The following is a 71438-nucleotide window of genomic DNA, read 5'->3' as shown; positions in this document are numbered from 1 at the left end:
TTCAACTTTTTATGAATAGAATTACATTTTCCCTTGTATCATTGCTTTATGAGCAAGTGACTGCTTCTCTAAGAATCTCTAAGGTGCAGGGTGGCTCTGAGACCTCTGGTCTGTAGCTCGCTAAATGCTCACTGAATGAATACAAGGTGGGAAAGGGGGCAGCCCTCGTCACAGGCGGGAGCCCTGGAGGACTTGTTATTTATAGAAGCCTGAAATTCTTGGATTGCCAAAGAAATTGGAAATTCAAACTTAGTCCTGTGTACCAGATTTTTCTCTTCTCGTGAATGGGAATGGCATTAAGTGACTCAGAGTAGTTGGCACAAAGACACAATCTCTGTTCTTCAAAGTTGGCACTAAGAGCTCCTCCTGCGGTTCCCCTGCCACCCCTCGAGCAGCAAAGGTGTGGCCCACAATGCCCGCCCTGTGGAGTCTAGGGATGCCCAGCTTGCTGACATCCAGGCCCCCTCTGTGGTGAGGTTTGGACTGCATACATGGTCCCCTCATCAACGGAGCTGCCGGGACAGCACTGGAGACCCTAAACCAATACCTATTTTTGGCAATAATCATCAAGCATTTGTAAAAGCCCAGGAATGCTGGCAAATCTTTTAAAATTAGGCCCTTATTGTCTCCTCAGATTCCTGGCGGTGACTCAGCACGGTTCAGTAGCTGTGATTCAGAGTGCGGGCACCCAAGGCCTACGGATGAGCCTTGGCAACTGCTTAGTTCTCACTCCTTGAACCCAGAGGGTCACAGCCACCGAGAGGAGGCGTCCACACCCCATTCCCTCAGTCTTCCAGAACGCCACCGCAACCACACAGCTGCGGGCTGCTCTGCCTTGTAGGTACGGTCAACCATCAAGGCCAAGGCATTTGGTGGGACAGTTCCAGAGCTGGGGTCGGGGCAGGGAGGGGGCCACGATGGGGCTCTGCTGGCCCAGTGTGGGGCAGATGCTGTCTTAAGGGCTGGCAGAACGGGGAGAAGGGGTCCAGAGGGGAGAGGAGACGAGGAATGCCCCAGCTGACAGTGGCCCAGCTGGGCTGCTGACTCACTGTGGCTCTTAATCTCCTGTGGAGGGCAGGCCCAGCTCCTGGGAGCCTGGAGGGCTTAGCGATGTTTGTGCAGCTACAGAAGTAGGGCCTGTGGGCTGGCATGAAGCCCTGCTGAGCCACAGACCAGAGGGTAGGACAGCGGGGCAGGACAGGAGAGAGGAGTGAGATGCAGGATGAGTTCCCTGGAGAGGGAGAAGTGAGCCGCACCAACCTGCAAAGGGAGTGTTTGCAGAGAGACTGACAGAGAGACAGAGCCTGGGTGGGGGTGGGGTGGGGGCAGGGGGAGAGTCAGGTAAATCAATATGCATAAGGCCAGTCCAGACTGTGCACCCAGGTCTAGAAAGAGATGGGTTATGCATTTTTCAGCTTTTCATAACTGGGCCAAAGACTTCAATTTTCTCAATAAAATACATGAGACCTGCTCGAGAGCCTAGTAAGTTGAATACATAAACGGAAACTCCAGATCCACTTCCGAACCATCACCTCTCACTTTCTATCTCCTTCACTCCACCGCCTGCCCTCTGAGGCCCCTGGTCATCACGTCGTTCTCTCCTCTGACTCGTTATACAAATATGAGATGGGAATAAAAACGTCTCCCTTCTACCTTCCCCTCTAAATGCTGACAGAGTGATGGGTAGAGACCCAGAACGGAGCCCGTGTGTTCCAAGGCTCTGTGTCAAATGCTGAGCTTTGGCACAAAATGTGTAGAGTGGAGATGATGTTCGAAAGTTTCAGGAGGGTTTCTCTCTCCTATAAATCTTGTTGCTCCGGCGCTTCCCATTCAGGGGGTTTCAATGCTTTAGGGGAGGAGCTCAAATCTGCCATGGCTGAGGTTTCACTGTCAAATTACATTTTCTTGAGTCCCAAACCTGACAATAGGCTCAAAAGCCAAGTGCTAAGGAGAGGGGATTTTCTAGAAGCCTGGAGGATTAGATCACAGAGTTGTGTGTATGGGAGATCCCTGCAAAGCAGGAAGAGGGGAGGGGGAGCCAGCTCTTTTATTTCCAAGGAAGGTGGGAAAGGGGGAGGTGGGCAGTCAGATAAGCACAGGTCTTCCTGGGTTCCAGTCTGGGAGGAGATGTGTTCAATATGCTGAGGGGAGCACTTTGACCTCGGGTATTTGGGGTATTATTTGCAAAGGGTATTTGGTCTATTTGCCAAGGTATTTGGGGGTATCTGCGGCCACGTCAAAGAAAATGCAGCATATACCATGGTGGGGGGGTCTCTACATGCTCTAGAGGCTGGTAAGGAACTTAGCTGAAAGCCCGGCTGGTATCTTGGGAGTTGGGAGAGAGGTTTGTGCCTAGTACTGTAGCCAAGAGCAGACGGCCTGAGTAAATCTCTACGGAAGTTCAATCAGACTTCAGGACTTGTGGGACCCAGAGAAAAGCCTGACGGAGACAAGTCAGAGACAACTGAGTCCAGGCCAGAGGGCAGCAGAACATCTATTACCTGTGGCCCAGAGCAAGCCCTCGGGCCAGCAGCTGGTAACCCCGGCTGCACAGCTGACTCCCCTGAGGATGAGTCCCAGATGCCCAGGCTCCATGCCCAAAGGTTTGGATGGAATTGGCCTGGCACTGGTATCTTTTTAAAAAGCTGCTCAGGGCTTACCCACCAGTGAAATGAACGACTTCCTTCAGGAATAGAAATAGCCTCCCCAGGGCCGGGCGCGGCGGCTCAAGCCTGGAATCCCAGCACTGTGGGAGGCCGAGGCGGGCGGAGCACGAGGTCAGGAGATCAAGACTGTCCTAGCTGGCCGGGCGCGGTGGCTCAAGCCTGGAATCCCAGCACTTTGGGAGGCCGAGACGGGCGGATCACGAGGTCAGGAGATGGAGACCATCCTGGCCAACACGGTGAAACTCCGTCTCTAGCAAAAATACAAAAAATTAGCTGGGCGAGGTGGCGGCGCCTGTAGTCCCAGCTACTTGGGAGGCTGAGGCAGGAGAATGGCGTGAATCCGGGAGGCGGAGCTTGCAGTGAGCCGAGATCGCGCCACTGCACTCCAGCCTGGGCGACAGAGCGAGACTCCATCTCAAAAAAAAAAAAAAGAAAGAAAGAAAAAGAAATATCCTCCACACCAGGGCGAAGATGAAGGTGAGGGAAGTGAGGCACCTAGGATGCAAAATTTACAGATGCACTTACTGTCAAGGTCATGTAAGCGTTGTGGTCATGGGACCTTGAGCTCACCTCCTTTCCTTTGAGTTTCAGGTGCCTCACTGCCCCATCCAGCCCTGGCCTGCTCCACTCTCCACTCCAGGTAGGTCCCTTCCCTGGGCCCACTTTTTCTTTTTTTTCTTTTTCTTTCTTTTCCTTCCCTTCCCTTCCCTTTCCTTCCTTTCCCCTTCCCTTCCCCATCTCCCTTCCCTCCCCCTTCCCTTCCTCTCTCCCTTCCCCATCCATCCTTCCCTTCCTTTTTCTTTCTTTCTGACAGGGTCTCACTCTGTCGCCCATGCTGAAGTGCAGTGGCACGATCCCAGCTCACTGCAGCCTTGATCTCCTGGGCTCAAGTGATCTTCCCACCCAGCCTCTAGGGATTTGGCATCACAGGAACGCACCAACGCGCCCAGCTAATTTTGTATTTTTAGAGATGTATTTGTAGAGACGGGGTTTCGCCATGTTGCTCAGGCTGGTCTCAAACTCCTGGGCTCAATGCATCTGCCCGCCTTGGCCTCCCAAAGTGCTAATGTTAAAGGTATGACCCACCGTGCCTGGCCCCTGGGCCCAATTTTTAGAGGTAATCCCAGCTACGAGTCCCTCTACTTTGGAAGGCACCTGAAGAGTATAGATGAAAGTGTCGTGGGCCCAAGGGACCAACTGGGGAATTGGTTTGGGAAAAGAGTAGGCAGAAAACCAAAAAATGAACAGATTAAATGACTACCTCAGATGCTTTGCTGGTTTCTGGGATAAGAGTGACATGACATGACTATTAGCCGCCAGATGCAGCTTTGTCATTTCTACCAGCTCTCCAAAGCCACGACATTTTGGTTTACTGACTGTAGGGGAGGGTGGACTAGGTCCAGGGTTCTTTAGAAAGGAATTCAAGTTACACAAACCAATGTGTGTTCATGATCTGTTATAGCCTCAAAGAAAGGGCATGTGTGCCTGCCTCCAGTGTGTGGGTGAGACTCAGGGGGGCCTTGCGTGGCTCCTGGTTACTCATCATCTGTCCGTCCAGAAATCCGTCCCAGCCATGGTGAATCAGAATTGTCACCATGGAAGGCAGATCTTTGAGAAGCATTTGGAACCGCTCAGTTTGTTAATGTGAGCTCAGGGCTCCAGTGAATGGTCCAGTACTGTGCAAAAGCTCAGGGCTTGACACGCTAGAACAAATGTGTCCTTTGTAAATAAGAAGTGACCTTTGTTTCCCTCTGCCCCAGCGTCCCCCTCCCCCTGCTTCATCCCAGCCTCAGCACTGACCCTGGATCCCCCAGACGGAAACCTGACCTGGCCTTGCCAATGGAATTGGACACCCCAAGCCACGAGAGAGCTGGGATGGGGGCATCACTCTGTGTTCAAATACAAAGTCCTTCTTATTGGGATCAGAGCAAGGGGCCTGGCCTTTAGGAGCAGAACTGTGTTCTAAACTGCCGGAGCACCTTTTAAAGCCTCGTCCTGGGCCGGGCTCAGTGGCTCAAGCCTGTAATCCCAGCACTTTGGGAGGCCGAGATGGGCGGATCACAAGGTCAAGAGATCAAGATCATCCTGGCTAATCCGGTGAAACCCTGTCTCTACTAAAAAACACAAAAAACTGGCCGGGCGAGGTGGCGGGCGCCTGTAGTCCCAGCTACTCGGGAGGCTGAGGCAGGAGAATGGCATGAACCCGGGAGGCGGAGCTTGCAGTGAGCTGAGATCCGGCCACTGCACTCCAGCCTGGGCGACAGAGCAAGACTCCATCTCAAAAAAAAAGAAAAAAAAAAAAAAGCCTCGTTCTGGCTGGGCACAGTGGCTCATGCCTGGAATCCCAGCACTCTGGGAGGCTGAGGTGGGCAGATCACTTGAGGTCGGGAGTTCGAGACCAGCCTGGCCAACATGGTGCAACCCCTTCTCTACTAAAAATACAAAAAATTAGCCGGGTGTGGTTGTGCATGCCTGTAATCCCAGCTACTCAGGAGGCTGATGTAGGAGAATTGCTTGAATCTGGGAGGTAGAGGTTGCGGTGAGCTGAGATGGCGGCGTTGCACTCCAGCCTGGGCGACAAGAGCAAAACTCTGTCTCAAAAAAAGCCTGGTTCTGTTTCTATCACCCTTTTCTCAGCTTTGGCAGTGGTAGGAAAGTTGTCGGAGCCAGCAGGGGAAGGGTAGGCAGACAGGGGACTAGCATCTGCTCACGCCACCGACTACCAGTTGCTGCTTAGGATCCTGTCGGCAGCCTCTGGCCCAGGTCACAAACCTTCCAATCCTGAACCAATTTCCTTTAGAATAATCAATCATTTGAGGGTCTGACTTCCTGTAGATCTGATGGCTTAGTCAGGTCTACTGCAGAGGGGATCCGCCTGCTCTCTGGGCTCTGGAGGTGATTAACATGAGCAGCTGTGGAAGCTCGCTAATGAACTAGGCCACTTAAGCTCGAGTTCTTTCTCTCTCTGCGGTAATTTCTGCTGAGAGAAGCAGCATCAATGGCCCATAAAACTCAAGAGCTTTTTCCCTTACTCATTTGCTGGGATCTATTAATCTCATACCATAGCCAGCAGCTAACCCATCGCAAGACACCTGGTCTTGATTTAATTAATGTGCAAAGCCAAAGAACATCAGGCAGGTAAAAATCGGCAATTAACAATTGTCTCTCAAGATGTTCTTTGTTGGGTCCCCGCTCCTCCCCCTTTCAGGCAGAGGGAGGGGTGAGAAGGAACCAAAGGCAAATACGATTTAATTCCATCTTGAGCAATTGCTCCGGAAAGGCCTCTGAAAGAATTGCTGGCTGTTTAACTCAGCAATTTGAACTTGCATTTAGGAACATCATCAAACTGGAAGTGCTTTGATCTTTTTTATGCTTCTGTACATAAGGAAAACCAAGTACACTCAATTCCTATGATGTGTTGTCATAAGAATTAGAAACTCTTGGCACACAGCCATCAGTAAGAGGTTTGAGAGGGGCTGGCTTTCTTGAAGGAGGAAACAGCCAAATGCCTCAGAGTGAGCATCAAAAGAGGGGCCAGGAGGCTGGAGCTCCGGACTCTGTTCCCAGTGGCTCCCAAGATGACACTGGGCTCAGGACATGCCCCCTCCTGGCCTTCATTTTCTAGTCTGTAAAAGAAGGGAGTGGAGCCAGATGGTTTCCATATTTTGAAGTCCTCCTCCCCAAACCCCTAAGCTCTGCCATTCTTTGCTTCTAGGAAACACATTCCTTTCTCACACCGCAAACCCGGAGGTGAGGGAGGTTAGGCAGGGGCAGAGGTAACTAGGCACAGAAACTTGCTCTGCAGGCTCGATTACCAACACATTTAAGGAAAAGGTAAACAACTGTGGATTCTGAGATTTCTTTGAAGAGTGGTACACCTTGGATCGAGTGTAGAACCTGTGGCCACAGAGGAGAGCAAAATTAACTGGCCTGGGTCAGGGATGTTTGGGGCACCCGTGAGCTCAGCCTTAACCAGCATCACATGCTCCTCAGTAGCAATGGAAAACCACCAGGGTTTAGGCAATCAGAAGCAATGCCATTGCTTTCCATGCTATTGCACACTCTTCTTCTTCGGGGTAGGAGAGCAGAACTGGGGCAACGGGGGCAGTAACCTGTTCATTCATTTCTCTGTTCATGCATTCACTCAGCAGGTGCTAACCACCTACCATGCACAGGCCCTAGGGATGCATAGGAACTGGATGAAGCATGCGCAGAGGCTGCCAATGGTTCTCTGAGCTTTGCTTCTTTGACACTTTCAGGTTATGTATTAGATCTGTAACAAGAGGCTGGGCACAGTGGTTCACGCCTGTAATCCCAGCACTTGAAGAGGCTGAGGCAGGAGGATCGCTTTAGCCCAGGAGTTTGAGACCAGCCTGGGCAACATGACGAAATCCCATCTGTAAAATTAAAAAAAAGAAAAAAAAAACTTTAAAAAATTAGCTAAGTGTGGTAACATGTGCCTGTAGCCCCAGATACTCAGGAGGCCGAGGTGGGAGGATCACCTGAGTGTGGGGTTGGGTGGGTGTCGAGGCTGTAGTGAGCTGTGATTGCACCATTGTACTCCAGCCTGGGTGACAGAGTGAAACCCTGGCTCAAAAAAAAAAAAAAAAAAAAAAGGTCTAACAAGAGAAACCACTCACAAGAAAATGTATCTTTTCTCTAGCTCTTAATGAATAATGAGCCCGGATGGCCACAGGTCCTTAACTGAGTACGCTTATCTCTGTCGGTAGAGTTCCTGTTTGTCCTTCAGAGTCCATCTACTTCCCCTGGAAAGCCTGTCCTCGTATTTCTAGGCAGACGTGATCTCTCTGTCTTCTGGTCATCAGTAGCATTTGGTGGTCCCACTCAACTGGCTGACGCCCAACTAGCACGATTTTTTCTTGTGCCTGTGTTTTTTCTCCTTTAGACTGGTAGCTCCTCAAGGGCAGGGACTATTGAGTCACAAGAAGAATGAGACCACGCTGAAGGGGTCCGTATCCTGGCTGCGAGTCTGTGTTAGTCTCTCAGTTTTACCATGAAGGGAAACTGGGTAAAGAATACAAAGGATCCCTGTGGGTTATTTCTTACAACGGCAGATGCATCTACAATTATCTCAAAAAGTTTCATTAGAAAAAGATGCATGGAATTATAAAACCTCAAAGTTGAAAGAAACTCAAGAGGTTACTTAGCCTTGTCATTATCCAACATGTGCATTTCTGTGACTGCATCTCACCTACAGATTCACCCAGGCTCTTTTTCAAATTCTGGAAGGGAGAATTCGCCGTCTCGCGAGAAAGAGCGTTACAAACGAAGACAATTCCATTTTGAGACAAAATTGGCCAGGCCGTGACTTCCTCCTCGGGCCCACAGGAATGCATTGCTCTCTTACCCCCGTGACAACCCTTTGGGTATGTGAAGGTGGTCGTTACGGCCTTCCGGGTCTCCTCCAGGCTGTAGGGTTTCAGTCCTCTGAATTTACCTCTACAATTTTGAGTTCTTGTATCATCCTGGAGTCTTTTTATCTGCATGCACTTTTTTTTTTTCCAGACAGAGTCTCGCTCAGTCGCCCAGGCTGGAATGCAGTGGCATGATCTCGTCTCACTGCAACTTCCGCCTCCTGGGTTCAAGCAATTCTCCTGCCTCATTCTCCCGAGTAGCTGGGATTACAGGCACCCACCATGATGCCTGTATTTTTGTATTTTTAGTAGAGATGGGGTTTCACTATGTTGGCCAGGCTGATCTTGAACTCTTGACCTCAAGGGATCCACCTGCCTTGGCCTCCCAAAGTGCTGGGATTACAGGCGTGAGCCACCACACCCAGCCTATCTGCGTGTTCTTCATATGTTACAGAATCCTGTTTCAGACCATAGCGACGTATGAACTTGCTAATGTAGTCCTTAACTATACTCAAGCCAGGAGCACTGGTAGCGTTCGGGCCAGTAAAACGCTACTGGTTTGAATACAGTTAAGAACTCCATTAGCAAGTTCATACTTACTCTACACCATTGACTCATAGTAAATGTGAAGTCCACAAAAACCTTTCCATCTTTTTTTCACACCAGCCGCACTCGAGCTCTGCTTCCCTTATGTTGGTGATTGTTTCGTTTTATTTTGTTGACTCAAATGTGGGACTTTATATTTCTCTATACCTGGTTGCAGTGCTACAGATTCATCAGTTGAAAACATGAGGGAGGTGAGTCTGTGTACGTGCTGCGTGGGCTGGACTGCACCCATAGCAGTGTGCCCAGAGACGCATGAGTACTTCCAGCGCTGGCAACCCTACGGTATTGCTCACTGTTGTTGAATAGCAGAATCAGTTTATTTTTATAACAACTATTGACTGTGGAACGGCTTAGCAGAACCTCCTGGGTTTCACAACTCTTCCCGCTGTATTACATATGCGTAACGATGCCAGCCCGGCTCCCATCCTCTCTCCCCGTCCCCATAGAGATGCCTACGGGGAACGAGAGCATCGGGTTAAGGCTCCGTGTTAAGCATCTGGGCTCAGGGAGAGAGGGAGGATGTGTCTGTGGGACCTTAGAGGGCACAGCTATCTCACCCACAAATACATGAGAGGAGAAGGCAATGATTTCGGCCTTTTCAGAGTACCGTGGGAAACATCACCTGCTTATGTAAAACCTGTGAGATTCAACTCTTTCTGGGGAGGCATAAACTCAGTCTAGAGCCCCAAGCTTCATCTTACCCTGTGTTCTTTTCCGTTGCTTATCTCGGCATCAAAGCATTGTTGTACTGGCCCATGAGAGAGCCGGGGAAGGATATCCCCCTCTCTCCCCCCATTTAAATACCTGCAAACGCATTTGAACCAGGGCCTGAAGTAGCGGCGGGATTCTGACAATAGATAAGAGGAAGGGCACACCAAGAAGACAGGTCAGTTGTGTGAAGATTGTGGCAGGAATGGAATCCGGGATAATAGGAGCCTGGGAGGCCAAGGCTGCAGTGAGCCAAGATTGCACCACCGCACTCCAAGCAGGGCAACAGAGCAAGACCCTGTCTCAAAACAAGAAACCCCCAAATGCACACCTACATGCCTTCCTGAGTTCTTCCAATGACTGTCATCTCTGTGTTTCTCTCTTCTGTCTGGGCAGAGCCATCATTTGCAAGCTCCACCATCCTGACTGCGTTCACAGAGGAGTGTCACACTTGGTATTGGAACCTGCCTCATGTGGGCCCTATTTTGTCCCCCTTCCAGCTAGTCTATGTCTGTGGCCTACCCAACATCCATTCTTCCCTTTTTCCACAGCAGTAGACATTTTAGCAGACCACAAGGTCACTCAAAGAAAATAGGATTCCCAGCCTTCCCAGCTAGGTGTGGCCATGTGACCAAGTTCTGGCCGGCGGGATGTGAGGAGAAACGTGCCCGCAAGGGGAAGGGGCCTGTCCAGCCAGGTTCCCGTCTGCCTGTCCACGGGTGGAATGTGGATGTGGTGGTGAGCTAGACATGTCGGAACAAGAAGAGAAAAGACGTTTGAGCCTCCAATGACTTCACTGAGCAGGGTCATTTTATCAGACTTCACTTAAGAAACACGTCTTTTTTTTTTTTTTTTTTTTTTTTTTTGAGATAGAGTCTTGCTCTGTCGCCCAGGCTGGAATGCAGTGGCGTGATCTCGGCTCACTGCAACCTCCACCTCCCGGGTTTAAGCAATTCTCCTGCCTTAGCCTCCCAAGTAGCTGGGACTACAGGCGTGTGCCATCACGCCCAGCTAATTTTTGTATTTTTAGTAGAGATGGGGCTTCACCACGTTGGTCAGGCTGGTCTCAAACTCTTGAACTTGTGATCTGCCTGCCTTGGCTTCCCAAACAAAGTACTGGGATTACAGGTGTGAGCCACCGCAACCGGCCTACGTCTATCTTTTTAAAACCACAGTTACTCTGGGTCTCTGTGCCACGTAGCTGAGCCTGTATCCTAACTCATACAGTGTCCCACCCCACTTTATGCTTGGCCCCCATGGGCTTCCCCCTCTCCGTGCCTCTCTACCCTCCGGCCCACCGCCTTAGCTCCTAGCTTCTTGGCTTGTCCCTCCTGCCTTGGCCTGACCCAACCTTCTGAGAGGCTTCTCTGGCACTGCCCCGACAGGAAGGCATGGCAGGGGGAGAGTACTGGGGGTCAGGCTGGCATTTCCAGATTCTGTTTGCTTTCGGCTCTATGCTTGCTCCTTGGGTATTAGACACCAAGCACTTCGCGTCTCCTGAGCCCTCATCCCGTCAGCTTGGTCTCCCAGTAGCTTACTCATAGCAGGCCCTTAATCAAGGTGTATAGATCCCCATCCCGGGATTCCTAGAGCTCCACAATGAGTCCTGAATGGTGCCAAATGCTGTGGGCTCATTACTAGCTTTTCCCAGTTATTGAAGCCTATCCAGCTGGAAAACGCAATTGGATCAATAAATCAACTTGCCAAATGCTTCCCAACTGGGGCTCTTCCAAGAAGTTTTTCTCTCCAGTGAAATGGGGAGCGTTATGGCTTCCAGTCCTACTCAGTCCCAGGCACCTCAGCTTCCCTGAGATGCGCTATATCCGCCTACGACCTCGAAGTCTTAAGTAACGCACCCAGAGCAGGTTAAGTCTTAATCACTGATCCGAGAAGAAAGACTTGGTTAGTACTGTAATTCCAGGAACACTTAAAAATAACTTCTCCTGGGGAGCTGAGTGGGAAAATTGACTGGGAAATACAATGGAACCCCTTAATTAAGCAGCTGATGAGAGGACAGGTACAGCCGCTGCGCTAGACTTTCTAGGGCGAGGAGAGCTGGAAGCCTTGCTCCTGTGTACCAGAGGGCATGGTTTCACCTGTGGCATCAGATCTGGGGGAAAGGAGACATGTTTGGGTGGGACCTTACCACCCCTCTTCCAGTGACTAGTGTGGAGAAGATGCAATAGAGAATCAGAAGTCACTGGATGTAGGCCGGGCGCGGTGGCTAATGCCTGTAATCCCAGCACTTTGGGAGGCCAAGGCAGGTGGATCACCTGAGGTCAGGAGTTTGAGACCAGCCTGGCCAACATGGGGAAATCCTGTCTGTACTAAAAACACAAAAATTGGCTAGGCGTGGTGGCACATGCCTGTAATCCCAGCTATTCAGGAGGCTGAGGCAGGAGAATTGCTTCAACCTGGGAGGTGGAGGTTGCAGTGGGCTGAGATCACACCACTGCACTCCAGCCTGGGCGACAGAGTGAGACTCCATCTCAAAAAAAAAAAAAAAAAAAAGGAAGTCATTGGAGGTAGAGGACAGAGCATCAACTCAGAAGTGAGAAAACTATGTCCCAAGTAGCAGCTCTGCACTTCCTGCTTCCTGGGTGGCCATAAGCGAGTCCCTGAAGCTTCCTGGCTCGTTCTCCTCATCGTCCTAGTGGGAGGAGGGGATGACGTGTTCTCTGAGCCCTTTGCAGCTGCAACATTCTGGGAGGCTGGTGCTTTTCCATGGTCATCTGCTTCATGGTTTCCTTCAGTAGCTCTCTGCCTTTACCCCAGCCTTGCTATCCACACTTTCCGATGACTCCTCACTCCTCCCAGCCGTCTGCTCCTCCTGTCGTTGAATTAGACATTCAACCACACTCAGAGTTTGCCATAAACACAGAATCCCATGAACAGCAAACAGAGAGGGCCCGGAGGCAGAGGCAGCACGGAGCCAGGTCACTGTGAGCCAGGCTCTGTCGCTGCCTCTCAGGCCTGTTTTTTATTGGCATCTGCTCTGAGCCCAGCCCTGTGCCGGGGTGTAGGGAAGTCAGGGAAAGGTGGCTCGGGTTCCTCTGTTTATTTCAGTAATTTCTTTAGGACTCTGAGTTGTTTTCGTTCTATTTTTCCAGCCAGTTCCAAAGTCTTACCACACATCCTCACCACCTCATTCATTCATCCACATGGTCCTTCTCTTTTTTTTTTCTTGAGATGGAGTTCTGCTCTGTCGCCCAGGCTGGAGTGCAGTGGCATGATCTCAGCTCACAGCAACCTCTGCCTCCAGGGTTCAAGCAATTCTCCTGCCTCAGCCTCCCGAGTAGCTGGGATTATAGGCACACGCTACCACCCCTGGCTAATTTTTGTATTTTTAGTAGAGACGAGGTTTCCCCATGTTGGCCAGGCTGGTCTGGAACTCCTGACCTCGTGATCCGCCCTCCTCAGCCTCCCAAAGGGCTGGGATTACAGGCGTGAGCCACCACACCCGGTCCATGGTCCTTCTTTAATTCCTCTTTTTCCCACCTGACTGAAGCATCGTAAGCTCCCCAGTAATGGCTTATGAGCCAGTAATAATGAGTGGCTCCCAAAGGAAAAAGTATCAAAATTGTCACTATCTGGATGCCACCTGCCGGCTCCGAGCACACTTACTCAGCTTCTGTGTGCCACGGCAACAGCTTGGCTTTATTTCATTAAATTCCTGTTTGCCTCTGTGGCAGATGGCAAAAATAGCCACAATAGTTTTAGCTCATCTCATCAATAGGGGAGCCTATTTCCCCACTCCCTTTTTAAAAATTGTGATAAGATATACGTACCATAACATTTACCATCTTAACCATTTTAGCATGTACCGTTTCGTGGTATTTAGTACGTTCACATTGTTGTGCTATCGTCACCACCATCCGTCTCCAGAACTTTCTCATCTTGTGAAACTGAAAGTCTGCACACATTAAACAGCCTCTCCACTTCCCCCTCCCCTCTGCCCCTGGCAACCACTATTCTAATTCCTGTCTCCAGGAATTTAACTACTCTTTATATGAGATACCTTATATAAATGGAAAAATACAGTATTTGTCCTTTGGTGTCTGGCCTATTTCACTTAGCGTAGTATCTTCAAGGTCCATCTATGTTGTAACATGTATTAGAATTTCTTTCCTTTTAAGATTGAATAATATTCGCTGTTTGTATACACCTACACCATCTTTTGTTTACTTATCTGTCGATGGACACGTCGATTGCATCCACCTTTTGGCGATAGTGAATAATGCTGCTGGGAATGTGTATGTCAAATACCTGGGTCCCTGCCTTCAGTCCCTGGGGTACACATCCAGAACTCGAACTACTGGATCGTATGGTAATTCTACGTGGAATCTTTCGAGGATTCACCATACCATTTTCCACAGCGGCTGCACCACATCACATTTCCTGCCAATAAGCATTCCAAGTTTTCCACATCCCTGCCAACGCTTATTTTCTGTTTGTTGTTGTTTATTTTTTATTTTAGTTTTATTTTTTTCTGAGACAGAGTTCTCGCTCTGCCACCCAGGCTGGAGTGCAGTGGCATGATCTCACTGCAACTGCACTGGGTTCAAGCATTCTCCTGCTTCAGCCTCCTGAGTAGCTGGGATTACAGATGCCTGCCACCACGCCTGGCTAATTTTTGTATTTTTAGTAGAGACGGGATTTCACCATGTTGGCCAGGCTGGTCTCGAGCTCCTGACCTCATGATCCACCTGCCTCGGCCTCCCCAAGTGCTGGGATGACAGGCGTGAGCCACGGCGCCCGGCCTGTTGTTTATAACAGCTGTCCTAGTGAGTGAGATTTTGATTTGCATTTCCCTAACAATAAGTGATGTCGAGACTTTCATGCGCTAGTGGCCATTTATATACCTTCTTGGGAGGTTTCTAAGTTCCCCACTCCTTGGGGAATCTGAGGCACTAGAGTGACCAACCATCCTGGTTTGTCCAGAGCTGTATCGGTTTTTGTATTGAAACTCTTGCATCTTGGGAAACCCCTCAGTTCTGGGAAAATCGGGATAGCTGATCACCCACTTGGCCCGTGCCTTCCTTGATCAACAGGGTGCATCAGAAGTGACAGTGCACAGGTTCCCAGCCTAGGCCTCAAGGGGCTTTGAAGCTGCCTCCCTTGCTGCTCTTGGGAATCTGCTGCTGCATGAACAAACCGGTGCTAGCCTCTGCTGGCCGATGAGACATGTGACCGGTCAGCCCATAACTCTTGCTAACAGCCTGCTAGCGGCCAGACGTGAATGGGGCCATCCTCAATCATTCAGCTGCCAACCGACCTGCCAGCTGACCGCAGGTGCATGAGAGCCCAGCAGAACTCAGCCAAGCTGGCCCAGACCAGAAGACCTGCCCAGCCAGCCCACAGAACTGAGATCTAAATAAATGACTGTTGTTGTAAGTCACTATGTTTTGGAATGATGTGTTACTCATACAGGTCCACATGAAAGATGCTGTGGTCATTGTCCCCATAAGATCTTTGCTATAGACAGGATACCCCTGCCCCACCATAGTCCTATTCAATCATTCTTCATGAGAAAATCTTTACCTACTTTTTTATAATAGCCTGGCCACTGAAGCAGCCAAGAGACCATTCACTGTCTCTGCCAAAAGCAGACAAAATCATTCCTCTCTTCCAAGCTCTTTGTCCTTCCCTCATCATCCACTTTTTACTGAACAAAGAGAGATGAGCTCATTAAATTGAAGGGCTGAAATGTCAGTAAGAACCCGTTCTGCGTACCATCGCCAGCCATTCTTTCTGACAGGTTCTATTTTTCTCTTGCCTCTCTTTTTCTTCTTGATTACAAGACACCTGGGAGAATTTCTGACTTGCTTGAAATGTTCTTTTTACAGTTGGCCGAAGCTTCTGTGACGATTCTTCTGTTCAGCCTGCACAGTTCCCTGCACAGTGGTGACCGAGATGAACTGTTTTGACACACGAGCCTGATCCCTGTAGCCTCTGTGTCTGATTCAGAGCTCTTCGGAGTGTCTCGCTCGGGAAACTTGAAGTCAAGCAAGAGTCTCAGCAGTCTTCTTCCAAAGGAGATCTGCTTTCTACCAGAAAGTTCCGGCTCTTAACCCTTTCAAGAAACACTGAACTGTTATTTTATTTTTTGATAATGAGGGCACAAAATATGCAGAATGTTTCTTTTTCCTTTTTTTTTTTTGAGACCGAGTTTCACTCTTGTCGCCCAGGCTGGAGAGCAATGGCGCGATCTCAGCTCACTGCAACCTCTGCCTCCCAGGTTCAAGCAATTCTCTTGCCTCAGCCTCCTGAGTAGCTGGGATTACAGGCTTGCGCCACCACACCTGGCTAATTTTGTATGTTTAGTAGAGATGGGGTTCCTTCATGTTGGTCAGGCTGGTCTCGAATTCCCGACCTCTGGTGATCCTCCCACCTCAGCCTCCCAAAGTGCTGGGATTACAGGTGTCAGCCACCACGCCCGGCCAGAATGTTTCTTTTTCTTCCTCTATTCAGCCCTTGAGGGTCCCTTTCACCTGCAAAGTGGCTGCAGCACCGCCCGCAGCACCGCCCTCAGCACCTCCCCTCAGCACCGTCCTCAGCACAGCCCCAGCCTCACAGACTTCAGCACTACCCTTTGGCCCTGCGTACTGCAGCACTGCCCTGGCCTCACGGACTGCAGCACTGCCCTCTGACCTTGCGGACTGCAGCACTGCCCTGGCCCCGCGGACTGCAGCACTGCCCTGGCCCCGCGGACTGCAGCACTGCCCTGGCCCCACGGACTGCAGCACTGGCCTCTGGCCCCCCAGACTGCAGCACTGGCCTCTGGCCCCCCAGACTGCAGCACTGGCCTCTGGCCCCACGGACTTCAGCACTGCCCTGGCCCTGCGCACTGCAGCACTGGCCTCTGGTCCCGCGGACTTCAGCACTGCCCTGGCCCGGGGGACTTCAGCACTGCCCTGGCCCGGCGGACTGCAGCACTGCCCTGGCCCCACGGACTGCAGCACTGCCCTGGCCCCACGGACTGTAGCACTGCACTGGTCTTGCAGACTGTAGCACTGCCCTCTGACCTCGCAGACTGCAGCACTGCCCTGGCCCCATGGACTGCAGCACTGGCCTCTGGCCCCGCGGACTGCAGCACTGCCCTGGCCCCGCGGACTGCAGCACTGCCCTGGCCCCGCGGACTGCAGCACTGCCCTGGCCCCGCGGACTGCAGCACTGGCCTCTGGCCCCACGGACTGCAGCACTGGCCTCTGGCCCCGCGGACTGCAGCACTGCCCTGGCCCCGTGGACTGCAGCACTGCCCTGGCCCGGCGGACTTCAGCACTGCCCTGGCCCGGCGGACTTCAGCACTGCCCTGGCCCCATGGACTGCAGCACTGGCCTCTGGCCTCGCAGACTGCAGCACTGCCCTGGCTCCGCGGACTGCAGCACTGCCCTGGCCCCACGGACTGCAGCACTGGCCTCTGGCCCCGCGGACTGCAGCACTGCCCTGGCCCCGCGGACTGCATCACTGCCCTGGCTCCGCGGACTGCAGCACTGCCCTGGCCCCATGGACTGCAGCACTGCCCTGGCCCCATGGACTGCAGCACTGGCCTCTGGCCTCACGGACTGCAGCACTGGCCTCTGGCCCCACGGACTGCAGCACTGGCCTCTGGCCCCGTGGACTGCAGCACTGCCCTGGCCCCATGGACTGCAGCACTGGCCTCTGGCCTCGCAGACTGCAGCACTGCCCTGGTCTCACAGACTTTGGATGGTGGAACTGATTCTTAGCCTCAGAGTGATAAGAATTCCATTCCAGGGCTCTTTCCCTAGTCCTGGATCAAGAAAGATAGGGCCATACAAAGTCAGAATTTCAAGAACTTTAGAAATCAACTGGCCCTATATTGCCACATTACAGATGGAGAAACTGAGGGCCAGACATGCTTGAAGTCTGGAAGTGACCTGCCCAAGGCTGCCAGCAAGGTGGTGATAGAGCCAGGCCTAGAACCATGGTCCTCTGACCCCTGGTTTGTGCCGTCTCAACTACCAATTGCTGCCTGCATTCTCCAGGTTTCCGATAGTGCTTTGGTTGATTTTTGAAAAATGAATTAGGAGAAGTAAAAGGAAGCCAAGGGTTTTCTGCAGACCAGCCTGTTGGGCAGCAGAGCAGAGGGCACTGCCACCAAGGTGAGAGACCTTAGAAAGTCTCCTCCCGTCTTCTCCTTGATGTGAGAATATCCACAGGACAGAAACTCAGAAAGGAAAAGGAATCAAGTCCTTCACCCACACCAGCATGTGAACAACTAGGAGGAGGCGAACACCTTCGCCTCCTTACCTTTTGATTTTATTTAGTAAACACATTTCTTATGAGTGGACACAACTTTTCCAGAGGAAAACCCCTTACAGAGTAAATGTCTCTGTTTCTGTTCCTTTTTTATTATTATTATTTGATGGAGTCTCACGCTGTCACCCAGGCTGGAGTGCAGTGGCGCGATCATGGCTCACTGCAAACTCCGCATGCCAGGTTTAAGCGATTCTCCTGTCTCAGCTTCCCAAGTAGCTGGGATTACAGGTCCCTGCCACCACGTCTGGCTAATTTTTGTATTTTTAGTAGAAACAGGGTTTCACTATGTTAGCCAGGCTGGTCTCGAACTCCTGACCTCATGAGCTGCTCACCTCAGCCTCCCAAAGTGCTGGGATTACAGGCGTGAGCCACCACACCCAGCCTTCTGTTCCTTTTTGGTGCTTCTCAGGTTTTCATGTTGTATAACCAGTGTGAATACTTTCCAGCTACGTTTTTTTCTTTAATATCATTTCATATTCAGAAATTGCTATGTGAATATAGTCGTCATGTTTGTGAGGTTGTTTGTTTGTTTCTGAGACGCAGTCTTGCTCTGTCACCCAGGCTGGAGTGCAGTGGTGCGATCTTGGTTCACCGCAACCTCCACCTCCCCGGTTCAAGCAATTCTCCTGCCTCAGCCTCCCAAGCAGCTGGGATTACAGGTGCCTGCCACCATGTCTGGCTAATTTTTGTATTTTTAGTAGAGATGGGGTTTCACCATGTTGGCCAGGCTGGTCTTGAACTCCTGATCTCAAGTGATCCTCCCACCTCAGCCTCCCAAAGTGCTGGGATTACAGGCATGAGCCACTGCGCCTGGCCTGTGAGTTTTAATTATAATACTGTATTCATTATGTGAGTGCATCATAATTTGCTTTCCAATTTGCCTCAGGTTGAATATCTGAAGTATTTCTAATTCATTAGCATTAATAACACCAGTATGATTATTTTTGTATCCATAGCTCCTTTATCCCTTTGGGTTTATTTATTCAGGGTGTGCTTCCGTATCTGTAGGTAGAATGATTCAATCGTGGTGAGGTCTCAGCTCTTGCTATTGCCTTGCCAGGCTATTCTCCAGAAAGATGCAACCAATTTGTAGGATCTCCAGTACCATTTATTTATTTATTTATTTATTTTTGGAGACAGGATCTCACTCTGTCACCTAGGCTGGAGTGCAGTGGCATGATCATGGCTCACTGCAGCCTCAAGCTTCTGGGCTCAAGCCATCCTCCTGCCTCAGCCTCCCGAGTAGCTGGAACTACAGGTTCATGCCACCATGGCTGGCTAATGTTTTTATTTTTTGTAGAGATGGGGCCTCACTTTGTTGACGAGGCTTGTCTCAAACCCCTGGGCTCAAGCAATCCTTCCGCCTCGGCCTCGCAAAGGGCTGGAATTACAGGTGTGAGCCACCATGCCCAGCTAGCTCCATTTAAATGTATCATGTCCCACTGCATAGAACTGTGTTACCACTGAGTTTTGTCATTTATATTGATCTTTGCCATGGCAAACTGGAAGGTTGAAACAGGAGTGAAGGACGTGTATCAAGGGAGAGAATCTGTGAGATGAAGCCAAGAAGCAGAAGTGAGCAGAAGCTGAGACACACGCTCCAAGTGGAGCTAAGGGAATGGGGTTCATTTTTAACGACTGTCTGTCCAGGGTGTGTGGTTGACTGGCCCGGGCTGGAATTTCAGGGTCAGGGTGGACACCAGCTTAACAAATATGTGGCGAAGTTCATGACCTGTTTCTAGCTTGGTGTTTCTTTCCTTCTTGCCTCTGTATTTAGGATAGTTTACTACCTGCAGCACACTGGGGATAGTTTACTATCTGTAGTGCATTTGGGATAGTTTACCATCTTCAGCGCATTTGGGATAGTTTACTATGTGTAGCGTATTTGGGATAGTTTACTTTCTGTAGTGCATTTGGGATAGTTTACTATCTTCTGCGCATTTGGGATAGTTTACTATCTTCTGCGCATTTGGGATAGTTTACTATCTGCAGCACATTTGGGATAGTTTACTATCCTCAGTGCATTTGGGATAGTTTACTATGTGTAGTTCTTTTGCGCATTAGCTTGGATTCCTTGTCATAAGGTCTCTTCTCTGCTTTGCAAGCAAAAATCAGAGCCCCTGAATCACAAAAGGGTGTCGGTACCTTTCCACACTAGTTTCGCCTCATTCAGGGACCCCATGGCTTATAAGAAGGGAAAGCTGGGCGGCTCCCAAGTGTCCCAGGAAAATAGCCCTTTCTGGGAGTTTGATCTGCCAAGTTGCCAATAGCTGAACTGGGCTCCTCAGGAGCTCCTGGGAGAAAAAGGTGGCTCAGGGAGCAGAAATGATGGGCCAGAGAGAGAACCCTAACACCTAGCTTCACAGGCCCCTTTCTGTCTTTGCCCACCTTTCCTCACCCACATACAACAGCTTTTGTAGTAGCTTAGTGTAACCTAATTTTCAGGGATCCCCTCAGGACTGGTAGGCTAAATTTAGAGCCCACACGAGGAAGTCTATTGGTCATGTGGTGTGCCTTGAAGCCTGCAGCACGTAAAAAGTTATACTTAATACCCCTGGGAGAGACCAAACACAGGAAAGCCAATTTGTGGGAAACAATTATATTTTCATAAGAAGCCTCTCTGCCTATGTGTTTGGTAAACTGTTAGCCCTCTAAGAGTTGGACTATGGATTCTCTAGTCTTATAATTAGACATGTGAACAAGCAGAGGATTTAAGAGTCAGAGGAACATTCCAGAATCTTCAACAGCCCTAAACAAGGTCATTGGCATCCTGCTAGATCTGGTCGGCATCTGACTGGCACCAGAACACACTCTGTGACTGACCCTGTCAATCAGCCCAGCATCCTGTCCGGTGGCCTGACCGAGGGCTGCACTGTAATCCTTGTTTCCTTTGAAAGTCTGGAATTCATAAGGAAATAGGGTGGGGGTCAACAATGGATGATCTAATTTTCCAAGGGAGTATTGGATTAGTCAGCAACTTGATCCCCACCACTGAGATAGCTCCTTTTGTGAATATTTTACCGACCCACCTGCTAGGTCTCAAGGCTTCTGAAGGGACTCTTCCCAGACAACCACCCTGCACATCTTAGCACAGCACAGCCTGCTTCCTTTCCTCACTGATTCTAAAAAAAAGGAGCCGCTCCCCGTCCCTTTCGTATCCACCCCGACTCCAGGCAGGATAACACTGGATAAAACCCCCCTATATCCTTCAGCACAAAAATCCCAAAAGTCCACTCCAAGGCCTTCTGCCAAGCCTGCTCTTGTTTAAGACACAGTGACTGGACTCTGAAGCAGCCTCTGGAGGCTCTGACTGCCGGCCAGTACATTTAAAGATGAGCTAAAGGAAACAGAAGGATAGTTGATGCACTTCCTTGATCTCTGACATTTGCCTGGAGCAAAAGAAAGAGGAGAATGATGCTGAGATTAAGGCTTCTCCCCTGGAGTGATTCTATGTGGCCTGTTGCGACGTGCAGAGAGGCAAGGCAATAAGGCCTTCTGGGGGTCAGCAGAGAGACAGGTCAAACAAGGGTACTGCCCAGGCCACTGGGGCTCCAATCAAGACGTGACTCTTCTCCAAAGGGAGCAGATGACATGGGCCTCCTTGTACCAGTGTGGGAGCCAGTATGGGTGCAGGATGGTGACAGACACTCAGGATAGGCAGGGAGAGCCACATCACCAAGCAATCAGACTTGTTTACCCCTCTTGAGGTAAATGTGGGAAGGCAACAACTGGCATTTTGTAGAGCCAATTGGCAGAAGAAACATCATCCACACAAATCAATCAAAAATGTCTATTCTTGGCCAGGCGCGGTGGCTCACACCTGTAATCCCAGCACTTTGGGAGGCCGAGATGGGCAGATCACCTGAGGTCATGAGTTCAAGGCCAACCTGGCCAACATGGTGAAACCCATTTCTAGTGAAAACATAAAAATTAGCCGGGTATGGTGGCCGGCGCCTGTAATCCCAGCTAGTCAGGAGGCTGAGGCAAGAGAATCATTTGAACCTGGGCGGCGGAGCTTGCAGTGAGCTGAGGTTGTGCCACCGCACTCCACCCTGGGCCACAAGAGTGAAACTCTGTCTCAAAAAAAAAAGAAAAAGAAGTCTATTTTTAGAGACTACTAACTGAGAAAGAAGTAAGAGCCCTGAAGAAACAGAAAGAAGGGACCTGAGCATGCCACGGCAGGAGAGGATGAGAACAGCACGGAGAAGGGGGAGGCGCTAGCAGTCAGAAGCCCGCAGCAGAACTGGCCGGTGCTCACAGAGCTGTTTGGACTGCACGGGAGCTGATTGTCTTGGCCTTAAGGTCCTCGGTGAGGACAGAACAGAAGTTAATGGCACACACCGTGCCTGGGTGAAGCCTTGGCACCATCAAGGAAAGCAGACTCTGCATTTGGAAAGCCTGGGCTCTCTCCTTGAACCTGGTTCTGAAGGTTTCGGTGATGAGTCACCTCGTTCCCCCTCACCAGCTTCTGTCTTTAGCCATAGCACTGACGTGTCTGAACCTGCAAGCACCTCCCGAGCAGGAGCACCCGTCACCTTCACACCACGGATGACTAACCATGGCCTGCTCACAGTCTCCTAATTATCACAGAATGAAAATGCAGCATGCCTGAAAGCTGAGGTTTTGGAAACAGGATGAGAAGAGCTGTGGAAGGAATATGGAGATGCAGGGTGCAGGCAATGAGCTAAGCTTTCGACAGGCCCTCGCAGTCCTCGGGAGCAGGGGCCCAGCGACCACGGATCCAGACAGAGTGCTGTCCTTGGCAGGGCCGCACGTAATCTCATTCATTACAGCCTCCGATTAGGTTCCCAGGCTCATTAAAATCTGTGTGCCATTCACTGTTTCTCTTGGATCAGATTGAATTCTACTGTGCAGAGAATTGCCAGGGCTTCGAAGTGTCCAGTGCAGGCCAGATAGCATCTCTTGGCTTCACTTCTTCCTGAAGTTTCTCCCTGTGCTTCTGTGTGCTTGCTGCCAAGAACACAAGTCACCATTCAGGCCCACGGCTGCCAGCTCAAACAAGGGCTTCTGATCCAAACAAAGCCCGCATAAAAAGACCAAAGCACTTGAGCTAAACTTACTCTAAAAACTACGGCAGTACAGGACAAAGACAGACACTCGGGTTAGACAGAAAGAACCACAGCTAAGGCAATCTTTAAAAAAGGAGAGTAGGCCGGGCGCAGTGGCTCACGCCTGTAATCCCAGCATTTTGGGGGGCCAAGGTGGGCAGATCACTTGAGCTCAGGAGTTCGAGACCAACTTGGGCAACATGGCAAAACTCCATCTCTACCTATATATATATACATATTAGCCAGGCATGGTGGCATGCACCTGTGGTTGCAGCTACTTGGGAGGCTGAGGCAGGAGAATCGCTTGAGCCAGGGGTACAGAGGTTGCAGTGAGCTTCTCGTGCCATTGCACTCCACCTTGGGGGACAGGAGTGAAACCCTGTCTCAAAAAATAAAATAAAATAAAATAAAACAAAATAAAATAGGAGAGTGAAGAGGGGCTTTTACTCTATCTGATATAAAGACATATTATAGCCACAGGTGCAGTGGCTCACGCCTGTAATCCCAACACTTGGGGAGGCTGAGGCAGGAGGACCACTTGAGGCGAGGAGTTCAAGACCAGCCTGGGCAACATAGTGAGACCCTATCTCTACAAAAAATAGAAAAAAAATTAGCTGCTCATGGTGGCGCGTGCCTGTAGTCCAAGTAACTCAGAAGACTTAGATGGGAGGATTTCTTGAGCCCAGAAGGTTGGGGCTGCAGTGAACTGTGACTGCACCACTGCACTCCCCAGCCTGGGTGACAGAGGAGGCCCCTGTCTCAACAACAACAAAAAAAGACATATTATAAAGCCATCATAATAAAAACAGTTAAAACCATACGAATAGATCACCAGAACAGAACAGAGAGCTCAGAGTTAGACCCTTGTTTAGGTCAGAACTTAATATAGGATGAAGGTGGTCCTACGCATCACTCAGGGAAGGACAGATTATTTAGTAAATGGCATTTGGGAAACAGGCTCATTGTATAGAGAAAAATAAAACTGGACCCTACTTAACACTAAATACAAAAGAGGACTCTGCGTGTTTTAAAGACCTAAGTATAAAAGGTTAAAGAAAAATAGCGGAAATAAAACGGGTAGAAGAGAGTACAGGAACATATCTTTGTGATCGATCCTCCTCAAAACAAAATTTCAGAAGCATAAGGCAAATTTTTACAAATATGATTAAATTAAAATTAGGGGTTTCTAATCAACAAAAGTCCCTATGGACAAAGTTAATAAGACTGTTAACAGAACAGAGATAGATATTTATAACATCTAAATCAATGAGAGATTGATATGAAGAATATGGAAGGATCTTGAACATTTATGACTGTAATTAAAAATGAGGAAAGGAGCTGCGTGCGGCTCACGCCTGTAATTCCAGCACTTTGGGAAGCCAAGGCAGGCAGTTCATGAGGTCAGGAGTTCAGGACCAGCCTGACCAATATGGTGAAACATGACTCTACTAAAAATACAAAAATTAGCCTGGTGTGGTGGCGTTTGCTTGTAGTCCCAGCTACTCAGGAGGCTGAGGCAGGAGAATCACTTGAACCCGGGAGGCGGAGGTTGCAGTGAGCCAAGATCGTGCCACGACACTGCAGCCTGGGTGACAGAGCACGTCTCCATCTCAAAAAAAAAAAAAAAAAAAAAAATATATATATATATATATATATGGAAAGGATATAAACAGACATTATACAGAAGATGAAATTCCAAAAAGCTAACAAGGTGGCATAGGTCAGTTGTGCTAAAGCAGACTCTGAGCTAGGGAGTTGTGAGCAGGAGGTCTACATGGGAGCGGTCTCAGCAGCAACACAGTGAGGGAGTGAGGAAATCAGCATAGGGCTGGGCAGAGCGAGGATCTGAACTGTGATGTGGGTACAGCACACGCCTTGGCCGATCCCATGGGGGAATGCTGATGCTGGCATGTCTTTTCAGAGATGTCCTGAATGTAGGCAAGGGACTGGGACTTTGTACCTCTGCAGTGACTAGCCTCTGGATGGAGGCTGCCCCCACGGAGAGCTCATAAGCGTGGGTGAAGCTGCTTCCTGGGGCTGAGGGCAATTCCCGGGGAGGGTCTCACCTGTGAGCCATTTACAGCCAGCACTTTGGCAGGAAGGGGCGGGGAGGGGTGAGGGGAAGCACAGGTTTCAGTCCTGGGGCAGGAACCAGAGTCTGGGGCAGATACCATGCATCTACCATGAAGAAAGATTCAAAAGTTTTAGTAACATAAAAAATGAAAATTAAAACAACAGCAGGATGTCACTGTATGCCTTTTATATTGGCAAAATATAGAAATACAGGTAATGCCAAGTATTGGCAGGGATGTGGGACATAGCCACCCCTGTACCTTGCTGGCGAGAGGACAGATTGAGAGGAGTCGGCACTGGCAGTGTTCTGGGGCACACGCAGGCATCGTTAGTCGCATTCAGTAGAACATGTTAGCAGTGCCGCCACGAGGTATACATCCCAGGCTGCTCTTACACAATTCTGTAAGGAGAGGTGTATGCAAACGTTGCCTGTACAGGAATTAGTGGTGGGAGCTGGAGACTACCTGAGTTTCCATCACTGAGATGGAGAAATAAAATACAGTGAATGCACGCCAGGGAGTACAATGCAACAGGACTGAGGCAAAATCATAAATGTATACATAGCAGCATAGAAGGATCTTAAGAACAGTGAAAAATGGGGGAAAAGCATGAAAAAGGTTAGAAAGAATGAGATAGAATGTGTACATAAATTTAAAATACTGCAAATGCTATTTGTATGAAAATATGTGAACAAAAAGATACACACGATACACCTAGGAATCATCTGCAGTGAGAGAAGGAAATGGAATTGCAGGATGGGGAGTAAAAGGAATAAGGAAGGAAATAATTCAGGAGGGGTTTCCCAGGGACCAACGATGCTGATCCACGAGCCAAGAAGTGGGAGGAACTCGATTCTCTTCATCTAACTTCTAAAACTAGCAGCAGCAACCACCACACCACTGCCATTTGAGCCCCAAGAAAGCAAGCTCAGGTTCTGCACCTTCTCTTTCTCTGAGATCTCCCCTCAAAGGAAAATGGCAGAATCCTGCCACACATCACTCCTCGCTCTTACGTATAAATGAAATGACGCCCACCTCTGATCTCCAGTGGGCTAAAGAAGTTGGCATCTGCACAGAGGTTCATGCCCCTTGAGGCAGAATGACTTTGCTGCAGGGAAGGATGCTTTCCATTCTCTTTCCCACGAACTCTCCCACCTTTCATTCCAATCAAGTCACCAACCAGACTGAAATGCAATAGGCATGAGCTCAATGCTTCCCTTTGATCAGGACCCTCACGGCAGACAGAGGAAACCACCAACTCAGGGTGAGGTTTAGATCTTGTCCACCAGGGCCGGGCGCGGGGGCTCAGGCCTGTAATCCCAGCACTTTGGGAGGCCGAGACGGGTGGCTCACCTGAGGTCGGGAGTTCGAGACCAGTCTGACCGACATGGAGAACCCCCATCTCTACTAAAAATACAAAAAAATTAGTTTGGTGTCGTGCACATGCCTGTACTCCCAGCTACCTGGGAGGCTGAGGCAGGAGAATCACTCGAACCTGGGAGTCGGAGGTTGCGGTGAGAGGAGATCACGCCATTGCACTCCAGCCTGGGCCACAAGAGCAAAACTCCGTCTCAAAAAAAAAAAAAAAATTGCCCACCTAGGAGAGGGCCCAAAACAGTGAAGTGACACTGGCTTGACAAGTTCTTTGCGCTGATGGAGAATGAGCTTGAACGAACCCTCTGATGAAATCTATCCTGCCTGACCAATCAGTCCCGGAACCCTGGAGGCCCTGAGAGAGCCGGAGAATCATGAGGGTTACCAGCTGTTCTTGGGTTCCACTGTGGCTGTTCCAACCCCCAACTGCTACCCCTGACACCCCCAACCCTATCCAACAAGCATTTGAGAACCAAGACCAGGTTACCAGTCCAAAGTGAGGAACACAGAGATTGAGATCCAGGGGTGTAGAGGAGAGCTGGGCTGGGAGGAGGGCTGCCACTCAGGCTCATAAATGTGTAAAAGGAAAATAAATCTCGGGACCTAAAAATCACTAAGCCAAGAGAAAAGTCAAGCCGTGAACTGTTAGACCTGCCTCCCATTCTATTCCTAGATAAGATAGCTACAAAGACAGGAAGCTACAGACCTCCCTCACAATTTGCCTATGGGGAAATTCCTTGTGGACGAAGCCCAGGTAGAACTAGAAGTCTCCCTCTGAGGCTCACCAGAGACAAATACACATCTGATAGCTTCCTCTGCCCTATCGTTTATGTAAAAAGACAGATTCACTGAGCTGGACTAAATTGTGTATTCAGTGGAAGGCTAATCAAGGACTCAAAAGAATGCAACCTTTTGTCTCTTATCTACTTGGAAGCCCTCACTTCCAGTTGTCCTGCCTTACAAAATTGAACCACTGTACATCTTACACATATTGATTGATGTCGCGTGTCTCCCTAAAATGTATAGAAGCAAACTGTAAGGCCGGGCACAGTGGCTCACGCCTGTCATCCCAGCATTTTGGGAGGCTGAGGCGGGCGGATCACCATTTGTCGGGAGTTTGAGACTAGCCTGTCCAACGTGGAGAAACCCTGTCTACTAAAAATACAAAATTAGCTGGGCGTGGTGGTGCATGCCTGTAATGGAGAATCGCTTGAACCCGGGAGGCAGAGGTTGCGGTGAGCTGAAATCGCACCACTGCACTCCAGCCTAGGCAATAAGAGCGAAACTCCGTCTCAAAAGAAAAAAAAAAAAAAAGCAAACTGTGTCCCCGATATCCCCAATAACCCCGGCCATCTTGGGCACACGTTGCCAGGACTTCCGGAGGCTGTGTCACAGGCACGTCCTTAACCTTGGCAAAATAAACTTTCTAAACTGACTGAGACCTGTCTCAGACATTTGGGGTTCACAGATGGAAACAGAAAGTCAAGTGGTCATAACAGTGCTCCGAACGCCCTGGCCAGCACCAGGCCCTGACTCCCAGGCCACCTCTCACTTTTCCTCACTATCATAGTGAAAACCACACATTATTACTATTTAAAGGGCCTCTTCTAGAACACCAGCGCTGCATTCCACAGACAAGTCTGTAATAAATAGGATCCTGAGGAAAAAGGAGAGTCCCAGGATCCATGGTACTGGAGTTGGTATAGGTAGAATTTTGAAATTGTTTTCCTTCTGGGTCCAGAAAGTCAACTTCTGTGCCTGCCTTAATACTTTTTCCTGGAAAGCTCAGGGTACAACAGGTCTTGCTGCTGAAAGGCGTTCTAAGGACAGCAGTCGGTCGGTGATGGTATAAAATGCCTGTGCGCAGTAGGCCTTCTCCAAATGTTAGCTCCCTTCCCTACCCCCATTTTCCTTCTCCTGCGTTGTTTTCACTGAGGAGTCACGCTGGAACCCAGAAGATCTGGTCACGCTGGAACCCAGGAGATCTGGCCTCTGGTCTTGGCTCAGGTGTCTTTTTACAACCTGGTCTTAAGTAAGAGGCTCTCCCTCCCTACAGCCTTCTGTCTCGCTGACTCTGGTTTCTCATGTTTAGAAATGGAGATAGTATCATCTATCTTGGTGGTACCCAGCTTGGTCCCCACTGCCTTTTTTCTAGCCTCTGGAAAATGAAAACTATTACATTTTAATTTTTTACATAGAAAACTATAAAATAAGAAGCTATTATTAACCATGATCCAGGTAAGATGTGTTGGCATTAAAAGATGGAGAGCAGGAACATGATTAGAACATAGAATCAAGGGTGAGGCGCGGTGGCTCACGCCTGTAATCCCAGCACTTTGGGAGGCCGAGATGGGCAGATCACCTGAGGCCAGAGGTTCGAGACCAGCCTGGCCAACATGGTGAAACCTGTCTCTACTAAAAATATAAAAATTAGCCGGGCCTGGTGGCATGTGCCTGTGATCCCAGGTACTCGGGAGGCTGAGACAGGAGAATCGCTTGAACCCGGGAGGCGGAGGTTGTAGTGAGCCAATATCACACCACTGCACTCCAGCCTGGGTGACACAGTGAATCTCTGTCTCAAAAAAAAAAAAAAAAGAAAAAGAAAAACAGAAAGAAAGAAAATAGCATCAATATGGGAACATACTAAATGAGGAGTTGCCTTCTCCCATTCCCATCTCCCAAAAGTAACCTATTAACAGTTTCTTATCATTCCATCCAGAAAAATTATGCATATATATTGACATGTCCTGTTTTTAAAAAGTACACAAAATTGGTCATATCCCAAATAGTATTCTCTAATTTGTTATTTTAAACTTAATAATATATTTTCATACATATATATAAATCTATTTTATTCTAACAGCTAAATCGTATTTTGTGAAATGGATGTACAATTCAGTCCAGGAAGATGGTGAAGTTTCTCTTTTTTTTCTTTTGCGAACACTTGCTCATCCTCTTGCCCCTCGATTTTCTCCTGAGCGTCTGACTTGGCCAGGAGCTGTGATTCAGGTGACAAGTAAGATAGAGAAGGTCCCGTGTACCCAAACGTCCAGGGCGAATTGCTGTGACACTGTTGTAGGTGACAGTGTTTGCTTGTTTCTCTTACTGGAGAAAAGTTCCAAAGTCAATAGCCAGTTTGCCATGTATGTTGATGGCTGACCATTTTGGACAAACTTCAATGTTTTCAATAATAAAATTCCACATTTGGAAAGGACCTGAAGGTCATTTGGCTTAACCTCCTTGAACTCACTGTAGAAATTTCTTCTATAAGCCTCTGTGTTATCATTTTTTTTTTTTCCCAAGACCAAGTTTCGCTCTTGTTACCCAGGCTGGAGTGCAGTGGCGCAATCTCAGCTCACCACAAACTCCGTGCCCCGGGTTCAAGCGATTCTCCTGCCTCAGCCTCCCAAGTAGCTGGGATTACAGGCGTGTGCCACCACACCCTGCTAATTTGTATTTTAGTAGAGATGTCTCCATGTTGGTCAGGCTGGTCTCGAACTCCTGACCTCAAGTGATCCACCCGCCTTGGCCTCCCAAAGTCTGGGATTACAGGCGTGAGCCACCGCGCCCGGCCTGTGTTATCATTTACTGTCACTGTATCATAACATCCAACAGCTTTTACTAACAGAAATTCTTCCTCATTTCCTCAGACCAGTCACCATGCAACGTCCCCGCACTGGCCCAGCTCTGCCCTTTGAAACATCCTCGAACATGTGTGTTCCTCTTCCCACACGGCTCTCCAGATGATTGAGGACCTCGCTCACATCCCTGAGTCCACTGTTTGTTCATTTAACAAATGTCTCTCTAGAGCCCGTCATGTTTCCGGCACTGAGACAGGCACCTCGTAAACTCCATGAGGGCGGACATGTCAGTCTAACTTGCTATGTGTGGTAACCACAGCACCTAAAACGGCTTTCTGTGCAGTAGGCATTTAATACGTATTTGTTGAATACACAAATGAATACAAAGGTGAATAACATAGTCTCTGTCCTCAAGGAACTCTTAGTGTAGTGGGAGTGGGCGAACAGAACTACAGGCAACTCTAATCTAGGAGCCGGGAGAGAATGTGAGTAGCAAAATCTCAAAGGACAGGCCCCTAACCCAGCATTTGTTACCTTCCCTTCTCCGCTGTGAGGGATCATCCATTACCTTCCCTTCTCCACCACCTCCCTCATGCACTGTGATGCCAGTCACATCATTCTGTCATGGTATGTCTGCGTGTCTGTTTCCTAACGAACTGTCAGCTCTTTGAGGACAGGGACTGAGTTTTATTTAGCTTTATAACCCTAATGCTTAGCACAGGGTCTGGCCTAGAAGATGCAGTTCTTATTTATTTACTTAGATATTTATTTATTTGTTTGTTTATTTATTTGTTTATTTATTTGCTCTTGTCACCCAGGCTGGAGTGCAGTGGCGCAAACTTGGCTCACTGCAACCTCCACCTCCTGGGTTCAAGCGATTCTCCTGCCTCAGCCTTCCAAGTAGCTGGGATTACAGGTGCCCGCCACTATGCTCGGCTAATTTTTGTATTTTTTTAGTAGAGATTGGGTTTCACCAATCATGTTGGCCAGGCTGGTCTTCAACTCCTGACCTCAAGTGATCTGCCCACCTCAGCCTCCCAGAGTGTTGGGATTACAGGTGTGAGCCACCATGCCCGGCCCATATTCGTTAAATGAAGTGACTGACTGATTGATGGATGGCTAAATGAATTAATACATTAACACTCCCATGGAAAAAAAAATTGAAGTAACTGCTTTCACGGGATTAAATTAGTCTTGCCTGACGTTTTACCAATACAAAAACTTAGTGAAGTAGAAGTGACAGAAATCTTGGGAGGAGATGACCGTGATACCTAGGGGTCCACAGAGCCTCACTGTTTCGACCAACATTTAATGAGCACCTACTCTGTGCCAGGTGTGCTGCCAGACTCTAGGTCAAGGCAAATGAGACACAGCTCCTGCCTCTAAGGTGCTCCCCGACTAGAAGAGGAGATACACACGGAAATCATGAGGCTGCAGGTGACTCTGACAGGGTCACAAGGGTGCTGTGCAGGGTAGGGTGGTCAGGAAAGCTGCCTGGAAGAGAAGGCGCCTGAACAGAGTCCTGAGGAAACTGTCCAGGTGAGGAGATGAAGGAAGGCCATTCTAGATGGAGGGAGCAACCTGGGCAGAGCCCGAAGGGGTGAGGACAGGCCTTTTGCAGGTACTGCATAGCACCTGGGAGGGCAGGGAGTGGAGGGAGGGGGAGAGGTGGAGGGGGGCCAGATCAGGAAGGGCCTTATAGGACTGCTAAGGAATTTGGACTTGACCGTGATGAGGCCATGAGGGAGCCATTGAAAGAATTCCAAAATCTCAGGATAATCAGATTTGCATTTTAGAAGATTGTTCTTTTTTTTTTTTTTTTTTTTTTGAGACGGAGTCTTGCTCTGTCGCCCAAGCTGGAGTGCAGTGGCCGGATCTCAGCTCACTGCAATCTCCGCCTCCCGGGTTCACGCCATTCTCCTGCCTCAGCCTCCCGAGTAGCTGGGACTACAGGCGCCCGCCACCTCGCCCGGCTAGTTTTTTGTACTTTTTTTTAGTAGAGACGGGGTTTCACCGTGTTAGCCAGGATGGTCTCGATCTCCTGACCTTGTGATCCGCCCGCCTCGGCCTCCCAAAGTGCTGGGATTACAGGCTTGAGCCACCGCGCCCTGCCTAGAAGATTGTTCTTACAGCAGTTTAGAAAATGGATTAGGCTTGCACGGTGGCTCATACCTGTAATTCCAGCACTTTGGGAGGCTGAGGTGGGAGGATCACCTGAGGCTAGTCGGCCTTCCCAAGTGCTTGGATTACAGGTGTGAGCAGCCTTGTCTCCCTGGCTGCTTCAGTCTTCTGTAGACAGAAGGCTCTGTTAAATTTGCAAGCTACAAGCACCTGAGCCACACGATGGCCTAATCAACCAAGTCACGTGTAAAGCTATCGCTTGGCCGTGAGGAATAAAATCAATATTTTAAGACCTTAATTATTCAAATGCTATACCCCAGAGGTGATTCATAACTTGAGGAGCGCCTCAGTAGGAGAACACGGGCTAAGGATTTGTGTGAACATGGCTTAGCCTGCAATTTCCCATATGCAGTCAGTCAAAGGGCTGACAAAAGATAAAATAACAGAACTGTTCTTACACAGCTTCCCAAGGAGATCCCAGAGGAGCCAGGCTGCTCCTGCTAAGAAGCCTAGACTCATAATCAGGAGAGAAGAAACTTGCACTAATGAAGGAGCTGTGGCCCCCTGGGCTCTCTGAGTGCTGGTGTCTTCAAGAATTCCTGCATCCTTTGCACAACGTGGGGCTGGTAAATCGGCAGGGGTGGGGCGGGAATGGGGGAGAATGGGACTCTTCCAGACACTACCTTTAGAATAAAATGTATGATATTGGCCGGGAGCAGTGGCTCACGCCTGCAATCCTAGCATTTTGGGAGGCTGAGGCAGGTGGATCACCTGAGGTCAGGAGTTCAACACCAGCCTGGCCAACATGGTGAAACCCCCGTCTCTAGTAAAAATACAATAATTAGCTGGGTGTGGTGGCAGGTGCCTGTAATCCCAGCTACTCGGGAGGCTGAGGCAGGAGAATCGTTTGAACCTGGGAGGCGGAGGCTGCAGTGAGTAGAGATCTTGCCATCATGCCATTGCGCTCCAGCCTGGGGGACAAGAGCGATACTTCTCTCAAAAAAAAAAAAAGTAACATATTTTCTGAGAAAGTGTCAGTAGTCGTGTATCCCTGCCCCTAAATCATCACTTCATGCAGGAACTTCAGCCTCCTGTCCTTGGTGCATGCGCCGTTAGGACCATGTGTCAACGAGTGGACCGCACTCATTGACGGGGTGGGGGTGGGGGTGGGGACAAGGGTGGGGTGGAGGTGGTTTGGGGTGGGGGTGGGGTGGGCGTGAGGGGGTGGGGGTGGGGATGGGAGGGTGTGGGGGTGGGGGCTAGGGTGGGGGTGGGGGTGGGGATGGGGCGGGGTGGGGGAGTGGGGTCGGGGGGGTTGGCCGATCAAGTTAGGAGTGTGGATGGGGGCCGGGCGCGGTGGCTCACACCTGTAATCCCAGCACTTTGGGAGGCCGAGGCTGGTGAATCACCTGAGGTTGGGAGTTTGAGACCAGCCTGATCAACATGGAGAATCCCCATCTCTACTAAAAGTACCAAATTAGCCGGGCGTGGTGGCGGCGCCTGTGATCCCGGCTACTTGGGAGGCTGAGGCAGGAGAATGGCTTGAACCCGGAGGCGGAGCCTGCGGCGAGCCAAGGTGGCGCTACTCACTCCGGCCTGGGCGACAGAGCGAAACTCCGTCTCAAAATAACAGAGTGGATGGTTGGGTAAAAACTCACCTCACTAATGGAGGAAGCAACTAAACCCAGCCTAGAGAAATGGAGGCGGGCTGGCATCGTGGATGCTCCTGGATAGGCAGCCTTGAGTTCTGAGTCCCAGGCTCTGCCACTGTGTGACCTTGGACGAGACAACGTCCCTCTCAGCATCAGTTTCTGTGACACTAAAATAATGATAATAATCTCCTACTTACTGGGTTCTTGGGAAGAAGAAATGCAGTTAAGAAGATTTGCAGGAGCACTTTGCTGTTCCCTCAGACTGCGTATTAGTCAGGACATTGCTTTGGTTTCTGTAACAGAGACCGAAATAATAAAGGCTTAAACAAAACAGAATTTATTTTTCTCTCACATAAAGCCCCACGCTGGTGTGGCTGCTCTGGACTGTGAGGTCTTCAGAGCCCCGCTCCTTCTGTCTTACTGGCTTCCTTAGCCTGCTCCAAGACGGCTCCCTGCCACAACCACATGCCAGCCGGCAGAAGGGTCAGGGGCCAAGGGAGGGCAAGCCCTGTCGCCATAACCCAGCACTGTCTACACACTCCCTCCCTCTTCCTGTTAGAGTCCATCGTCACATCTCGCTCTAAGAGAGGCTGGGAAGTACAGTCGCTTTCTGGGAAGCCTACACTCAACTAAAAATTCCGTGATGATGAAAGAACAGGGGGTGGCCTTTTTTTTTTTTTTTAGATGGAGTCATGCTCTGTCACCAGGCTGGAGTGCAATGGCGCGATCTCAGCTCACTGCAATCTCTGCCTCCCAGGTTCAAGCCATTCTTCTGCCTCAGCCTCCCGAGTAGCTGGGATTGCAGGCGACTGCCACCGCACCTGGCTAATTTTTGTATTTTTAATAGAAATGGGATTTCACCATGTTGGCCAGGCTGATCTCCAACTCCTGACTTCAGGTGATCCGCCTGCCTCAGCCTCCCAAAGTGCTGGAATTATAGGCTTGAGTCACCACGCCTGGCCCTAGGAGATGGACTTTGAGGGACAATTCAAAGTTCCCACTATCTCCCCATTTGTTTATCTAATTCCCTTCCATCCTCAGGTCTCGAGTTGATGTCACTTCTTTGGGGAGGCCTTTCCAGACCCTGAAGTCTCCATTAGCTGCCCCCATTGCTCCCTCACGCCTCCTTGACAACACTCGCTGCACCTGTAATTTTTGACTGACTCCATTTTCCCATGAGAAGGTCATTCTGTACCCGTGGACTGTGCTTCCTGCCGAGGCCTGCCTGTGGATGCTAAATACATCCACACTGACGGGTAGCAAGGTGCTGTCCCCTGAGGGCTCTGGGAGCTCCTCGGGCAGAGCTTCACAGCTTCGGGCCACCACCAAGTCCTCTCCGACCCAGGATTTGTTTGGAAAGAAACTGGTACCTTTTGCGGCTTCCTCAGCGGTGGGCGTGCCGGCACCGTCTCCTCTTATCTGCTGGTCCTCTCTCTGTGTGGGCCTCTAGAACTGCTCCAGTCCAGCCTCAGATAGTCCACGAGTGAGTGACTGTGGCTTTTCGTAATCTTGCTTCGAAGCTCTGTTGTTCGGGACCTGGGAAGGAACAGAGGGTGTTGTGGGAAGAGCTTTGCCCAGCACAGAGGTCAGAACGAAGGACTCAGGGAGAGATGTGGTTTTCTATTCCTGGTCTCTATAATGCAACGAATGGGCCTGAAGCCTGCCCTGTGAAGAGGTGGGGAAGGAACCTCAGTGGAGGATGTCCCCAGGGAGTTGACCCACACCCCCCTCTGTGGGGTCAGATGGCTCCCCAGGGTCTGGGCCCATGTGAACCCACTGTGTGGCTCCTGGGCCGCTCCCTGGTACTCCACTTCAGTGACCTCTAGCTCACTCGTTTTTTCCTCTTTTTTTTTTTTTTTTTCTTGAGACAGTCTCACTCTGTCGCCCAGGCTGGAGTGCAGTGGCATGATCTTGGCTCACTGCAACCTCCACCTCCTGGGTTCAAGCGCTTCTCCTGCCTCAACCTCCGAGTAGCTGGAATTACAGGTGTGCCCCCACCATGCCCGGCTAATTTTTGTATTTCTAGTAGAGACGGGGTTTCACCTTGTTGGTCAGGATGGTCTCAAACTCCTGACCTCAGGTGATCCACTCGCCTCAGCCTCCCAAAGTGCTGGGATTACAGGCGTGAGCCACTGCACCTGGTCTCACCCTTGTTTTGATATAAAACTCATCATTTTCTAAGAAATCTCCTTCTTAGTTCATTTTCTTTGTTCCAAAGAATGTCTTTCGAGAATTTCATCAAACATGACTCGGGTTCTCCTGTTGAGTGGAGGGCTGGAGGGCTGTGCCCTGGGGTTGACGTTTATCCTGCCACATTCTCGGCACCCTCCAATTTTTCTTTGATTTAAACTAGAGGGAAGCTTGGCTTGGGCCGGGAGCAGTCAGCTCTTTCTGGCAGTCTTCAGAGCTACTGAAGGGGAAGTCACCAGACACCAAGCCCTGCCGGTTGCTAGGTGCTCAGGTTACACTGATACACAAAACGAGGGTATTCAAGAGCCAAGTTCAAGTTTCCCTGCTCATATTTTTCCAGAGAGTAGGGGAGGGAGCAGCCATATCCTACCCACAGCCCCTGGGAACTCTGCCTCATGTCTGGTATCCAGGGAATCTTTCCTCCCAGCGGTGGCACAGAACTGACCTGGGAACGCACACAATTGCAGCTTCATTCTGGTAGCTGGACTTTCCCCCCCATAAAATGGCAGTGTCCCTTTAATTCCCTGCAGGTCTCCTCTCTGGAGCTGGCAGTAGGTTAAATGAATCAACTGACCAGCCCCTTCTCACTGGGGGTTCTGGGGTGGAAATTCTTCTTACTTGCTTCAGCTTGTGTCCAGAAACAAAGAACAGTTAAGCAGGGATTAACTTTTCCCTCTGTTGGTTTCTCTGTCCTTTCTCAGAATAGTTCCACGTCTAATTTAGGGACATAGGTTCCTCTTGGAGCCCCACTTCCTTCCTTCATTGACCATCCATACAGCCATTGACTGTCCCAGCTGTTCCAGTCTTCCTTACTCCCACCATGGGGAGCAAAGTGTCTCTCTGGGTTGATTTCCCAGCATGGCTCCGTGCAACTCTGACTTTAGCTTCATCTATTTCTCTCCAGCACATACCCTGGACTGGCCCTCTGCACATTCCAAAAACTTTCTATTAATGACGTATTTCCCCAAGTAGCCTTCTTTTCTGAAAAAAGAATATATTGAACATCTTATACACATATTCTAGTTCTCATTGAGATTTGACAGCAAAGGGTAGTAGAAAAAGTACTGATTTGCGTGTTAGGGTTTCTGGGTCCTCATTCTACCGTTGGCATTAACTAGTGTGTGACATGGAGAAAGTCGCTTCTCTTGGCTCATGGTCCCCTCCATTATGCCAGCGACTCTTTCAAATGCTAACAATCTAGTGTCTATATTGAATAATCTTGCCATCTCTTGTGAGTTTGATCAGCATTTTGTCAATCCCCATGACAAACAGTTTCCCATTTGGCATGTTTCTGGTGGAGCTAAGGCTGTTCGATCAGCATTTTGTCAATCCCCATGACAAACCAGTTTCCCGTTTGGCATGTTTCTGGTGGAGCTAAGGCTGTTGCAACATGGGAGCTGGTCATGATCCATTCTTCATTCTCTCCATTGAGGGTGCCTGAAATAAAAGCCAATGGTTGAATGACAGTACTTGGGATGAGGACAGCTGAGATTAGGCCCAGGACACAACCTCCTCACACTGATATTGGGACCACAGGAGACTGGCATCTTGTTCTTGAGGATTCCATGACAACCTGAAGTGTTCATCTCAAAAATGCCATCCTACCGCACCATATCCCTCGCCTCCCAAACTCACACCTTAGGCCAATCCTGAGGGCAACGTAGTAACTGGACATGACCCACCAACTGTGCTCCAGAAAAGACATCCTGGCTGCCGCAGGTCTGCACCTTCCCTGCTGAGGCGGAGCCTTCTTTCCTGACTTTGTTTGCCAAATTCATGTGTCCCCAAATGGTCCTTCTTACAGAGACGTCCGATTTGCAATCCTTACAACACCTTCATTGCTTTAAAAGAATGGGGGAGATATCTCCTTCTAATTACATTTACAGCTCCCTTTTCTCTCCTATAGAAAACAGACCCAGGTTTTTTGTTTTTTTTTTTAACTTGCAAATATTTCACATTTGTTTGGAGAGCAGATTTCTTTCCAGGTTTTTAGAACGCTGAAGTCACTGACACATGGCTGTTGAGATATACTGTAGCTGAGTGCAAACATGCCCGACTGAGTGCATACAGTCAAACCTGTGTTTTAGGCCATGGTGGGTACAGGGAGGGATGAGCCTGACGTGAAACTGTCCCGGGGGATGCTGAGAATGGCACTTTTCTGTCTGCAGAGACCTTGAAGAGGAGATCTGAACAAGGTGTATTTTCATTTGTCTTGAGCCCTCTCACTCCCCGCCTCTCCCCTTACCCTGTCCCAGGGACAAGCTGATTCTACTTCAGATCTCTGTTTTAGCAATGTTCCCCTTTTGGGAATAGTAATGGAACAGCCTAGGTCCCGGGGCATCAGCCCTGCCAAATTTCTAGTCTGAGTCTAGCCCTACTTACCGTTAGGCTCCCATTAGTCTGTTAGGCCCTCTTATCTAAAGGGCACATATGAAGCAAGACCCAGTCTGGGGAGAACTGGCTGCCAAAGCCAGACACCTCGGGATCCTGCTCATTACTGTGACCTCCCTCATCCCTGAGTTAAGTCTTAATCTGTGCTTACTCGGTGGAAACAAACAAAGTTATTTGTCTATATTATTGCTTTAGGGCCTCCAAAGATCTGGCCAAGTTAGGTGGCTTTAGAACAAGTATCTTGGCCGGGCGCAGTGGCTCATGCCTGTAATCCCAGTACTTTGGGAGGCCAAGGCGGGCAGATCACGAGGTCGGGAGATGGAGATCATCCTGGCCAACATAGTGAAACCCCGTCTCTACTAAAAATACCAAAATTAGCCAGGTGTGGTGGTGCACACCTGTAGTCCCAGCTACTCGGGGGGCTGAGGCAGGAGAATCACTTGAACCTGGCAGGCGGAGCTTGCAGTGAGCCGAAAGCAAGACTCTATCTCAAAAAGATAAAAATAAAAATAAAGAAGAGCAAGTATCTCTATTTTTGTTCTCTTGCTGTGCAACTTGGTTGCACTATATAGACGTACCTTTCTGTTGGTTTTATTTGATTCAAAGAGTGATGATCTTACGTTTTATATAAATATTAAATATTAAATTTGCCTGCTTGGTGTGCGAGTAAAACCTATAATCATTAATTTTGGTCAAGTTTGAAACAGTGATTCCCATGTATGACTGCACGCTGGTATAAACACGGCAGCTTTACAAAAATTCCCATGCCTGAGGCCCATCCCCCCAAATCTATTTTAATTGATTTGGAGTAGGGCCTGGGCCCTGAATTTTTTTTTTTTTTCTGTTTTTAAAAAGCTCCATGATGATTCTAATTGCAGCCAAAATTGAGAGCCATTGTTCTGAATGATGCCTGAGAAATGTGCTAATTTGGTGTGTGTGGGGCAGGGGGAGGCAGGGTCAAAGAAGATGTTAAACTGAATTGGCTGACTTGTTTTGTCAGTCTTCAGCCCAGTAGCTGGACAGGAGCAAAGTCAAGATTACAGTGCAGTTATGTAAGGTTTGAGGATAAGCCTCTTCTCCTAAAACTGACTCATTACTGCATGTATATTCCATTTAAAGCAATCTAGAGCAATCATGTGGAAATACTGGGTGAGAACCACGTTTTGTGAATATGGTTAGGGCCCAGTAATATTCAGTAATCATTCTATGACCAGAATGGAGAAGTGACAATAAAAAAGAACTCTCCCATTTAAAATAATCTGCGCTGGAAATGCCCTAGTGTTTACTGGCTGATCCTAAGCCAGTAACACACTCATATCGCCTTGAATTTCAAGACATCACTGTGGTGATCTCTGATGATTCGAGGCTCACATTTTGCCGTCTCTTGTCCCCGACCTGAACTTCTGGTTCAGCGTGTCTGAAGGCAGAGCGGGAGGACAATTCAGGTAGCAGAGAAGTGAACAAAGGACAGTCCCTGAATAGGCGAATTCAAGCTCGTTAGCAGTCAGCCCGGAATGAGGCTGATCATCTCTCAGCAGGATTTTTCAGGAGCTGGGAATGGTTGGAATCTTTGTTTTCCTTTTCCTGGGAAAGAGAGGTCCATTAGCTCTCCAGCTACATTAGAACTTAATTTGTTTTGTTTTGTTTTTTGTTTTTTTTTTAACACTGTAGAGGGGACAGTACATTCCAAAAGTTAGAGGACAGCCAAGGGAGATTCGTCCTCTTTAGAGGATATCATGAAGCATATGGTGCCTCACACGGATGGGGAAGGCAGTTCACAGGCAGGAGCCAAGACAGGGATTAGCTCATAGAGGGCGGCTGGCTGGATGTAGGAAGAGCTGCCAGGTAAAGGGACCCAAGCTTGGGACTTAAAGTTCTAGTCGTGTTTTTAAAGAGTTGTCATCTTTCAAATATATAAGGGTAAAGATTTAGGAACTGCCCTCAGGAATGAGGTGCATGAAACTCACAGACAGACCAAAATCCCAAAATCTCTGGTACCTAGTGGACATTTCCCTGGGGCTGCTTCCTGGGCAGGGTGTCTGCTGCCCTCCACTAATAGCCAGGGAGCCCAGCCCTTGGTGCAGGCGTACAGGTTGAAATGCTCAGGGGTTTACCTGATCCCACAGTTTTAGAGGCAAGAAGCTGACATTTAGGCTTGAATAGTGCTCCTTTTCTAAGTAAATGACAACCTGGAGAAAGGTCTGAGCCAGGCGTTTGACGTTTTCAAGCTAACTTTCTTTTCCGAGAGATCTGGAAGACTGACTCCGATCATACTCTCCCAGCCTCCTGGTGGAAAGGGAACCCCCAGTCCCATGGTGGCTCCTGAACATGCCAAAGGCACAGGCACAGGCTTGGCTCGGCTTAGCCTGCGGTCCCTTCCCGAGGGCTGTGTCTTCAGTGGGATGAGAAAGACGTTGGCAGAGGCTTTTAGGCTATGAACACGCCAGGTGCATTTAGTCAACAGTGTAAGCTGAATACCAGAAAAGATAAAGTAGAGAAAAGGGCTGCAAAATTGCCACCTGAGGCAGAACTAGACGAGGCTGAGTCCAGGGGAGGCCCTGTTTCTCATGGCCCTTGTCTGATAGTCATGATAAATTAAACATAAACACCTACCCATATGCTAGAAATTGATTTCAACTCATTTACCAAATAAGCAAAATATCGGTATCGATGATGTATACTTAGATCTCTATTTGCCAGTCGATCTCCTTCTGCAGTCCCCAGTCTGTGCTAGACAGAGCAGACCACTTCTCTGTGCTGCCTAAGCAGTGCTTTCCTTGGACCCTGCTATGCTCACTACTTCGGACAGGGAAAGTGACTCTCCTAGGCTACAATGGACCTGTAACTTACTCATCTTGCAACCTCAGCAGTGGAAGGCTCGTGGTGAACGTCGATGGAATGAACTGCGTGTCCATGTAGTCCATCTGTTATCTCTAATAAACACTGAAAGTCAAAGAACAAGATGGAGTAATCAGGAAACAGAGAAAGAGGTATCATCAGGTAACCAGGAGGTAGAAGCATAAGGATGAAACATGAAATCATTCATAGCAAGTTAGTTTCTCTTCTCCTGGTCACCTCACTCCCCACATCCCCAGAGGAGGAAGTGCAGTGGACGGGTGTTAGCTGAGAGTCCAGAGGACCTGGATCAAGAGTCAGGAGGGTGGTCTTCTCTCTAATTGAACGTGTGGCTTGAAGTCAGTTCCTCTCCTTTTCTGGGCTTCAGTTGCCCCCTTCTATAGAATAAGAAGATTAGACTAGGTGGCCTCTCAAAGTCTTTACAGCTCTGATATTTTATAATTTTATGCATCGAACGCTATAATTCCAAAGTATTAAAGAAAAGGGCAGTACCCCATGGTTTGAGGGGCAGGGACTATAGCACAGACTGCACCAGACCCTGAATTTACCCGCCAGCCTTTAGTTCTGGAGGACCTAAGTGAGTGTCAGCTTGAAAACACTCAGTGTTTGAAATGCCAGACCACAGCTGCACAAAATAGGAAAAATCTTGTTAGGAAATGACCGCAGTCCCCTAGCGCTGTGGAAAACATTGCCTCAGACAAAAAGGACTTTTCCATTGGAAAAAAAAAAAAAATCAGCAGTGTTGTGTCTGCGAATGCCGTCTGCCCAGGCAGTTCTCATCGAGTCCGGCCTACTCAGGTTCCTGGCTCTGGGGCAGTGCTTTTCCACTTCATGTCGGTCCTAATGGTAAATGCAGGTTGTTCTCCTCTTCTGGCCCCAGCTGTCCCAGGAATCAGACTTTGAAGTCGTTTTAAAATTCATCTTTGGACTGTCTGACTTGTCAATGCTTCCTCCAGAGGCAAAAATCACAACATGCTTTCACTGGAATGGGTCTCAGAAGTGAGCTCGTGATACCTATTTAATCCCGTGTGTGAGGAACATGACATCCCAGGTAGGGAGGTGCATTGCTCAAGGTCACAGACAGAGGTCAGGGGACTGGGTCCTGAGGCTGGTGCAGGGTTCTTCCCATTTCCAAGCTGTCTCTAGCCCCGGGGCCGATTCTCTTCTACCTTCCCACACCGATGTTTCCCAATGAACCAACTAGCTAACCAGCTAACCACCCTGTGGGTATTTCCTATACGCCTCGGACCCTGCGTTCTCTGGTGCTCTGCTTTGTAAACAATTATTTTTTACTGTTCCCAAATGCAACAGTAAACAGTAAGCACTCACCTTTGGGGGCAGAGCAGAGCTGGCCTGCTTCTTTGAGTCCTGCTTCAATTTCTGGAACTTAAAACATAGTGTCCCACCTATTCCTTGAAAGACATGCAGCAGTAAGAAGGAGTTGCATAGTTGTACATAGAGTCCAGGGAGAGATGTCTGGTCAGACCCCAGCTCTGGGGCAGGGTGGCTTTGGTCTGAGTAGTGTTCAGACCTATGCAGGAAGCCGCACCAGGCAGAGAGGAGGCCTCAGCCTGCCCAGGTACCCACCCTGGTGCAGCCCTCTCTGTCTGCCACCAAGAGGGCCTCTTCCTGAGGCTCCACAGTTGGGCCAGTCCTTGCCCAGTCAATGCTTTCTGGGCTCACTCTCTCAAAAAGGAAGTAGCCCCTTTTGTTCTTAGACCACCACAGATGCAGACAAAGCCCGGATTTTAAAGAGGAAATTTCTACTGAAATAAAGTAGAAAATAAACAAAACCTAGATATGATCATATTTACAGACTATAATTTTCTAAATAAAATGTAAAATGCATATTTATGGTAGAAAACTTGGAAATATATATTTTAAGAATCCATAAGCCCACCCATCGCCTAGCCCTGTGCTGCCTCTAACATGGTAGCAAGTAAGCAGGTGTTGCCACTGAGCATTTGAAACGTGGCTGATCTGAACGGAGACGCACTGTAAGTATCAAATACACACCGGAGTTGGAAGATTTAGTACCAAAAATGTAAAATATTTCCTTAATACTTTCAAAAATATTCATTACATGCCTGAGATGATAGCATTCTGGATATATTGTATTAAACATATATATATACACACACACACTTTTTTTTTTTTTGAGAGCGCAGTGGTGTGATCAGCTCACTGCAACCTCCACCTCCCAGGTTCAAGCAATTCTGCTGCCTCAGACACCCGAGTAGCTGGGATTACAGGCACCTGACACCACACCCAGCTAATTTTTGTATCTTTAGTAGAGATGGGGTTTCGCCATGTTGGCCAGGCTGATCTCAAACTCCTGACCTCAGGTGATCCACCTGCCTCAGCCTCCCAAAATGCTAGGATTGCAGGTGTGAGCCACTGCTCCATTGTGGGGTATATATATTTGAAGAGTCTGGTCATTCTGGCACCTCCCCTCCATTGTGACATATATATATTGAAGAGTTTGGTCATTCTGGCACCTCCCTGCCATTGTGGGGTATCTATATTTGAAGAGTCTGGCTCCTGGTTAAACACCTATGGGTGATTTTTCAGGTCTGACTGCAAGCAATGACAGAGGCTTGACCTGGCAGGCCTCCCGGGAAAGCTCCGCTCCCCACACCAGAGCTGGTGCCCAGCCAGCACTCAGGAGGCTCTGAGGGGAGTTAAGGACTCAGCCCGCTATGCTATGCTCTTCACATATTTGCATTCTTAGCCCAGTGTCTTCATTCCTCAGTCTCTTTCTCTGAGGCCTTGGGCTGAGGTTTTTTCAGGTGTCTCTTCTGAGGCCTCCTTACCAGGGGGAGGAGAGAGAGCCCTGAAGACCTGTTTCCCCACTCTGACTCAGCACCCAGGATTTTCCCACTCTACCCCGCACCCCCACCCCAGGGTCCATAAAACTGCTGGAGCCTTTGGTTGGGGGCTCCCTCAAAAGTGAGATGTCCGCCACATCGGCACCGATCCACCTGACCCTTGAACGGTGCACTGTTTCATGGGGAAAATGAAACAGGAGAGCCTGTGGCTTCTCCAGCTTTAGCCTCCTGTTTATATTAAGACTATCATAGCAAGTGATTACAGGTGGCACTGGTTTCTTTATTTTTGTTTTGTTTTGTTTTGTTTTTGGCTCATTCTTGCTGTGATGAGCTACTCTGACACCTGACAGCTCAGCTCTCTCTCCCAGCTTAGCTGAACTCCCAACAGTATTTTTTTTCTTTTTTTGAGGGGGAGCGGGCAGAGTCTCACTCTGTTGCCCAGGCTGGAGTGCAGTGGCTCGATGTCAGCTCACTGCAACCTCCACCTCCCGGGTTCAAGTGACTCTCCTGCGTCAGCCTCCTGAGTAGCTGGGACTACAGGCACACGCCACCACGCCCGGGTAATTTTTGTAATTTTAGTAGAGATGGAATTTTCCCATATTGGCCAGGCTGGTCTTGAACTCCTGACCTCAAGTGATCCACCTGCCTCAGCCTCCCAAAGGGCTAGGATTACAGGTGTGAGCCACTGTGCCCAGCCCTCCCAATAGTATTTTTAAAAACAAAACAGTAATCACATTGAAATACAATTATATCTGTCTCAGTCAGGGTCCCAACAGGAGACAAATGGCACTGTTACATTAGGGTAACTCAGGGAGGTTTTATTTATAAAAAGCTAACTAATAACAAACTTAAGGATGGAGTGTAGGAGAATGAAAAAAATAACTCAGAACCCGAGGGCTGGCGGCGGCAGACCTGTGACCATCCCTAAGTCCAAAGGGACCAGAGGAGGGGTAAGGCTACCGGAACCAGGAAAGAGAGGCAGCTGTGTGGAGTTGGGGTGCACTTAAAGGAAGAGAACGACCAGCCCAGGGCATGGTCACAGGAATGCAGCTAGGGAAATAAGCACCCTGGAATCCCTTTTCTCCTTCCCCCGATTTGCTCAGGCTCTTCACTGGCTGACTCCAGTCAGGAGCCGGAGGAGATGGAGTCCCTGTTGCCCTAGTCCTCTTTCAGTGCAGGAGGCAATGGAGATGGCCAGAGGTGGGAGCAGGAGGATGGGTGAATCTAGACAGGCGAAGAGCTGACTGCAACCAGCCTGGCCAACACGCCCAAACCCCGTCTCTACTGAAAATACAAAAATTAGCCGGGCGTCCGGAGGCTGAGGCAGGAGAATCGCTTGAACCCAGGAGGCGGAGGTTGCAGTGAGCTGAGATGGAGCCACTGCACTCCAGCCTGGGTGACAGAGCGAGACTCCATCTCAACAAACAAACAAATAAACAAAGAGGCCGGGCGTGGTGGCTCAAGCCTGTAATCCCAGCACTTTGGGAGGCCGAGACGGGCGGATCACGAGGTCAGGAGATCGAGACCATCCTGGCTAACACGGTGAAACCCCGTCTCTACTAAAAAATACAAAAACTAGCCGGGCGAGGTGGGGGCGCCTGTAGTCCCAGCTACTTGGGAGGCTGAGGCAGGAGAATGGCGTAAACCCGGGAGGTGGAGCTTGCAGTGAGCTGAGATCCGGCCACTGTACTCCAGCCTGGGCGACAGAGCGAGACTCCGTCTCAAAAAAAAAAAAAAAAAAAAAAAATAAAGAGCTGTCTGCACTTTTTTCTCGAATTGCCCTAAGTCATAGCCTAAGTGCCCTATTTTCTTGTTAATGTAACAAATCTTAATCCCTACAGTGACCGAGTGGGCACAGTTTACCGAGCAGCCCACCCCGTGCACCGAACACCCCGCCCCATGCACCGAGCACCCCACCACATGCACCGAGCACCCCACCCCACGCACCGGGCACCGCACCGGGCACCGCACCGCATGCACCGAGCACCCCACCCCACGCACCGGGCACCACACCCCATGTACCGGCACCCCACCGCATGCACCGAGCACCCCACCCCATGCACCGAGCACCCCACCGCATGCACCAGGCACCACACCCCATGTACCGGACACCCCACCACATGCACCGAGCACCCCACCGCATGCACCGAGCACCCCACCCCATGCACCGGGCACCGCACCCCATGTACCGGGCACCCCACCGCATGCACCGAGCACCCCACCCCATGCACCGAGCACCGCACCCCATGTACCAAGCACCGCACCCCATGCACCGGGCACCCCGCCCCATGCACCGAGCACCGCACCCCATGCACCGGCACCCCACCCCATGCACCAAGCACCCCACCGCATGCACCAGGCACCGCACCCCATGCCTCTGTCCTGTCTGGGTTTGTAGCCTGAGGTAGATTCAGAGGACACGATCTGGTGGACTACTCTGCACACACACATGCATGAGTATTATGCTCTCAGTCCCTATCAGAATATGCTTCCTTCAATCTTAGGCTAGAGACACAGAGGCCCCGGGGGGCTCACACCCTCGTTAAGATTGAAGGAAGCATATTCTGATAGGGACCGAGAGTATAACACGGTGCCTTCGATGGGCTGGTTCCTTTGAATCCTGCCCTCATTTCCACTGTCCTCAGCCTCTGCTTTAATGAGATGAGTCCCACACCTCCCACCCACTCCACCCCACTCCTTGCTGGCTAAACACAAGTGCCTGGTACCCTCCAAAAAAGTCGTTAGTCTACGAAAAGGGGGAATCTGGAAAAGATGGGAGTGACCTCTGTCAGCTAAGATTTCCGGAGCTGAGTGGACTCCCCTGGGAGAGCGCGCAGAGCTCCATTCCCTAATTGAATCTTCAATTGTCTAGTTTAAGTTTGCTGGAAAATTAGATGAAAAAACTCCCCAGGCCACACACTCCTGGAGCCAAGGGCCGGGAAAGTGGCAGGGAAAAGGAAGATTGCACAGACTCATGTCGTCTACATAAAAGGCAAGGGGGTGCTGAGTTGGGGCTGAGATCCACCAAAGACCACGTCAGGGTTTAAGGGTCAGCTGGGGGACCTGTGCTCAGGGACAAGGACGCTTATTTGCAAAGGAAGAAGGAGCCTAAGAGAGGGGCATAGAAAACACTGAGAGAAGGTAATGCCGCGGCGGGGATGTGGCGAGCAGAAGGGAGTCATTTTATAGAAGAGGAAACAATCTGTTGCGCGGATTATTATACCTCCTGAGGAAGAAAAGGCAATTTAATTTTTGGGGAGAAGGCAATCGGAGTGTAAACGGGCGAGGATGCTGTCTGCAACAGTGTTCATTCTGGGCTTGTCAAGACTCTGGAAATGCAGAGGACCCCGGTACCCTATCAGAAGCAAGCCCCAGGGTGCAAACAAGTCTTTCTGGCTGGAAGGAAGGTGCAGACGCAGCAGTGATGTCCTTCCAGCACTGTGCCTGGCACAAGTGGGCACCCGGCACATTCGTGCCCACCTGGCTGTTGCTGTCTGCCCCGTCACCCGCATCCACATCAGATGCATCTCCAGACTCCTTCATTCATTCCCTCATTCATTCACTTGTCTGACAAATGTTTATGGAGCTCCTCGCTCTGTGCCGGGCATAGTGCTGGGCACTGAAGGAGATGAGAGAAAAGTAAGTTAGGGTTTTCACCTCCAGAGAGCTGATGGTCTAGTGGAGAATCAAACCAAGGAACACATTTCCAAGTCTCCAATGCAGTGAAGGACGGTGACAGAGAAGAGCTCGGTTTGACGGTGTTAGGACTAGGGAGGGGTTGAGAAGACTTCTCTTACAAGTGAAGAGCCAAGAAAAAAAAAGGGGACTGAAAGAAAGGCCCAAGAAGGAGGAAGAGAATTAGAGGAGATTTCTTCCCCTAGTCCAGTAGGCAGAAGCTCGGCAGATACTTCTTGGCCCACGCCCCATAAAAATTGAATCCATAGGCCGGGCGCGGTGGCTCAAGCCTGTAATCCCAGCACTTTGGGAGGACGAGACGGGCGGATCACGAGGTCAGGAGATCGAGACCATCCTGGCTAACATGGCGAAACCCCGTCTCTACTAAAAAAATACAAAAAACTAGCCGGGCGAGGTGGCGGCGCCTGTAGTCCCAGCTACTCGGGAGGCTGAGGCAGGAGAATGGCGTGAACCCGGGAGGCGGAGCTTGCAGTGAGCTGAGATCCGGCCACTGCACTCCAGCCTGGGCGACAGAGCGAGACTCCGTCTCAAAAAAAAAAAAAAAAAAAAAAAAAAATTGAATCCATAATCCTAACGATTTAATAATTAGTCTTGTGAATCCTGTTACGAATACAGCTTTTCTCTTGAATTGATGTAGGAAGATGGAGTTCCATGTGTAGTTTTCCATGGATAAGGATAAGGGACCCTGGGTTCCCTTTGTGTTCCCCACTCCCCTGGGGACGGTCCCTGGACAGCTGTGGAAGAGTGTACGGATCTGAGGAACGGGTCACAGTGAAGAGCTGTGGAATGACCCCTGGCGGGGGCGTCCAAGTTTCCAAGCCAGGGCGACTGAGAAATTGCCAACCACAGCTCAGGGTCTTGGAGCATTCCTGGGTAAGAACCTGAGAAGCTGGTCCCGTTGGGCCTTGAGGGATCTCTTGGATGGGAAGCCTTTGCTTCTGTCCCCGTTGTCCAGCTTCACCCTCTGGTTTAGACTCAACTTTGCCTCCTCCACCTGGAAAGGGGCTCAGAGCACCTCCCATTCCTGGTCCCTCCACCTTGTCACAATCCACTTCCTGGATGTCTAGCAAAATACCTCCACCTAAGGGAGAACTGGCATGGCTCCAGGATCCACTTCTGTTAAGCTCAGAGGAATCTGGTCACAGCAGAAATAATAGCCTCTAAAAATAAGTCCCTTTTTCTTTTTTCTTTTTCTTTTCTTTTTTTTTTTTGAGACAGTTTCGCTCTTGTTGCCCAGGTTGGAGTGCAATGACGCGATCTCGGCTCACTGCAACCTCCGCCTCTCAGGTTCAAGCGATTCTCCTGCCTCAGCCTCCCTAGTAGCTGGGATTACAGGCACTGGCCACCACACCCAGCTGATTTTTTGTATTTTTAGTAGAGAGGAGTGTTCACTATGTTGATCAGGCTAGTCTCGAACTCCTGATCTCAGGCGATCTGCTCGCCTCAGCCTCCCAAAGTGCTGGGATTACAGGCATGAGCCACCGCGCCCGGCTAGAAGTCTCTTTCTCTAAAATATTCTCCCATTCGCTTCCCCACAGGACTGGGCCCACTGGCCTTCCCACTGTCAGTCACCACCAGCCCTTTGAGAGCCTGCCATTCTGGAACCTGCTTTTCCAGCCACAGTCTTCAGATGATGAGCAACCTCCAGCAGAAAGAATGTAAATCACAACACGCACACAGATCCCATCATGATGAGAGTGAGTGGAGATGATGCCCTATTTCCAAGCAGCCCAAGTGCGTGAGTGCCAGACACGAGCGGACTGCCGGAGATAGCTGACACAGATCCGAGGACACAGAAGGAGGCTCTTTAAAAAGCCAGAGCAACAGCAAGCATGTGAGAGGTCTGATTAATCCACCAAGGGCTTATCTATGCATCAACAAACAGCAACGGTCTGCGTCTGGTTCCCCTCTGTGTTCCCTGGATACTTCCTGGCTCATGCAAGACACTCGGTATTTATTTGTTAGATGAACAACAAATACATGAATACTTAGACTCATTTGTCTCAAATTGCCTGAGGTTTTAACTACCCCAACCAGACATTTTGGAATCATAAACACCCAGGCATTGAATATTTAAATACATATGTAAACACCTGGAGTTCACTAATTTCCTTGTGATTTGCCCCCTGGGAGGCTTTGCACTGCTAGACAGAGAGTGGAAGAATATCTCTGGTGCTTGTTGATCATCACAGAGAAAGATGAACTTGTGCTATATGTGTATGAGTGTGTGTAGCCGAGGACAGGAAAAACGAGAAAATGATTCTGTAATGGGAAAACATCTCAAGTCTTCAATATTTGTCTTTATGAGGACTCCCCTGGTCAGCTCCTGTGAGCAGGACCCCATCCCTTGCTGTCAGTATCAGTCTTCAGGAGCCTGCTGTGAGTTTAAATGGGCCCTCCAGTTCTCAAGAGGTTGCTGTCTGCTTTCCCTGCTCTGGGACCCTTGCATCTGGCTGTCCGGGCCTTGTGCAGAATTTAATTCTGTCGCCATCTCACTGCAAGAAAGAATGTCCTAACTGTCCGGCAGATGCTGGTTGTCCCCACTTGGAGACAATGATGGAGTGGGTAATTCTGTAATTGGGGCTAGACCTGCTGCTGACTCACTATTTGGGCCCCATGGCTCAGTACCGGCTGAGGGAGTATTGGATTCTGCTTCCATCTTGGTGAGGGTCAAAGATGCTGGAGAAGGAGGTAGGTACTAAGAATCGTAGAACAAAGGTGCTTATTAGACAAGAAAGAGATTGCTCCACGTGACTCCGGTGGGCTTGGAATGAGCCTGGGTGGCAGCTTAGATGTGAAGGACGCCAGGTAAGCCTTCCAGCTTCATGGGGATCTGACTTAGCCTTCCAGCTGATGCACACGCACACGCAGGGGAAGCCAGGCTGTGGCAGGAAATGGGGCGTTCCCAGGGTGTGGCAACTAGTGTGGCTGGGGGACAGGGCTGTTCACAGCTATGCAGCTTGAGAGAGCAGGGCTCACTAAGCAAGGAGAAGGGCCGTGGCTACAACCAGCCACATTGAAAAGTCGCTTCCTTCTCCTACATCACAAACTTTCCCTCAACACTGACATGAAACTGTTTATATTTCCCAGCAAAAGACTGAACAGAAGTTAAGATGAACAACAGATTGCAAACTTTCCTTCTCTTTGAGTGGTGATGGGGGTGGGAGGGGATAGAGACATTTGCAGAAACGCACAGAGACAGCCATGATGAATCAGTTTGTCTATGAAGTATTTGACCACACACATTAAACGAATTGGAAATTAGCAGTCAGCTCTAATATCTCTTTATACCCAAGTGACAACAGTCAGACCATTAAGCTTCTGTTTCTCTGACATTTTAACAGCAGGAAATAAAAATCTAGCAATAAAAGACAGCAAATTTCTTCTTTTCTCTGGGTGGCAGGGGAATGGGGAATAGAAGTATATCCTGTACCTTCATCAGTTAATAGATTTTAGTGGAATTACCAAGTCAGAGAATTCCTATTACATGGAAAGAAATAGCCTGGGTTTCCAGTTTATTACTAACTTACAGATCAACTGCATGGTTTGAGCTGATGTTTTCTTTTTCTTCTTTTTTCTTTCTCCTTTTTTAATGGAAACGAAAGTCCTTTGTGTACAGTCTCTCTGAATTTTCAGAACAATGTAATTGTTCTTAAGTCACACGATTCCTTTGGGGACACACGAAGGGCACTTCTAAACCCATAATCCTGGGCTATAAAAAGGATCTGGGGCGGGCGATCAAAGGTGAACTGCCATTCACAACCTCTCCTTCAAGCCCCCTTCCCGTCCCCCTGACAGTTTTATAGAAGTCCTCTTTTGCTCCAACTCAGATCAAAGACTTGGATAGAGGGGTCTCCCCACCCCCTGCCTGGCATGGAAGGAAAGGATTACCCCCGAATTAGAAACCCCAGTGCAGTGGGCTTACCCTCCTCCCTGGGGGGCAGGGGGTGAGACCTGGAACCTCTCTTGTCAATAGGAACAGACCAGGACAAAGATGGGATAAACTCAGGGTGTCCCGCTCTATTCTGGCAGCAGAGGAGATAAACTTGCTCTCTCTTCCCTCCAGCCCTCACAAAAGAAATTCTCTGATCTTCTGTGCCCAGTTTTAGTTGTTAGGACCATGTTTATGTATCCATAAACCTTCCCTTCCCTCCCACCCAAGCAACAGTCCCCACCCAGAGCATCAGAAGCTCCCCCTAAACTCTGAGTCTCAGACATCAGCGAGCCGAGGGAGGCGGAAGGAGCTGCAAGGCGTGCTGCATCAATTTGGGTCACAGCCTCATCCATTTGTAATTTGTTCTCAGTACCATCCCCTACTTTTTCCTGGGCATGCTGGGATCTGCTTAGGACTTGGGGGTCAAGGTACATTTCCTGGGAATACTTCTTCGAGGGCTGAAAGTGCCTCAGTACCCAGAGACTCCCCACCTAGTCCTGAAAGGAGACACCAAGAGTGAGGTAGGAGCAGGAGCACCAGGAAGCTGCCGTTACTCTGAGAATCTCCAGGCCTCCTTCCCTCTTCTATTCAGCGTGGACCCAGCACACTGGTTAGTGCAGACCCTCCATGACAGGGGTGTTCACAGAGATGAAACACACAAGTTCCCCAAATCCTGCCATCTTCTTCTTTGAAGGGACTTGAAAAATTATCTAAGACTCTCCCACTGTGGTATAAAAGAATCTTAAACAGAGAAGCAGGACAATCTCAGTTCACCCAGAGTCACCTGCTCAAGCCACATCCTGAAGCCAGATACCCTGACTCAGCAGGACCTCTGCAGCCGGGTGCAGTGACTCACGCCTGTTATCCCAGCACTTTGGGAGGCTGACATGGGCAGATCACGAGGTCAGAAGATTGAGACTTTCCCGGCCAACACAGTGAAACCCCGTCTCTACTAAAAATACACAAAAATGTTAGCGAGGTGTGGTGGCGGGCGCCTGTAGTCCCAGCTACTCGGGAGGCTGAGGCAGGAGTATGGCTTGAACCCGGGAGGCGGAGCTTGCAGTGAGCCAGATCGCGCCATTGCACTCCAGCCTGGGTGACGGAGCAAGACTCTGTCTCAAAAAAAAAAAAAAAAAAGAAGACCCTCTGCTACCCCAACTGCCGCCTTAGGTCTCCACATACGTTGCCCCACCAAGGAAATTCAGCTTCTAGAGTGTTTGGCCCTGCTGGGGATGCCAGGGAACTCATTTGACTTTCTCTCTGTCACTTGTAGGAAATGTTACAAAATTGTGTTTGCATTGAAGCTTTTCTTTCTTCCAGACATATTGTGTCATCATCTAGTAGGCTAACTAGTTGTTTTAACAGATGATATTATGGTTTGAAAGTGGATTGTGCCTGTTCTTTTCCTGTTCTTCTGCACACAGTCAAACGGGTCTTTTTGATGATTTATCTTTAGCTTCCCTCAACCCTTGAAACGTCAACCTTCTCTATGCTTTTGATTTCCTCCGAGATTCGTAAGGGTTTGTGACATTCTTCTGTATACACCCTTGATTTTGTGCCCCTCCTTCCATCTTTGTGTGTGTTCTCTTCAAATTGGCGCTCATCAGCAGAAATGCTGTTTTCTTTGGATGTCTCCTCTTTTCTTCCTCATTAGGATCATTTGCAATTTTAGGTTCTGAATTTTATTTTTAGAGCCATCCTTTTTTAGCCATACTCCCTTTCAGAGGTTCTCACTATGAGATCATCTATTTTGAATGTTTTGAAATCTGCTTTCCTCAAGTCTGTACGTCTGAAGACACACATCCTGCTTTAATAGGATGGACACTAGCCCAAGTTCTTATTATTTCCACATCACTCACAGTTCTTTGCTGGTCCTCTTGCTGTTACTTGTTTCTTTCAAGTGATGAAAATCATAATCAGGCTACTTAAAACTTTACCAAATGCTCTGCTTTTTAAAGAAAAATGAGGCTTATAGGCTTCCACATAATGTATTTTTTTTAAGTTAACATTCGTCATTGTATTTTGCCTTGATGCTAGTTCCCAAAGATGTCTGCAACAGCAACTCCCATCCAGTGTTATCTTCTAACTATGTGACTCTGACATTTCTCCCCTCAAAATGTGGGATCTACACTCCCACCTCCTAAGGTGGGCAGGCTTGTGACTATGGCAGAAGGAATGCTATGCAACTTTCAAGGCTGGATCATGAAAAGTGATGCAGCTTCTGTCTGACTCTTTCTGGGGGTGCTTGTTCTTAGAACCCAGCAGCAATGCTATGGGGAAGACCCATTAGGTCATGTGAGAAATTACATGAAGAAGTCCAATGTAGGCGTTCTGGATGACGACCCGAGCGAGGTCCCAGCAAACAGTCACAACCAGAGTGAGACATATGAGCAGAAGGTGGCCCCTAGATGATTCCAGCCCCCAGCCACACCCAGACTTCATGTCTTTCCAACTGAGGTTCCAGATATTGTGGAGAAAAGACAAGCCATCTCTGCTTTGTCCTGTCTGAATTCTTGAGCCACAGAAACCATGAAAGATAATAAAATGAGTTTTTAAGCCACTGAGTTTTTTTTAGATGATCTGTAATACAGCAATGGAGAACTCATGCAATAATTAAAACCCATTAAGAAATAAAAATTAAGACTCATTAAGAATACATAATCTATACCCTTCTTCTGATTGATCGGTTCTTAATTTACTCCCATTTCAAAACTCTGTCCCTATAGTTCAGTTCCAGTTCCACCAGAGGAAAGGGCAGCCATGACGGCATTGGTCCCAGTCATTGGACAGAGACAGGACAAATTAGAATCACTTACTCTTGGCTATAAAAGCAATTAGATTATCCTTGCTTAGTATACTGTGTGAACTTTTAAAAGAGCAAAATTAAAACATCTCTCACATACTTCTCTAGCTGATTAACATAACACAATTCCAGCAGACCCCTACTGGAAAATGTGTTCCTTCGTTTTCCAACTTCTTGAGTCAGAGAGCATTTAGTTGCAATGAACAGAGCTCATTCAAGCTAACATAAGCAAAAAAGAACATTGATTAGAAATAGAGGATCTGGTGGAGCCCCAAGACAGGAAATGAGGCCAGGCTTCATAGGGATTAATGCCAGAAACTGCAAAGCTGACAAGAGCCAGACTGGTTTGTCTCTCCAAATCTCTTTCTCTCTAGAGCTATATTGTCTTTTATTTCTGGCTCTCTAAGGCACATGCCTTCTTAATCTCTCTCTCTCTCTCTCTCTCTTTCTCTCCCCAGAGAACAGTTTAGCATGTGGTATGTGGTTAAGGGCAGTCTCCAAGCCAGGGTGCCAAATGCCAACCCCACGACTTAGTTATTGGTGACTCTGGGCAAATTCCTTAAGCTTCTGTTCTTCAGTTTCCTGTTTTGTAAAGTGGGAATAAGGATAACAATAGTACTTTTACCTCATAAGATTGTTGCGAGATTTAATCAATATATGTAAAGTTCTTTGAACAGTGCCTGGCACATTGCAAGCATTTGCTTTAATTATTATCTTTCTTTGCTTACTTCACCATGTCTGAACATGGGTGCCTTGATACTAGCTTTTTATCTGTCTTAGTCTGTTTGTGCAGCTGTGACAAAATATCTTAGACTGGGTAATGTGTAAATAATAGAAATTTGTTTCTCACAGTTCTGGACGCTGGGAAGTTCAAGATCAAGATGTCAGCAGATTTAGTGTCAGGTGAGGGCTGGCTCTCTGCTTCCAAGATGAAGCCTTGTCGCATGGTGGAAGGCAGCAAAAGCGATGAGCTGTGTTCTTTCATGGCAGAAGAGATGGAGGGGCAAAAAGGGATTAGGGTGCTCTCTTCAACCTCTTTGATAAGAGCGTTAATCCTATTCATGAGGGTAGAATACTCATGACTTAATCACTTCCCAAAAGACCCTACCTTTTAATACGATCATGTTGGGTATTAGATCTCAACAGTTGAGTTTTGGAGGTATACATACATTCAAACCACAGCAATAACCAACCCATATTTCAAGTGCTTATTAGAAATCTAAGTTTCCAGCCTTGTGCGGTGGCTCATGCCTGTAATCCCAGCACTTTGGGAAGCCACGGCTGGTGGATCACAAGGTCAAGAGTTCAAGACCAGCCTTGCCAACATGGTGAAACCCTGTCTTTACTCAAAATACAAAAACTAGCCGGGTGTGGTAGTGCACACCTGTAATCCCAGCTACTCAGGAGACTGAGGCAGGAGAATGGCTTGAACCTGGGAGACAGAGATTGAGGTAAACCGAGCCAAGATCGTGCCACTGCACTCCAGCCTGGACAACAGAGCGAGACTCCGTCTCAAAAAAAAAAAAATCTAAATGTCTGAGACCCAATTTTACATTCCTAGGTCAGAACGTGTCTGACTGGACCAGCTGGAGTTACATGCCTACTCATGGTTAATCAGCTGTTGCAGACGGTGAGGGAGTGAGGGCTGAGGGGACTCAGCAGTGAGACAGGGAGTTGATTCTCTGAGAAGGGGCTGTGGGCTGGGCTGGGAAGAGGACTCGCCCGCCACTACTCCCACCTCCATTTTCACATAGGGCAGCTGTGCTACATCGAACCTCAGCTTTAGCTCCCTGCTAAGCAGAAACTCTTCCTATTATTGACTGACCCAAACGGCATGAAGAAGGCATCTTCCTTTAGCCAACGAGCCCTCCTCTCTCCACATAACTCTCTCCACATAACTAGTCTCCTCTCTCCACATAACTAGTCTCCTCTCTCGGCAGAGTCTCCTCTCTCTGCAGAGTCTCCTCTCTCTGCAGAGTCTCCTCTCTCCGCTTGGCACTGAGGGCCCTAGTCCTCTGAGAAGCCAAAACGCAAGTATCTCTTTATATTAGAAGATGACTTTTACAAATCCTCCCTTAGATTTTCCCCTGGGAAGTCAGCAAATTGTCGCTCTCACAGGGAAGACAAAAGGAAGAATCACTTCAGATCCCTCCCATTTGGTATTGTACTTTTTTTGTTGTTGTTGATGAAGTCTCGCTCTGTTGTGCAGGCCAGAGAGCAGTGGCACGATCTCAGCTCACTGCAACCTCCGCCTCCCAGGTTCAAGAAGTTCTCCTGCCTCAGCCTCCCTAGTAGCTGGGATCACAGGTGCGCGCCTCCATGCCTGGTTAGGTATTGTGCACTTCAGCTACTGATTTTACACGTGGTGGCTGTTAACTTGTTGAGTCTCCCACTGGTAAAAGGAACTTGGAGAAACAACGCTTAAAGTCATTGATCTCACTATACAGAAAAAGCAAATTAAGCAGAATGTTGAACAGAATGTGAATTGGCTAATCAAATGGATAATGAGGTTTAAGGGAATACGGCTCCTTTCATTTCTATATATTTTCCAATCTCTATTCAATGTGGTCATTTGGGGTAAAATGCTCTGAAACAGCATATTTCATACCCTATTCTTTTTTTTCTTTTTTTTTTTTTTTGAGACGGAGTCTCGCTCTGTCGCCCAGGCTGGAGTGCAGTGGCTGGATCTCAGCTCACTGCAAGCTCCGCCTCCCGGGTTTATGCCATTCTCCTGCCTCAGCCTCCCGAGTAGCTGGGACTACAGGCGCCCGCCACCTCGCCCGGCTAGTTTTTTGTATTTCAAACCCTATTCTTCAGAAATACTTGAATGTCACGGACAAATCGATAGCTCTTTAAATCACAGAGCAGAGCTAATGAGCGGTCCTCCCTGGGGGAGGAGATGGCTGCATCTGCCTGCTTGGCGGTACCAGGCCAGCCTCCAAACTGGCATGAGCTGACCTTTTCCTTGGGCTTGTTATTCTCTTATTGGTGATTCTTTCTGTAAAGTCTCAGAAACCTTAGTTTGCAATTGCCAATATGCTTGCTGTTTCAGGGTGTCACCACTAGACTGAGTGTCTGAGTAAGGTTATTAAGCATTGTGTATTCCTGAGAGGATCCTTTCAGAGAACACAAGAGGTTGTTTTAGGGCTAAATGACCCATGGCTGAGTATTAGCTCTATTAAACGACAGACAAGAAAGGAGGTATAATGTTCCCATCAAGTAGAACGAGAAGATTGCTCCCAGCTTACCATCCTTGTTTCCTGCATCCAGCGTCCTCATTTCCTTTCCTCTGATCACTCCTTTAAGGAATTGATTGCTTCCCCCACTTTTCTTCGTGGAAACTGCTCTCTATGCAAGGTTATCGACTTCTTTGCAGTTTGAGGCAAAGAAGCCACCTCTTTTACTCCATCCACTTCTCCTAGAAGTAGATTGGACTATCTTAATCCAATCTAATAGAAGCTTAAGAGAAAACAAGTGTGGCCTGCTCTTAAATTATTGCTAAATACTTTACAAACTGTAAATGTCAGAAAAAATACACACAGATGCTCTAAGGCATGTGGAGACAATTAATACAATTTACTTCAATAATAAGTATAGAGTTACTTATGCTCAATTCAGAAGCCCACAAGAAGTATATTTTTTGCTGAACTTCACTGACCAACTCCTCCAAAGGGGCCACTCAACTTCTCTCCAGCCCATCACTCTATTTTAATTTTTTGGTGTAGCACTTACCACTCTGATATTTTTATAGTTCATGTTTATATTTGTTTTTTACTTATTTACTGTTTATGTTTTCTACTAGAATGTAGTCCCTTTCTGTCTCTCTCTCTCACCACACATTCTCAATGCCTAGAACAGAGCCTAGTATATAGTAGGCACTCAATAAATACTTGTTGCATTAATGCACCGCCGGTGCTGGGCCTCCACGCAGTGCTGGGCCTCCTAGCTTCACCACCAGCTCCTACAGAGAATCTCTTCTATCTTCCTTACCCTCTTTAGAGTGGAGCCCTGTTGGCTCTCCACAATCCATGTCTGGGGCTGTTTTAGCTATAGCTGCATCTTAAGCTGTAGCTGTTGCCACTGCTGTCAGTGATGAAGGTAGCTAGCCGGGAAAAGGGGAGGTAACCTCTGGGAGACATTCCATTTTCAAAAGCCATTTTTGTCTTTTTGGCAAACCCTGGAAGAGTCAAGTTTTGCTACAGACTTGTTGTCTCATTAAAACCAGTCAGGCATGTAGGGGGCAAGTCCACGCGTCAGTCCCACGTGCACTGAACTCCGGGGAGTGGCCAGGAACCAGGCCTGGTGTGTGGTGAGCAATCAGAGCTACGATTCTAGCAGCAGAGCATACAAAACCAAACCAGATCACCTCAAAACCTCCATATTCCTGACATCCAGTCTTGAAATCCTAGTCATTCTAGTCATCTGTGACTTCTTCAATCCCCTTTCAATTTTCATCTCATTCAAAGCACACCAAGTCCTCTTGAGTCAGCTGTTGCCCTGCACCGTGCAAGCCTGTATGGTTCCTGCTGAAGCTCCGTTCCTGGTTCACATTTATCACAGTTCGTAGAATGTTAGTTGCTTGGAGGCACAGACCGTGTCTTATCATTTGTTTTCCCCTTCCCCAGTACAGTGACTTTCAGAGAGTAGAAATTAAAAATATTATTATCTGCCTCACTTTTATGTCTTCCGAACAATAATGCTCATCTGGAGAAAGACTAGGGATAATGCATAAATTAAAACATAATGGAGCTACTTGGGAGATAGTCAAGCAGTGCAATTGTGTCTGTATTTCCTGTTTGCTCAGCATCTCCCATAACAGAAGACTGGGGGCCCCACCTCATGATTTCTACCGTAGTTTACAGGAGATCCCTGTTTGTCTTGTGGTGGCCAGGCCATGAGGGTCACTGTCCTATGGAAGATGGAAGACATAACACAAAACAAAGAGGTGGGAGCCTCCCCTGCTTGCTCCAGTGGGCACTGGGAGAAGGAAGAGAGATAGAAATAGGGGAAGGAAACAGACCTGAGATTTTTGGCCCCCAGTCCCATCGCCAAGCTTGAAATCCAAGAGTGTGGATTAGGATTAGGGGTTGTTAGATAGCCTTGGGGGAAAGCCAAAAGCAAAGACCTTTTTTTTTTTTTTTTAACATGCCTTCCATTCCATGGTGGCATTTGTGAGATCAGCTTGCAGGGCCCTACCACAAAGAGGGGGTAGCCATATTCAGAGTGAAAAATGGTCACATAGGGCGGTGAAGCAGGGAGAGGCCTGTGTCAATGCTCCCGCAAGGCACACACACTGGAAGAGCCCTAGGTTCCTGTACAGCCCTTGGGAAATAGAGATGGTTGAGGCAAAAGTCACTGGGCCTCACATGGGGGATCCATGATGAAGAGCAGGGTGGTGTTAGGGTGGAGGGGTATGTAGCTGAGACTCAGAAGGTGTGAGTCAGCAAGGGGGTGCGCTAGGCGCTGGCTGCACCACAGGTCCACTGTGGAAATCACAAACCAGTCAAATACCTGGCCAGCAACAGGAACCCACAAAGACCCAGAGGCTGGCACAGGACAAGCAAGAACTCCCAGGCTACTCCCCATCCACCCTGCCGCCATCTTGGGGCAGAACAGGCGGATGGCAGAGAAATCAGCACTTATGAGCATTTGCCCCAGTGAGCCTCTCAAAGCTGAAGTCGAATGAGTTACTGTTGATTGTCAAGTGCCCGTCACCTTTACTTGCACTGTACAACAGGGAGAGGACTCATGAGAAAGATTAGGCCAGTCACAGAACAACCCCCACATACTCTTTTCACCTCTGAGCAGTTGTACGTAAATTTGCCACTGCATTACGTGTATTTATCAAGTATTTGATCTTTCTTTAAGACTTCCTTAAAATATGGTCTAGTGTTATGACTACTAGTGACACCAAATAATTGGGGTGTCTTCAGAAAACTCTTAAAAATTGATATCTAGGCTGGGTGCGGTGGCTCACACCTGTAATTCCAGCACTTTGGGAGGCCGAGGTGGGCAGATCACTTGAGGTCAAGAGTTCAAGACCAGCCCGGCCAACATAGTGAAACTCCGTCTCTACTAAAAATACAAAAAGTAGCCAGGCATGGTGGCCAGCTGTAATCCCAGCTACTTGGGAGGCTGAGGCAAGAGAATCGCTTGAACCCGGGAGGTGGAGGTTGCAGCGAGCCGAGATCACACCACTGTACTCTAGCCTGGGCGACAGAGTGAGACTCTGTCTCAAAAAACAAACAAACACACAAACCGAAAAGATATCTAGCAAATGGATGTGGTTTATAGCCTTATAACATCATAAGAAGAGAGGGTATGTTGCTGCTTGACTTAGGCAAAGCCACGGTGGGGGTCCCCATGTGTAATGCACTAAGTCCCCTCAGGGCTGTCTTCCACCCTCTTACTCTCCCCTGTGAATTGCAGCAAGATGAGTTCTAGAGAGAAAAGGAGGGCAAGGTGGCCTGGAAAGACAGGGAGCTCAGACAGAAGGGCAAGCTGATAAACACACCTATTCATCACTGCACAATCCTTGGTCTTTCTCATCCTATTGATTTTCATGCTTTGCTGTGTATGCTGCTGTGTGTGAAGGAATGCGTGTACTTGTGAACAACCTTGCAATGGAGTAATCACAGCTTCAGCAAAAGGCTTCAGGCAAAACCTCCCCTGACCCTAACTCAGCCTCTAGTCCCATTTTTCCACCACTGTGTGTGTTAGAAGGGGATGAGCCCTGTCTCCAGATCTTTAGTCATCATTATCTGGAAGGCCAGGTCTTTGCGCATACCCATCTTGGAATCCTTGAGCTATTTCCCCTTATGTTTGATGAGTAAGTGAATGCATGAAAGGATGCATGCCAGCCTGGGCAACATGAGGAAACTCCATCTCTACCAAAAATACGCAAAAAAATACCCTGGCGTGGTGGCACACTCTTGTGGTTGCAGCTACTTAGGGGGCTGAGGTGGGAGGATAGCTTGAGCCTAAGAGGCAGAGGTTGCAGTGAGCTGAGATCACACCATTGTGCTCCAGCCTAGGGGACAAAGTGAGACTCTATCTGAAAGAAAGGAAGAAAGGAAGAAGGAAGGAAAGAAAAGAAAGAAAAAGATAAAAGAAAGGATGGATGAGTGAGTCTAGGCAACGGTGGTAGCCTATAGTTCTTAGAAGAAAATAAATTCCTGTGGGCCTGATTTGATGGGGGAAAGGGTAATAGGCATAGCAATCTGCTACAGAAGAGATTTGTTGGTTCCTGTCTTCTTCTAGCCTAAGAAACAGATCTGAGAGTCTCTAGAGCAGCCTGTGATCCTGTATGACCGTGAGAGCTCCAGGGTAGCCCAGAATTACTCCTGATCAAGAGAAGCCCCAAGAATTTGAGGTGGTTTCAGGGCAAATCAAGTTACTTCAAAGCACTCGGCTTCCACTTACCTGATAAAAACCTCAGAGGACTGTGTGACTGAGAGGAGGGTCAGGAGAGGAGGGGAGACGCTGCAGACCCAGAATAGTCGATTCCATGAAGGAGGCTGCCAGGGTATGAACGTTTCTTGGGAGAAAGGTATCTGAGAATGAACAGGGGAGAGAGGTGAGAGGTGGAGAGGGCTGGGAGCTAGAGAAGCAGGAGGGGCTGGTGGCAGGTTGGCATCAAAAAGCAGCATAGCTAAAGTGGAGAGGGAGAAGGCAGATGGCAAAGGAATACCAAAGCCTTTGCAAAAACACAGACGTGAAGAACCAAAAGATGGCCAGGTGCAGTGGCTCATGCCTGAAGTCCCAGCACTGTGGGAGGCCAAGGTGGAAGGATCACTTGAGCCCAGGAGTACAAGACCAGCCTGGGCAACATAGTGAGATCCTCATCTCTACCAAAAAAATTAAAAAATTAGCCAGCTGTGGTGGCACATGCTTGTAGAACCAGCTACTTGGGAGTCTGAGTGGGAGAACTGCTTGACCAGGGAGGTCAAGGCTGCAATGAGCTATAATTGCCCCACTGCACTCCAGCCTGGGTGACATAGAAAAATCTTGTCTCAAAAAAAAATAAAAACAAAAACAAACTCAGAAGGCCTTAAATCTCCAACACTACTCCCTACCTCACTCCACCTGTCTTTTAACAAGAAAATGGAGGCTTTGAGAGTTTCAACCAGCAGTTCAGCATCACACAAGCCATGGAGATAGGTCAGGGTCCAGGCCAGGACCATTGGCTCCTGGTGTAGAGCTCCTTGAGTCTTGTGCAGCACCTCTGGACCCCCCAAAAAGAGACAATTTGACTGAGAAAGTTGAGGAAGTACCCCGAGTGAAGAAGATGGACCAGGAGGATGAAGACATCAGGAAACCTATGCAACTTTGCCCACTAGGAATAGATGTCATTCAGTGAACAGCGTTCAGTCCTATTAAAGCTCCTGTTTGCGAGGAGCTGGCAAACCATGAAGTTCTTCTTGACTAGAAGACAATTACTGATGAAAAAAATTAATAGAGGCCTATGCCTTTCCCCATGTGTGAGCTCAGAGCAGCCATGAAAATCAAGAGTAGCTCTTCTGAAGCACCAGCAGAACTCCCTGAGCCTTCTCCTCACCCCCCACTGACAAAAAGAGACCCAAGTTTCCTCAACAGGATTCCAAGGGCAGGGTGAATGTGTGGTTAACAAAGGATAGATTCTTTATGGATTTAGACTGTACTGAGTGGGGAAACGTGTTTGCCTTTGGAACATGTGCTTTCTTTAATCAATCAGATGGAGAAAGCAACCTGAGCCTGATACGAAAACTCACAGAAGAGGCTCCTATTGTCTGAGACCACAGGTGTAGAAGCCCCTTCCCTGGGGCCCCAGGATACAAGGTGGAACAAACATGAACGCTCATTTCTATGCCTCCTGGGTGTTACTGGAGCCTTCATGACTCAAGACAAATCTGAGAGAGCTCTTTATGAGTTTTCAGACTCAAAAGTTAGAGCCTGCACTTACCAACCTGAAAGCAGGTGAGTCCGGTTAGGAGGGAGTGGAAGCGCTTTTAGGGGGTGCTCATTACCGTGTTGTTACTCGTGGCGGGGAAATCGAAAGTCACACAGAGTGTGTCCGGGGAGAGTGAAGGGGGAAAGCCGGCTAGAACAACACGTGGCAACGTGGATGGATCATAAAGGCAGAGTGCTGGGTGGAAGGAGGGAGGGAAAGAATGCACTGTGTGAGACAACACCATTTAGGTACAACAAATACACATGAAAATACCACCATATGGTTTGCAAGAAGTATACAAAAGATACACACTAAATCCATGATTGCCTATGGGGGGAAGGAGAATGGACGGGGTGCGTGGAGGAATAAACACATAAATAATGAACACAAAAGTGGGCCCTGCACAGACCAAAGAGGACAGCATGCCTTTTGTACTTGGGGTCCAAACGTGTAGGAGTGGAGGGGGAATCCAAGTAGGCCCTCCTTATAAAGATCTAAGTCTATCGTTGTGAGATTCAGGAAAAATTCTAAGTAGACGTGTGCTGTGGATTCTGTTGCTACTCTCTGAAATCACCCTGATCCTTCAGGAAAGAAATCTGCAGGTTCCTGGTATGTCAGTTTGTGGAGCCTGAAGAGTCAGTGGGTCTGGAGGAGAGGGCTCACTTCTACCCAGTGGCTGCTTAGATGTCATCCTCTCTGGAGGCCTTTGGCTCAGAATTCCAGGTGTTGTGGTGGGGGGGGTATGGGAAGGTGGCCTACACTGAGATAGCCACAGTAGAAAGAAGTGCTACTATCTACAAGAGAGGACGCCTGGCCAAGACACTGATGGAACCTTCTGATCTCTCAGAAACAATTGTTATCTTCAAGAAGCAGGCAGTGGCCCGCGGCAAACTCTTGGGGTGTATATTATCAATGTGCAAGTAAGTCAACTGAGGCTTGGAAAGGTTAGGCAGTTTGCCCAACGTCACACAACTACCTAAGTGGCTGGGGCAGGATGTAAACTAGGTGTGAATGGCTCTAAAACTTGAGCTTGCCAGCGCAGTGGCTCACGCCTGTAATCCCAGCTCTCAGTGAGGCAGAGGCGGGAGGATAGCTTGAGCCCAGGAGTTCGAGACCTGCCTGGGTAGTGTAGTGAGACCCCGTTCTCCACAAAAAGGAAGAAAAAAAAAAAAGACAAAACTTGAGCTCTTGTTTGTTTGTTGTTTTTGCTTTTGTTTTTTTGAGACGGAGTCTCGCCCTGTCGCCCAGGCTGGAGTGCAGTGGCACAGTCTTGGCTCACCGCAACATTTGCCCCCAGGTTCAAGCAACTCTCCTGCCTCAGGCCCCTGAGTAGCTGGGACTACAGGCACGTGCCACCACACCTTGCTGATTTTTTTTTGCATTTAGTAGAGATGGGGTTTCACCATGTTGGTCAGGCTGGTCTCAAACTCCTGACCTCAGGTGATCCATCCGCCTCGGTCTCCCAAAGTGCTGGGATTACAGACATGAGCTACTGCACCCAGCCAAACCTGAGCTCTTAACTGCCATTTTATAACGGGTCCAGAATGTCTTGGTGGCATACACGCACGTGCATACTGTCACATGCACACTTATGGGAGTATGTTGCAAAACGTACATGCTGTGAAGTGAATTCATACTCTTGGAACTTCCATCCTGCTCTTCAGGCACTGTGGAAAAGGAATTCTCACGGGCAGACAAGGGCAGCTGGGATGGTCTCAGAGTTCCCTGTGCAAAACCAACTAAAAGTGACAAGAAAGAGACAGATGGGGGGAGAAGCAGGGTAGAGAAAAAGGGAGGAGTTTCTTGGTGTGTGATGTGGCTTCAGAAATAGCAACTGAAGACAAACTTGGAGAAAAACTTTGAAGCAGATATGTCCTTGAGTACAATTCCATCTAAGGCTAGAAGAGATGGAAAAAATGAAGGTCATCTGAAGAGTTGGGATGAACTCACTCTTACCTCTCATGCACCTCTTATGGCAAATGATGATGGTAGAAGAGGTGGTAAGATTTCAGAGTCTGAAGGGACACCCAGAGGTTGTCTCAGCTGATGCCTTGGAGGGCAGTGGAGAGGACAGTGACTTGTTCCAGGCCACACAAAGACAAGAATGGAGGCCTCTGGCTCCTAGGCCAGTGCTGGCTGACCTGTGTCACATTGCTGTCCTCCTAAGTCAACTTGGGTGGACAACACCCGCTGCCCACTCTGCAGGCCCTGTTCCTTCTTCTGCTCCTTCCTTCCAGCATTTTCTTCCTTTCCAGGAGACGTTCTTTCTTCTGCTCCTTCTCCTTCCAGCATTTTTATTCTTTCCAGGAGATGTTTCTTCTCAGGAGTAGGATAAGAGGCAGGGAGGCCAAATGCTGCCTCTCGGGACGAGAGGGCAAGTGCTCAGGGGAGAAATTCTGGACAGACGGGCAATTTGGCCATGGTTGAATTCTCATGGCTTGCCTTCTTTTCCAGCCTCTTCCTTTTGTGTCCCTGTCCAACTTCCAAACCCTCCCGTTCTTTCGTTTGAAACCCGAGGTGGGGAGCTGTGGCCCTAATTTTGAAAATTCAGTTGAGTGTCTTCTTCAGGGAGAGACCTGGACCCTGATGCAACCACAGCAGGGCCTCCCTCAGCAGGAGAATCGGAGTCTGTCTCAACAGATTTTCTTTCTTCCCTCCCAAGCAAGAGCCACTCCCAGAACATAAAAGACACAGAGACTCCTGCCTCCTTGGGGGATTTAATTACCGACATTCGCTGGTATCCTCTTCAGTAGCAGCATCTCTGCCTCACTGCTTCTGAAGAAGAGGGACATGGAATTTAAATGCTTATCCAGGCTGGGTAGGAGACATTCCCCCACAGGCACACAGACAGGGTACGATAAGTGGCCACCTACACAGCTTCAGAGGCTCTGAGCCCCCGAACACAGCCACCATTCATTAGCAGATCCCTGAAGTCCACCACCCAAGTTTTATTTCTTTAGCTTTGCAGGTTATTGGACCATTAAAATTCAAATATTCCTGGAAGGGATGATAGTGATGACCAGCCACTGGCAACTTAGTATAATGTATTTTCAGATCACACTCCAGAAGCATTTTTCAGAGGGGCGGGGGTTGGGGGGAGACAATCATCGGATGACTGACAAGGGAAGGACGCGGAGCAACAGCAAGGTCCATAGATTAGAAGGGAGAGCCCAGGAAGAGGCTGCGGGCTCGGAGGGTGAGCTGGGCCGGCCTTGCCAGCTGGCCTAGAGCAGGGGCCTCAGTGTGGCTCCGGGATCAGCAGCACCAGCCTGGCCTGGGATCCGGTTAGACACACAGATTCTGGAGCCCCCTCCAGATCTACCGAATCGGAAACCGGGTGGGGCCCCGCAGTCTCTCGATTTTAACAAGCCCTGCAGTGACTGATGCACAGTCAAGTGTAAGAACCACTGGCGTACAGCCTGTGACGTGTGCAAGACGCCACCAACCTCCCAGCTCCCCACCCCCACCCCATCCCACCACTCATCAACCTCCTTTCTCTGACCTGCCTTACGACCACTCCTTGGCTTTGCTCGAGGGAGGCCTGAGAAACCACCATGGGCGTGGTTAGGAGAGTGGCGAAGTAAAGCTCTATAGCATAGGAGGTGGGCCGGTGACAGAGAACATGGCTGCCTTTGGCTATAAGGGCAAAGGGTTTGGGGCGGAGCTGGGGGAATAGCTGATGAGGTGAAATTGCAACTGAAAACGAGTGGTCATCTGAAGGACGCCTCCAGAGCAGCCCCATGGGCCTCCGAGACACTCAGGCAGGGATGGTACTACGTGAGCAGGTAGAAAGACAGAGACAGAAGCCTGCTGAAGAAGGCTGAAGGACTGACTGGGGCCCCAGAGGGTGTGGGTTCTGAGCTGGGAAGCACCACAGGGTGGGTGAGCTCACCGCCTCCCTCCATCAGCATTTCCTCCCTCTGGGTGCTCAGGATGCATTTCTTAAGCCAGTTCATTTCCTGGTTAATCCCCACCCCCATCCTCAACTCCCACCCCCCATGCTTGGCCCACGTAAACCTTGTGGCAGAGACAAGAAGGAGATTCAGGGGCTCTGATGGTGAAGCCTGAACGAGTCCTCTGCAAGCTGGACATTTCCTTACCTTGCTCTATTTTTCTTTACAGCATTTGTCAGCCTCTGAAATACCGTATGTTTTTTCTGTTGCCTTCCACTAGAATGTGAGTGTTTGAGTGAGGGAGAAAGGAAAAGATGGAGGAAGGTGAACAAGAAGGCACAATCCATGTTGCTTCCGGGTTCTTCCTCACCAACTTTCCTGCCTGCGGGAAAATGCAGCCCGCGCCTGGGAAGATGCAGATCAACCGAGCATGCGCCAGGTGACGTCAATCCGAAGAGATCGAAACTTACCCGGCCACGCCTATGGAGATGCCCCTATCACGCCCTTATCCCGCCCACTGCCCGCCCCCTTCCAGTACCAATGCATAAAAGTCCGCTGCCAGCAGGAGCTGGTCTGACTTCGGCCTCCGCGTTCGTGGACCGGAGAACGTCACCCGAAGTGTGTGCATATTTGCAATAAAGGGCTGCCGCTTTCTTATGTACTTTGGCCTCATGTTTAATTACTTAGCTCTACTAAATTAAGTTACATTAAATTAAATTAAGACAGTGAGCTCCATGAGGGCGCTGTGTTAGTTCATTCTCATACTGCTGTTAAAGAAATACCCGAGGCTGGGTAATTTATAAAGAAGAGAGTTTGGCCGGACGCGGTGGCTCACGCCTGTAATCCCAGCACTTTGGGAGGCTGAGGTGGTTGGATCACTTGAGTTCAGGAGTTCGAGACCAGCCTGACCAACATGGAGAAACACTGTCTCTACTAAAAATACAAAAATTAGCTAGGCATGGTGGCACACGCCTGTGGTCCCAGCTACTCAGGAGGCTGAGGGCGGAGAATCTCTTGAACCTGGGAGGCGGAGGTTGCAGTGAGCCAGGATCACGCTACTGCACTCCAGCCTGGGTGACAGAGCAAGGCTCCATCACAAAAAGAAAAGAAAAAGAAAAAAGAGGAAGAGAAGAGAAGACAAAAGAAAAGAAAAAAGAAAAGAAAAGAGATTTAATTGGCTGATGGTCCTATAGATTGTACAGGGAGCGTAGTGCTGGCATCAGCGTCGTGAAGGCCTCAGGAAGCTTTCAATCGCAGTGGAAGGTGAAGGCGGAGCCGGGTGTCACATGATGAGAGTCGAAGCAAGAGAGAGGGGGCAGGTGCCACATGTTTTTAAACAACCAGATCGCATGAGAACACACTCACTGCCTCTAGGACAGCACCCAGCCATTCACGAGGGTCCACCCGCGAGACCCAAACACCTCCCACCAGGCCCCACTCCTTCACTGGGATTACATTTCAACATGAGATTTGGAGGAGACAATCATCCAAACTATATCAGGCATTATCGACTACTCTATCTGCATTATTCACCAACCAGTCCCCAAGGGCCTAGGACAGTGCTGGCACATAGTAAGCACTCAATAAGTATAAATTTTTAAAAAACGAATGAATCTTAAAGTCATTCCAACCTTAAACTTTACTCCTTGTCTATCAACATTTGTGTTAATATAAAAATGATTTTTCTCCAAATGGTAGAGTAAAAATCTATGTCTCACGTCTTCCACAAAACTGGGGTTTCAAATGCCTACATACATCACAGCTCCAGGCTCCACCACAGAGCAAAGCTTCCCTAGGATCAGGCAGCAAGGATGAAAGAGGATGGGGCTGTGAGGGTCAGGGCCTCTTTGTGGAGGGAGAATCAGTTTACAGAGGCTCATGTCTCTGTTCTGCCAGATTGGTGTTTCTGGGAGGTGGAAGAACAGGAAAGTTATAATCAAGTGTTAAGACGATGTCAACAAACTTGTCTACCCAGTGCCTGGTCCAGTAAGGTTATCAAAATCTCTGTTTCAATCTGAACTCCAGTGAAATTTTGATGAACGAGATATTCAGGGAACATTCTTTGCAAGACAAGGCTCTCCTTGACCTCAGGAACAGAGCCTTAGTCCCTTTGTTCTCCTAGTACTGGGCACAGGATGTACCCAGAAGGCCCTAAATGAATGCCTGATGAATGAAAAATATTTATTTCAAATGATTTTTTTTCTGATTTGAAATTATATTTCAGACCTTGTCACTAAAAGTCATTCTAAGATGTATTCAGTAACATTTTTACATTAGCAAGTAAGGAGTGCTGACTTCCTTGCATCTTTCCATGAGCATACAAAATTGTGCAAGTGGCCATTTGCAAGTACCCTGAGTCTCCCTAACCATGTGTCACTGTGGGAGGCTGTGGGTAGGATGCAAAAGGGGTATGAGATTGAATTTATTTTAATCCCCAGAAATCATGGACCATTAAAAGTATCTCTTGATACCTTTTTCCACAGCCTAATTTGACACATGGAGAACCCAAGGCTCAGAGAAAGGAAAGGGCTTCCCCAGGGAATTCAGTATGTAAAGGGCGTCATCAGAACTAGAACCCTGGTCTCTTGACTCCCAAGTTCAACACTTTTTCCATTTTGCAGATTCATCTCTATCTCCTAAGAGTAAAAAGCAGAGAGAAATGCAGATTAATTCATGTTTAAATTCTATACTAAGGTAAAGAGATATCAATTTGTCTATAAGGATATGTTTATTGAGATTCTACTTTATGTGGTACTTAGTACTACCTTTGCTAGTACAGGATAATAAGATTAAGCATACACAAAGTTGTTCCTATCCATTGCATAATGCTATCAATTATAATAGTAAGTTTCCATTTTTTAGTCCCTGCTTATTTAAGCATTATACGCTTTATAGGTATTACCACAAGTAATTCTCACGACAGCCTGATAAAATATATTTCTGTATTAAGCCCCTTTGGGTTGCTCACGACAGAAACTCAACTCAAACAAGCTTAAGAAAAAAAGGAATTACAGGTGCACATAAATGAAAATATCAGGAGTTGTCTAGCTTCCGACTAGGCTGGCTCCATGTATTAAGGCAGTGTCAGAAATCTCTCTGTCTCCCTTCATTTCCGCTATGTTAGCTTCACTCTCCAGCATGTTCTCTCCATGTATTAGGAAAGATGACCCCCAGTAGCTCTGGCTTTCTCGAGCTTTACATCTCATGATTTTTTTTTTTTTTTTAACAGAGTCTCGCTCTGTCACCCAGACTACAGTGCAGTGGGGCAATCTTGGCTCACTGCAACCTCTGCCTCAGCCTCCTGAGTAATTGAGATTACGGGTGCCCACCAACATGCCTGGCTAATTTTTGTATTTTTAGTAAAGACAGGGTTTCACCACGTTGGCCAGGCTGGTCTCGAACTCCTGACCTCAGGTGATTCGCCTGCCTCAGCCTCCCAAAGTGCTGGGATTACAGGTGTGAGCCACCGTGCCCGGCCTTTTTTTTTTTTGAGATGGAGTCTTGCCCTGCCTGGGCTGGAGTGGAGTGGCTCGATCTCCACTCCCTGCAGCCTCCACCTTGGCCTCCCAAAGTGCTAGGATTACAGGTATGAGCTGCTGTGCCCCAGGCTACATCTTATGATTTTAGAAGGAGAGAGCCCTATTTTGACCCAGCAGCCACATTTCCCCTCCTCAAGAATCTTGATTGAGCATCTTCGGGTCATGTGAGCGTGTCTTCATCAATCATTGTGTCTAGGAGAATGGGATATTTTGATCAGCCAGTCTCTAGGGTGGGTGGAGAATTTCTTTTATCAGTGGAATGAAAGAGGGACAATTCATAATCCCATTCTACATAGCATGAAATTGAAATTCAGAGAAATCAAGGACTGTACCATAATTCCTAAAGGCCAGAGGGCCTGTGAAGGGCAAAGCTGGGACATAAACTATGTGTCTGAAAGCCTATTTTAAAGTTTTTCCTGTTGTTATTGTCATTGAGCAGGGGAGGGACTAACTCATATACCTTAAAATTCACTATTTGAAAGTGGATAATGCAGTGAAGAACCTGTTTAGTCACCAGGCCAAGTGTTTCCAACCTCAGCGTGATCAGTGTTCACTTGGGAAGTATGTGGTAAGCAATGTGTTGCTATTAATAGCTGAATTACCAAAGTTATTAGAATGATTTACTTCAAAAAAAGGGAAATCAGAATTAACAAAAGATTACCCTGTTAATAATGCCATCCCCCTTTCCAGGCTGGGCACAGTGGCTTACGCCTGTCATCCCATCACTTTGGGAGGCTGAGGCGGGTGGATCACCTGAGGTCAGGAGTTCGAGACCAGCCTGGCCAACATGGCGAAACCCTGTCTCTACTAAAAATACAAAAAATAGCCAGGCTTGTCAGTGGGTGACTGCAATCCCAGCTACTCGGGAGGCTGAG

The 71438-nt window shown here is 48.7% G+C and overlaps 1 long non-coding RNA gene across 3 annotated transcripts; it reads right to left on the bottom strand.

Annotated features, from left to right (window-relative positions):
• Window positions 1-14118: 14118 nt before the first annotated feature.
• LOC117084439 lies at window positions 14119-67427 on the bottom strand. Of its 3 annotated transcripts, none has more exons than XR_004437457.1 (8): window positions 67232-67427; window positions 65088-65906; window positions 61625-61755; window positions 40936-41028; window positions 39457-40555; window positions 34875-35040; window positions 33702-33797; window positions 14119-15428 (listed from the first exon to the last, which is right to left on the bottom strand). It is a non-coding gene; the product is annotated as an uncharacterized LOC117084439 (long non-coding RNA). The 3 variants fall into 3 exon arrangements; XR_004437456.1 differs by lacking the exon at window positions 39457-40555 and adding an exon at window positions 36313-37131; XR_004437458.1 differs by lacking the exon at window positions 39457-40555.
• Window positions 67428-71438: the final 4011 nt, after the last annotated feature.

Source organism: Trachypithecus francoisi, unplaced genomic scaffold (genome assembly GCF_009764315.1).
Source record: "Trachypithecus francoisi isolate TF-2019V2 unplaced genomic scaffold, Tfra_2.0 Lachesis_group0, whole genome shotgun sequence".
NCBI lineage: Eukaryota > Metazoa > Chordata > Mammalia > Primates > Cercopithecidae > Trachypithecus > Trachypithecus francoisi.
The sequence above is the reverse complement of the archived record's forward strand: the minus strand, read 5'-3'. Positions and strand labels throughout refer to the sequence as shown.